General features: G+C 36.5%; 1 long non-coding RNA gene across 1 annotated transcript; it reads right to left on the bottom strand.

Moving 5' to 3' along the window:
* Positions 1–34,669: 34,669 nt before the first annotated feature.
* On the bottom strand, positions 34,670–56,692 carry LOC143654781 (uncharacterized). The gene is made up of 3 exons (XR_013161945.1): positions 56,631–56,692; positions 34,957–35,023; positions 34,670–34,711 (listed from the first exon to the last, which is right to left on the bottom strand). It is a non-coding gene; the product is annotated as an uncharacterized LOC143654781 (long non-coding RNA).
* Between the last annotated feature and the right edge of the window lie 15,397 nt (positions 56,693–72,089).

The following is a 72,089-nucleotide window of genomic DNA, read 5'->3' as shown; positions in this document are numbered from 1 at the left end:
TCCAGCTGTTACCATACTTCACGCCCAGACATTACACCAGAGGAGCTCTTCCAGCTCCATCACGTGACTGTATGTGTACCCATTCCTCCTTTTGAAGTCATCTGCGGCATTACCCCTATGAAAGGGGGTGGTGCTTTTCAGGGGATGTTTTACAGTGACAAATGAAATGAACAGCTTTTTAAATAACTTTTATTAAGTGCTTTCAAATTTACAGGTCAGTTATGAAAATAATACAAACCCAATACAGATAACTCCAACATATCCCTACCATCATCCAGATATCCAGAGCTAACAATTTTAACATTGTACTACATGAACCATATCATTCTTTCTTTCTATGTATAATCTATTTCTCTATCTATTTCATCTATCTATATTTCCTTATTAATTTATCAGTACATTTTCTGAGCTTTAAATGTAGCCCATATGTCTCATATTCTTTGATCACTTAATACTGCCATTCATGTTCTAAGAACAGGATATTCACTTATGTATACATTTTAAGTGCAAGATATTTAATTTTCGTATAAAGCTTACAGTCTATATTCCTGTTTTTCATGTCTCAATAATGTTCCCCTTTGAGATTTTCCTCCTCTTTTTCCAGATCCCATGCAGAAACATGTATTGCATTTAATTGTCATGCTTTGTTCAGTTTTTTCTTTAAAAAATTAATGGTGTGGACAGATATAAAACATATATATTCCCATCTTATCCACTCCCAAGCATGTACTTCAATGGGGTTAATCACATTCACAATATTTAATATTCTCAACAAATCCCATTTCTAAAATTTTCCCATCTCCCCAAACAGAAACCCTACATTCATTATGAATTATGTCTATATCTTCCCCCCGCCCAGAAACCTGTACTTAATTTCTGTCTCTCTGAGCTAGTATATTCTCCAATATTTTCTTTGTAGTTACTGTGGGGTTTAAATTTAACATTCTGAATCTATAAAACTCTCTTTTGCTTGATACCACATTAACTCAATAGACTACAAAATTATGTTCCTATACCCCTCCCTTGACCTTTATTTGGTTCTTGTTACAAATTTTATGTTTATACATTATGAATACAAAACCACTCTTTTATTATTGCATTTTATGCGCTTTCCTTTTAGATCCTGAAGGAAGCCTAAAGTGGAGAAAAACAGAAACACACTAACAGTGCTGGCATTTATATTTACCCATGTTTTACCCTCACTGGAGATCTTTCATTCTTCATGCAACTTTGATCTATTGTCTATTGTTCTTTCCATTCACCTTCAGAACTCTCTTTAGCATGTCTTACAGGGCTAGTTTAGTGAATGAAGTCCCTCAGCTCTTACTTATATGGGAATGTGTAATCTCTCCCTTACCTTTGGAAGACAGTTTTGTTGGATATATAATTCTTACTTGGCATTATTTTTGCTTTCCACATATTAAATATATAATCCCACTGCTTCTTCCTTCCTTGGTTTCCAAAGAAAAATCAGCATTTAATCATTTGAGGCTCCCTTGTATGTGACTTGTTGCTTCTCCTTTCTGGCTTTCAGAATTCTTTGTCTTTGGTGTTTGACACTTTGATTATAATATTCCACAGCACGGGTCTATTTGTGTTCATTAACTTTAGAGTTCATTGAGAGTTTTGGATGTGTATATTCACATATTTGTTAAATTTGGAAGTTTTTAGCCATTATTTATTTGAATATTGTCCCTGCTCTTTTCTCTCTTTCATTTTTTCTTCTTCCAGGTCTAAGTTGTTATTGAACCCTTCTATGGAATTTGTCATTTCTGCTTCTATGGTCTTCAGCTCTGTTTCATTCCTTTTCATATTTTCCACCTCTCTATTGGTATTTGCTTTGCATTTAATCTCTCATGTTTCTGATTTCCTTTAGTTCTTTGTCCACATTTTTCTGTAGCTCCTTGAGCACATTTAGGATCACTGTTTAAAAATCTTTGTCTGGTATGTCCCAGGTCTGGTCTTCCTCATTGACAGTTTCTAATGTTAAAATTTTCCCCTTTACCTGAGCCAACATTTCCTGTTTGTTGGTGTGTTTGTAATCTTTTGTTGAAAATTGGGCTTTTTGATACTTTGATGTGTTTAAACTGGAATTTAGGCTCCTGTAATGTCTGTCCCTTAAGCCTGTATCCAACTAGTATTATGATCGCGCTTTCCCTGATTGCCAGGACCTAACAAAAGAGAAAAAAGGAGAAGCAGAAGGAGAAGCAGAAGAAGAGAAGGAGAAGGAAGAGGAGGAGAAGGAGGAGAAGGGAAGAGGGGCAAGAAGAAAGTAAATATCTTTCCCAATCTTTGCAAGTACTGTCCTTAATGAGTTATCCGTACAATGGGTCTAGAGAATAGCTCCAGGCCAAAGCAGAGGCCTCCTTGACCCTTTATGCACTTGTATTTTATCTTGGGCATGTGTGCATGGTCCTAGGAATTCCCCCAGTTACATGGTTCTGAATTTCACCTCTTCCCTAACAGTTTCCTCACAATTCTGGGCACTACCCTACATGTCCTGGAGTCAGTATCCCCGTGCCCCATGCAGCACTGCTTGAATGTTCTCCCACCGCACTCCACAGCAGAGCTCTATGAACTGCCTCATAAAGGCAGGGCAGGTTTGGGGATGGGTGTCCCTTAGGCCACCACACATGCTGGGCCAGGCATGTATGTTCCCAGTATGTGTACAGGATTCCTCTGCTCTTTCTGGAACCAGGACCAAGGATCTACACGAGGACCATGGCTTGGAGCCACACTGAACTGGTGAGAGGCTGGAGGATACAGAGGGTCAAGAGAGTAGCATTTTTCTTCAGTGCTCGTGTTATTGCAATATTTATCTGCTTTCCTGTGCTGTAAGCGAGATGTGTCTGCCAGTTCTTCCTGATTGGTCAAAGCTTCTGTGAGGGGATGGTGCCCAAAAGCACCTCATTCTGCCATTTTGATTGGGGCTGAACCTCCTTTTAACAAAAATAAATAAATTAATTAAAAATAAACCTTTATATGCATTTTTATTAGTCTAGCTTTAAAATATAGTCTAGTGGAATAAAATGCTATTCTTATGTTTACTTTAACAACCATTTCTTTGGGCGTACTGCTTTTATAAGTAGAAAAACTTTTTTTGTAATTGTCCTCTTCTCATTAATGTAATGTACTCTCTTATAATCCAGGTAGGCAGTGATGAAAGTCAAGGTACAAGAAAGAAGTTTGAACGGAAACATGTATTCTTGTATTACTTCCTGCTATTCATTGCTATAATTTACCCAAATCTCATCATAATAAAATAGTGTCCAGGTTCCAATGGAGTTAAACAATGACACTATTTCACTTAACAGATATATTAGTTGGGGTTCTGCAGGGAAGCAGAACTGGCAGGATGTGTATGCGTGTGTATATGGGGGGATAAGGTTCTCATAATAATATTGTTATGAAATTTACTATAGGAATTGGTTCTTGGAACTGTGGGGATGGGCAAGTCTGAATTCCATATGGCAGGCCACAAGCTGGTAACTCCAGTGGAAGTTTTCAGTGAATTCCCCAGGAGAACCTGGCTGGCTAAAGTAGAGATGGAGTTCTTTCCATGACTGCTGAAATTATCAGTTCTCCTTTAAGGACCTCAAATGATTGGATGCAACGTCTCTCATTGTTGAAGGCAATCTCTTTACTTGGTTGTAAATGTAGTCAGCTACAGATGCAATCAGTTTACTGATGACTTAAATCCATTAAATATGTTCACAATGATAGTCAGGGCAATGCTTGTTTGACCAAACAAGTGGACACTATAACCTAGCCAAGATGACACATAAACTTAACCATCATCATCTACCCTTATCAACATGGCATCCATACACATATTCTTAAACCATAATTAATTATCTAAATAAAAAGAATACAGTCATATTTTTGATTTACAATATTCAACCATCCTGAGTAAAATCAGAAATGCACTAACTTTTTCCCCAAAAAAGGATGTAAGTCCTTGGGTAATATTCATTCTTAAACTTGAGACTTCCTAAAACTAAAACCTTATGACCTAAAGTTAATATAATTTATGTTACATGTTGTTCTAGCTTTCTAGCTGCTGGAATGCAATATACTAGAAACAGAATGGCTTTTAAGAGGGGGAATTTATTACGTTGCAAGTTTACAGTTCTAAGCCTGTAAAAATGTCCAAATTAAAGCTAGTCTATAGAAATGTCCAAACTAAGGCATCCAGGAAAAAGATACCTTGGTTTACGAAGGCCAATGATGCTTAGGGTTTCTCTCTCAACTGGAAAGGCATATGGAGAACATGGTGAGTCTGGTAGCTTTCTCTCCAGGTTTCTTGGTTAGTGAAACTCCCCAAGGGCGTTTTCTTTCTTCATCTCCAAAGATCTCTGGCTGCATGGGCTCTCATGGTTCTGATGACTCTCATGCTCTCTTTAAAATGTTTCCTCTTTCACAGGATTCCAGTAAACTATTCAAGATGCACCTGGAATGGGTGGAGTCACATCTTCCTCTAATTAAGGTTAATACCCACAATTGCATAAGTCATATCACTGTGGAGATAATCTAATCAAGTTTCCAACCTACAGTTGGATAGGGATTAAGAGAAACTGCCACCTTCACCAAATGGATCAGGATTAAAACATGGCTTTCCTAAGGCACATAATCCTTTCAAACTAGCACACATGATAAGAGGATAATATAGAGGGGAAAAAAAAGCAAAAAGAAAGATATCTGTTTTATGTATGTATATCTATATATGTATTTATATACAAAAAGATATCTGTTTTATATATATATATATATATATATATATATATATATAAACATATTCATACAAAACAAAGAAATACCAAACCGTTACAGTCCTTATTTCTGTAACAGATCCTATAGTCATAGCTTATACTTAAATCTACTTTTTCTACTACTTATTCCATATTCCCTCTATTGTCAGCAAGCACATAAATTGGACATAGTTCTTTGGGGTGACCCAAACTTTATTCCTGAAATTTCTGAGCCATTTTTAGTTCTGTTTGTTGCAGTTTTGCATGAGTTTTAATCACAGGGCATGGTAGTACTAATAAACAGCCTATAGGATTTCTTTTGTTCCAGGCAAACTCTCCTTTATCTCCATTGTGTAGTAGCACTCCTGTTTTTCCTTGATGATCAGGATCAATCTTCCCGGCCAGTGCCCTAAATCCTGTCTTTGCCGACTCAGGCATCAAGAGCCCAAAGTGACTGTGTAGTGACCTCTGACCTTCAGTTAAATGGTGTCGCTGTTGTGTCTCCTGGTAGAACCCCTCCTTTTGGAAGTAAGAGCTATAGACCCGCACAACCTCAGGCTGTAGGGACAGGAAGCAAATACTATTGTAGCCGATCATTAGGGGAAACAGCGAGTCATTTCACTCCCATTCCCACCCCTTGATTCCCGGACCTGTGAATCCTGGCTATGGGAGAAACAGCACCATAGAGCGGCTGCTGATTCAGAGAATATGTTTTAATTCTAATTGTTTTCTCTCTTACCTTGAAGAAGTACAGGCAGCAGTGAATTTCAAGTAGATACATTTGAACAAATAATCACTGAGCTCAAGTTACATTTAATAAATTTTAACAAATCTTGATATGAACTACTTCTGTTTCAAAATGGTAGTAATTTTTTCATCATTGGCTAAAGCCCTACCAAATAACCCACAGCTAGAAGCTTCTTATCACCACATTCACCATTCCTACCCAGTCCCCTAGCTACAGAATAGACCCTAATTTAGTGCCTGGTTACACTTCTTCTAACAATTTAAATCATCCCTTTCATGTTCTGTTTCCAGCAATACTTGAGAATACCTTACACTGGGGATGAAAAGCCCCAGGTTGTTTGTAATGCTCCCTTAATGTTTCGGTTTTGGTTTTGTCTATAATTTTTTCAGTACATAAGAAATGCAACATAAGCAATAGGTCACAGACTTAGGAACTGGAATACAATAAACAACTCAGACTTGGTAGTAGACAAATGATAAGCTCTTCTCCACTGGCAGACTTTTCAAAGTATTCCAGTTTATGCCAGTGGGTGTCTACAGGTGTAAGCTGGTAAGTGTCAGCAGTTGGCAAGTTGTGGAGCACCAGGAAAATCAGAATATTTGCTGTGGAAGGATATATTAGCCTGAATGATGCTTGCCAGCAGGATTTGTTGGAAAGTTATCTTCCTGCATTCTGGATCTGACATACCAACCAAATTTAGCTCTTCCTAAAAAGAAAACATTTAAAATAAGGCAAAGTTCTACTTGAAAGTAAGGATAGGGAGGGAGTATGACAAACCTCTCTGAAGGATTACACTCACTCTAATCATTTCTAATCTAATCATTTCAACCTGGTTTAAGAGTCATCTTGTGTCCATGTTAAGACACACTATCAAACATTTTAAAGAAACAATGTTTTCATGCTCAGTCAAAAATGGTCATGAATTGAATATTCAAGCCAGATGTTAAATAAATAGCTTCTCTAGCCTATATTGGGATAATAGGAAGTAGACTTCATAAAGCAATTCACTGTTGGTAAGGGTGTAACTTACACACCTTAATTAATTTGCCATAATTGCAAAACAAAGAAAGTATTTTTTATAGTTAGGAATAGACACAACTCTTAACATTCCCCAAAAATTGTAAATTCTGATGATGAATAATAATACCACTGAGCCATGCATATAATATCATTTGTCCTACTAAACTGGAAAATGATGAGGCAGAATTTGAATGTACTCTTTGGTTCAAAAGATTATTCCTTTACATTGATATTTATCATTTACTTTAGATTTATAGTACAGTCCTGATATCAAGGGCATTTATTACCTCAATAAATGTACTTCATTAAATGTATACATATATGTGTAATTGTTATGTTATGATATTGGAATGATTTCTATGGAAAAATATGCACCTGGTGTTAATTTGCAGTAAACCATTTTAATGAAATTTTATTGAGATATATTTATATGCCACATGTATTAGGCTTCTCTAGAGAAACAGAACCAATGAGAGATATTTGAAAATACATATTTGTAAAGGTGTCTCATGCAACCATGCAAATGGAACAATCCAAAATCCATAGGGCAGGCTGTGAAGCTAGCAGCTCTGATGAAGTGTTTGCACAGACTCTACAGGAGAGGCTCACTGACTGAAGAAGCTGTGAAAAAGTCTCTCTTCTTCCTTAAAAGCCTTCAGCTGATTGGTGACAACCTTAGTTGATCACAGATGTAATAAGCCACAGATGCAATCAACTGACTGATGATTTAATGTACTAGCCTTCCAGTTTATCAACCAGGCATGAACTAGACTTGCAGCAATGGTCAGGCTTGCTTGAACAGACAACTGGACAAAATCGTTTGGCCAAGTTGACACCAGAGCCTAAACATCACACCACATAATCATCAATGTGTACAATGAATGATTCACAGTATCATCATGTAGTTGTGCTTTCATCACTACAGTCAATTTTTGAACAATATTCATTACTTCAAAAAAAGATAAAAGTAAAAATTAAAAAAAAAAACACCCAGAACACCCCATACCCCTTATCCACCACTATTATTTATTTATTTTGTCTTTATTTTCTTACCCATCTAGCTATACACTGGATAAAGGGAGCGTCAGCCAAAAGTTTTCACATACAGTCACACCATAAAAGCTATTATTAATATCATCATTGTCAGGAATCAGACTACTGGATTACAGTCCAACACTTTCAGGTACTTCCTTCCAGCTATTCTAATACACTAAAAACTAAAAATGGATATCTATATAATGCATAGGAATAACTTCCAGAATGATCTCTCTACTTTATTTTAAACTCACAGCCACTGAAACTTTATTTGGTTTCATTTATCTTCTCCCTTGTCGTCAAGAAGGTTTTCTCAATCACATGATGCCAGGGCCAGGCTTATGCCCAGGAGTCATGCCCCACGTTGCCAGCGAGATTTACACCCCAGGGAGTTATGTCCCACCTAGTGAGGAGGGCAGTGAGTTTATTTGCAGAGTAGGCTCAGTGAAAGAGGCCACATCTGAGCAACAAAAGAGGGTCACGGGGGGTGACTCTTAGGCATAATTATAAGTAGATTTAGCTTCTCTTTGCAGAAATAACTTTCAAAAGGGCAAGTCCCAAGGTTGAGGGCTTGGCCCATCAACTTTGTAGTCCCCAGTGTTTGCAAGAATATCTGGAATTCCCCAGGTGGGGAAGTTGAATATTTCTATATTTTTCCCTATAATCCCTGAGGGGAACTTTGCAAATACTTTTTTATTTTTTGCTCAGACCACTCTAGGATGTATCAGGGCATTACACTAACCTGTACAAACCAATGAGATCTAACTCCGTATTCAAGTTTCTATGCTATTATGGTGTTCAAATAAACTGATCATACAAGTTAAATTAGACACTGTGCTACAGAAAATATAAATTTTACAACAAATAAAATCTCTTCCTTTGGTCTCACACAAAAGTTAAAGTTTAAAACACTCAATATGGTACTTTATCTTTTAGTCTAATTTACCTTAGTCCTATGCAGATTGGCTTTATTCATATCTCTAATTGAAATATAATCTCTTTTTCAGCTTTTTAAAACAGCTGCTGTATGGAGTAATGCTGACTTTCAGAGCTGCAGACCTCTAGCTCTGAGTCTCAGGTGTAGGTAGATAACTGAACTTCCAGAGAATGACCAGGTTATACATCAAGAGCTCAGTATCTCAGAATTTAGAAATAACATTTATAACTCAGGAAAATGTGATTGCTATAAGAGCTTACAATCTAAGAACTTTGACAATAAGCCTTCCCCTGATAACCTATGCTCTCGAATTCAATTCTTAGGGTTTGCACATTTCAGTTAGCCCATATTAGTGAGGCATTATATGTCTTGTTGTTTCTAGCTTATTTCCTCAGTATAGTGTTCTCAAGTTTCATTCACCTACTTGCATGCCTCACGACTTTATTCCTTCTTGCACTTACTCAGTATTTCATAGTGAGTAGATACCACAGTTCACCCTTCCTTTCAACAGTTGTTGTACCCTTAATCCAATTCTATCCATTGCAAATTATGAATACTGACACCATAAACACCACTGTGCAAATGTTCATTCCTGTCTCTGCTTTAAGTTCTTTCAAGTATATACCTGATAATGGGGTTGCAGGATCATATGGCAACCCTACACTTAGCCTCTGAGGGACCCCCACACTGCCCTCCAGAGGGGCTGCACCATTCTACTTTCCTAGCAACAGTGAATAGGTATATCATTCTCTCCATATTTTCCCCAGCACTTGTACCTTTCTGTTTATTTTTTAAACTGATTTATTCATGCACCATCCAATCCATCCTAAATAAACAATAAATAGTTCCTAGTATAATCACATAGTTATGCATTCACCATCACAATCTATATGAGGACATTTCTTTCTTCTGCAAAGAAAGACGAGGGAAAAAAAGAAAAAGAAGAAATACCACCACCAACAAAAATCCCATACCTCTCCATTTGTTACATTTAATGGAAGAATATTACAATGTTACTGTTAACTATAGACTCGAGTTTGCATTCATTGTATTCTTTCCATATACCATCCCATTTTCAACACCTTGCAATGCTGACATTCATTTGTTCTCCCTCATGTACAAACTTGATTATATCTGTACATTTAATAACCATCATTGTCCACTCTAGGTTTTGCTATGTTATATTGTCCTAGTCTTTATCTCCTGTCTTTCCTTCTGGTGTCATATATGCCCCTAGCCTTCTTCTTTTAATCATCCTCACACTCAGCTTTGTTCAGTGTCTATAAAATATTGTGCTACGGTCAGATAGCATTGTGCTATCCATTTCCATATCTTCAAGCAATCAATCCTGTTGAACACTTTGTACTCTTTCAGCATCAAATGCCCAATCTCTACCCTCTTTCTATCTCCTGAAAACCTGTGTTCTCCACTTTAACTCTCAAAGTTCACTTATTAATATTTGTTCATATGGGGGCCAAGATGGTGGCTTAGTAATGTGCACGCATTTTTAGTTCGTCCTCCAGAGCAACTACTAAATAATCAGAAACAGTACAGAACAGCTCCCGGAGCCACGACAGTGACCAGACACACAGCGTACCCCAGTCTGGACCAGCTGGACCAGCGGCGAGTCTCCGGAACAGTGAGTTCCCCAAGCCCCGCGCACTTCCCCAAGCCGTGGCGGCCAGCGCCCGGCGCCCCTCCCCCACAGGTGGCTCCCCAGAGGGAAACGAAAGAAACTCTAATAGTAGCAGAGACTGAGTCCAACCAAACACCAATAGTGGCATTAATAAACAAATTCTGACTACTAAAAATAGGCGCCAAGCTCAGGCGAAACTGGTCAAGGCAGAGGTCGCCTATTGGGCTAACCGAAAAAGAGGAAAGGGGATGAAACGGAGCCTTCTGAGGCTGTTTCTATGGAGGCTTGGCTGCCTCTGGATTTAGCGGCGAGATTACACATGCTGCAACTGTCCCAAATGCAGAAACAGGCTGCTTTCAGGGCTGTCTCCCACCTGAACCTTCCCCATGGGAGGGGTGAAACACAACTCAGGTGGAATCCCTCTCTCAAGGAATTCAGACCCCAGGCCTTCACAATTTGAAGCCATTAAAACCAGCCTACAACCTCTCCTCTGTCTCCACCACGCCCCCAGCAGGGAGAGCCTTCCAAAGTTAAAGGAGCCACAACATCTTTTGCTGGTGGGACCCGCAGACAGACAAGCGCCACATACTGGGCAGGATAAGAAAAACAGAGCCCAGAGAATTCACAGCAAAATCTTTCAACCTGCTGGGTCTCACACTCAGGGAAAACTGACACAGGTGATTCCTTCCCCCTGAAAGGAGGCGAGCTTAGTCCGGGAAAACCCGGCTAGAGTCTGTAATACCTATGTACACCCTCCTAAGGGTGGGGAGGGAAAAGGCACATTACAAGCAGGACAAGAAACAAGAAAACAAGGACTGAAAAATTACCCTCTGTTAAACAAAACTTAAGCTAGAGGCCCAGAAAAAGCTGAACTGAAGGTCAATGAACAGATAGACAACAAACTCATCTAGCAAGAAAACCCTAGGTAAGATAAGTGAAAGCAACCTCCAGAATAAACTAATTAAGGTAATTAAATATCCAGACACCAGCAAAAAATTAGATTTTGACTAGTGCATTTCCTAATATAACTATTGTAGATAGTTTGATTGAATTTCATAAGTACTTGGAATCTCAGGTAGGACATGAGATTTTGTAGGTTTGTCCAGAGTGATCCCCCGATGAATCCCAGAATGATTTGATCAGTGACTAGAAAAGTATTTGCAAGCCCCCTTCGGGGAATGGTGAGAGTGGGGAGAAATTCAACTTCCCCAAGTTAAATTCTTGATATTCTCACAAGCAGTGTGGACAACCAAAGCTATAGGCTGAGCCCCCAGGCTTGGGGTTTGTTCACATGAAACTTAACCCCACAAAGGATAGGTCAAGTCTACTTAAAATTTAGGCCTAAGAGTCACCCCCAAGAGAGTCTCTTTTGTTGCTCAGATGTGGCCGCTCTCTCCAGCCAGTATGATGAGCAGTCTCATCACCCTCCCCGTCTCTGCGTGGGACATGACTCCCAGGGGTGTGGACCTTCCTGGCAACATGGGACAAAGATCCTGGAATGAGCTGAGACTCAGCATCAAAGGACTGAGAAAAACCCTAGAATGAGCTGAGAATTAACATCAAGAGACTGAGAGAACCTTCTTGACCAAAAGGGGGAAGAGTAAAATGAGACAAAGTGTCAATGGCTGAGAGATTCCAAACAGAGTCGAGAGGTTATCCTGGAGGTTATTCTTATGCATTAAGTAGATATCACCTTGTTGTTCAAGATGTAGTGGAGAGGCTGGAGGGAATTGCCTGAAAATGTAGTACTGTGTTCCAGTAGCCATGTTTCTTGATGATGATTGAACAATGAGATAGCTTTCACAATGAGACTCTGTGAATGTGAAAACCTTATGTCTGATGCTCCTTTTAGCTACTATATCAACAGAAGAGTAGAACATATTGAATAAAAATAAATAATAGGGGGAACAAATGTTAAAATAAATTCAGTTTGAAATAGTGGTAAATGAAAGTGAGGGGTAAGGGGTATGGTACGTATAGTTTTTTTTTCCTCTATTATCATTTTGTTTCTTTTTCTGTTGTCTTTTTATTTCTTTTTCTAAATCGATGCAAATGTACCAAGAAATGATGAATATGCAACTATGTGATGATACTAAGAATTACTGATTATATATGTAGAATGGAATGATTTCTAAATGTTTTGTTAATTTTAATTAATAAAAAAATATTTGCTCATATTAGTGAGATCATACAGTATTTTTCCTTTTGTTTTCGGCTGATTTCACTCAACATAATGTCTTCAAGTTTCTTTAACGTTGTAACATACTTCATGATGTTATTCTCTCTTGCAGCTGTGTAATATTACATCATATGTCTATATAATAGTTTGTTTATCCATTTTTCCCTGGATAACATCTCTTGACAATCATGAATGTTGCTGCTTTAAACGTCAGTGTGCAAATGTCCATTTGTGTCCCTGCCTTCAGCTCTTCTGAATACATACCTCATAAAGGGATTGTTGGATCATACGACAGTTCTCTAATTAGCGTCCTGAGGAACTGTCAAACTGCCTTCTAGAATGGTTGAACAATCTACATTCTCATCAATAGTGAATGTGTGTTTCTTTCTCCACATCCTCTCCAATACTTGTGGTTCTATTTTGTTTTGTTTTTTGACAGTGGTCCTTCTAGTAGATGTGAGATGATATCTTATTGTGGATCTGATTCACATTTTCCTAATAGTCGGTGAAGTAAAGCAAGCCATTTTCAATTATACCATTCTGATATTATTAAAAAAAAAGATAACCATTATTATAAAAATTCTTATAAATTAGTAAACAACTTCCGACTTGAGATAAGAAATAGAGTGGTGGACTAAATTTTGTACCCCAGTTTGGAATGAATTCTTGGTCTTGGTTTGCATTCTGATAGGCTAGTACCCATTGCAAATAAGATCCCTTCAAGGTATTACTTCAGTTAAGTTATATCCCAACTGAATCAGCTTGGGCTTTAATCCAGATTACTAGAGCCCCTCATAAGCAGAATGAAAGTAGGCTGGAAAGTAGCCAAGGGGAGAAGCCAGAAGATGGAAGTCAACATAATCCAGAAGAGAAAGGAGAAGACAACACCATGTTCATTGCCATGTGATGGAAAAGCCAAGGTCTACCAGCAACAAGAAGATACTAACCCAGGGCAAGGAAAGCCTTCCAACCTCTGAGACCAGGAGCCAATAAATTCCTGTTGGTAAGCCAACCCTTAGTAAGGTGTTCAGTTAGCAGCTAGGAAATTAAAACAGTTCAGGATTTTAAAAGCTAAATAAGTAATTCAAGACCACATCAAGAGTAAATAATAGAGCTGGGATTTGAACTTCCAAAAGTTTTGTGCTTTCCTCTAGACCATGCGCCTGAGATGGGAAGTACTCCCATGTTCTTTCCTTCCATACACTCCTGGTCCTCAGTAAACACCTTGATAAATAAAATGAATGTAAAGTTCCTAGCCAGTATTCATTTCCAAATTTGCATTTTCCTACTTTTGGCACTTTATTTAATGCCTTATTAATCATTATAGGACTGTGGTATTTATTAATAGATAATCTATCCAGTTTCATTATTATACTGGGTAATCCAAACTAAGTTACCTAAACAAAGGATAGTGAATTTAAAAACAGAAATTATTAGTAAAGATGGTATAACTTTCTTAATCACAAAGAGAAAAGAGTTCTTGGTTTGAAAATGTATGCTATTTCCTACTAAAATACAGTAAGAGTTTTTTTTGCATGCAGATTAACATTTTCAATCTTAGAAATATTTTAACAAAGGTTCTTAATCTGAGGTTCCTCCATTTAGAAACTATGACCTTGTTCCGCCAAGTAATTTTAACTACCTTTCCTTTTCCCTTCACCAAACTAAAATGAGGGTGTGCTTGAAAGTATGACTATTCCAGAATAAAGCAAGATATTGAACAAGAGCATAAACAAAATTCTGAATGCTTTTACTTCATTTTTTATAGCATTTGAAAGAGTTAAACCGCCATTCTTCTATTAATTTAGCACAGGTAGATGACACGGCAGAAGCAGCCTGCACCTATACTCCACAACCAGCAGCTCCTGCTAAAATTAATGTTCGTAGAACCTGGCTGGCAGTGGATGATGGCGCCATTAATCAAACATGAACATGTTTACTGGAGTTTCCAGGTTTGACACAATTGTAATTTGTTCATCACCATTTTCCTGAGAAATTTAAGTAGAAGACAGAAATTGGATAAAGTTCCCAATGAAACAATGCTAATCTTGTCTAATGCTGGCTCATTTTATCGAAACCCTCTTTGCTTTCAAAAACAGTTTATTTTGTTATCAAGCATATCATTTCTCCCATCCGCTTATCATGATGCTGGTAGCCATGAAATGAAAGAATGAAGAAATATCTAGGAATATATAAGAAGCAAATAAGACCCTTCCTTTCCCTGTGATTCTAAAATACATTCCTCACTTGGAGTAAACTTTTTAAAAGCTTTTTGCATTTTTCTGCTTCAGGCCAAGATTGAGACACAGAGACGGTATTTATCCTCTTGCCTGAACAACTTTTAAGAAACTGGACAACAGTTTTTGAAACAACAGTTTTCAATATCAGGCATGTATGAGAGGCGGTAAAAAGAAAAAAGGAGAGGTGAGTGCTATGACTGCCCCATCCTCTTTACTAGACACAGTTTTCTGAGTGGAAATCAGACTTTCTGCTCAGGAGGTGGAGCCGGGAGAGGAGGGAGGCCACTGTGGCCAGGACGCAGGCAGAAGCCCCTGCAGGAAGCGAGCCACACTGAGAGAGGACCCGAGACCTGCCGCGTGTCCCCACTGAGTGCTCAGCTGAGAACTAATCACAACCACCTAAGTATGGGGGAAAAACACCCCAACTGACTAGAGGATGCTGTCTCTGAAGCTCCCAGAAGGCAAGACAAGAAATATAACAAGAGTTTATATTTCCACCAGACTGAATAGAAACCACAAAACTTGCTGGGCATTTGCTAGAATATTTGCAAGGGCTTTCTCTCAGAAGTGCAGTTAAATTCACCCTGGGTTAAATCTGCCCTAGTCCTATCTAACAAAACTTAAAAGTAATTACAAAACTTTCTGAGTAACTTAGTCATATCCCAGAACAAAGCTTAAGAATACTTTTAGGAATGGATAAATATTTCAGAAAGCTAAAATAAAATGGACTTTCTGCAACTGGGTAAATGATACCTAAAAAGTTACAGCTAATATCATACGTAATAACAAATGACTGAATTCTCTTCATCCCCTAAAGAAAATCAGGAATAAGGCACTGACAGCCATTTTCACCACTTCCATTTAAAATTGTACATTAGTTCCTCTGAAGAACTAACGAAATAAATCCCCCTTTATTAAGAAAAAAAAAATTGTACATTAGGCACCTGCCACAGATTAGAAAGGAAGAAGTAAATCTGTCTTTATTCATGGATTTCAAAATCACCTATGTAGAAAATTAGAATCTACAAAATAACTGCTAGAATTAATAAGCGGGTTTAGCAAAGTTGCCACAAATAAAATCAACATACAAAACAAACTATTTTTCCATATTCTAGCAATGAGCAATCAGAAATTGAATCTTAAAAAGGCACTAATTTATAACAGCATCAAAAACATAAAACACCTAGGGTTTAATCTGGAAAAATATGTGTAGAACCTGTAAGAAAAACTATAAAACAATACAGACTAAAATTAAAAACCACCATAAATAAATATATCATGTTCAATGCTTAGAAGATTTTATCAAAAAATTTCACCAAAGAATATGCATGGATGGAAAATAAGTGCATGAAAAGATGCTAAACCTCATTAGTCAGTAGGAAAACACAAATTAATAGCCTCATAAGATACTACTACACAGCCATTAAAATGGCTAAAAGAAAAAGACTGGTCATACTGGTTTTTGGCAATGAGGTGGAACCAGTGGAGCTCTCTACCCTGCTAGCGGGGATTTAAAATCTACAGCCAACTTGCAAAGCAGCATGGCAGTTTCGTAAAAACTTAAACACTTACCTTCCATATGACTCAGCCATTCAATTCTTATGTATTTACCCAAGAGAATGGAAAGCATTTCTCTATAAAAAGACTTGAATGCTCATATAATTAAACTAATATAATTAAATATAATGTGATATTTATATAAACAAGAATGTTCATTTAAGCCCATTTTTAATAGCTAAAAACTTTAAAGAACCTAGAAGGATCATTAATAGTCTAATGGATAGACCAATTGTGGTACTGTTTTTATCTATACCATGGACAAATACTCTGCAATGAAAAGGAATGACACTAGAACAACATGAATTAATCTCTAATGATTATTCTGAATGAAAAAAAAAGCCAGACAAAAATGAATACACGCTGTATGATTCCATTTATATAAATTTCTAGCCAAAGTAACTAATCTCTAGTGACAGAAAGCTTGCCTGAGGAAGAAGGACAGGAAGAGAGAGGAGATGATATTAAAATGGGTAGTAGGTAACTTTTAGAAGAATGGATATGTTTGCTTGTTGCTTTAGTGTGGTGATGATTTCACAGATGTATAAATCTGTCAAAATTTATTAAATCATATATCTTCAATATATGCATTTTATTTAACCAATTATTCCTTAGCAATCCTGTATTTTTTTTATTTTGAAAAAAGGCATGTTTTGTCAAGATCAGAAGTTTTATAAAGAACTTATCAAAGTTCTGACCTATATTTTGATTTGGAGAAGAGTTTCAAGGTATTAGAAAATCAAATTATGGAGGAGCCAATGAATATAGGAAATCCAAGATTCATGTTTTCCCTTGATGTCCAGTATCTTTTCTATTACGTCCATTGAAACTCAAACCTTACAGTGGTGCCAAGTACCTGTTAAATTTCCTATTACGTTCTAAGATGTTCACACTCAGTAAATACTCTGAGTAGTGCCCGCTTTAGAAATCTTTTTATTCTACCCTGTTGCAGTACCTAGAAAATTGTGCATTTAAAGTTGTTGAATAAACTAATGAAAAAAAAAAAGATTCCAACATGTTACTACCGTGACACATCAAATCTACGAGACGTCTACAAAAATTAATATTTTGGAAAACAACAATAATAAAAATACAAAGATTACTGCACACTTACTTTGGGTCATTAACAGATGTGAGCACCTCATGCTTAACCCCTCCAACAGCTATATATGATACTTCCATTTTATTGTCTTGGCCAAGGAATTTTGCTAGTGATGAATCATACCTGACATCAAGTTCATATCCACAGCTAGGATATCCTAAGTAGTAATTAATTTCAGAAAAAAAATATCGTTTTAGTGTAGAAAGATGCTTTTATTGAAAGTAATTTGGCTTGAAAATTATACTTTCACAGCTCTCATTATAAGCACAATTCATCACAATCCATCCCATCTTTTAAATCTTTCCGATTATATGACACAAAACTAAACCTGAGGAATATGAAGTGTTTTAAAAAATAATAAAAATTTTGAAGAAGGACAAAGAATATTTCTTCTATGATTCTTTTTTGATTCTTTAAATCTTAAGTATGTAGGTCACTTCCAGATATATTTGCAAAATAATAACAGCAGTGATAATAAAAATGGTCTTGTGGGAACCATCATGAAGGTTAATAAGAAAGTATTTAGAAGAGTGATGGTCGATACACTAAAGTAACTTAGCTCCTTGTTGAGAACTAGGTCTCTTTTCCTTGCTGATTTCAGTGACCCTAAGGGGAGAAAAACGAGCTATCATTTGCCTTGTTAGAAGTCATAAATTTGCCTGTAATCCCATTGGTTTACTTCTTAGTCTAAAATGAAGCAATACACAAATAAATTAGGTAATAATTAATTTCTAAGAAAACATTAAAATTGCTGTCTTGAAAATACCAAATTACTCACTCAAATTCTGTTTCTGCCATATTTTATTTTGTTGCAACTAATTAAACATATTGTGCTAATGGTTTTTCAAAAGTAATTGATGTTGTTTTGCTGACTTGCTAAGCTAAAATGTCTGCCTCTAATTTAAGGCAACATGCTTTCTCTGCAAATATTCTAAAATAATATAGAAAGGATAATAAACATAGTGGAAATCCACTAAACAAGTTTTAACATAACCGAATAATTACAGGCAACAATTTATTTTCTAGGCTCAGAAAAATAAGTTACAAAACAGTAATAGCAATAAAAATGGTGACCTAGATAAATCTTAACAAAAACTTCAACTAATTATTTAATGTAATGACACTGAATAAAATATATTTTCATTATTCAATACATAATTTTTAAGCTGTATGAAGAGTCCTAGACATAATCATTCACCTTGCAGGAGCATATATCAAAGACATCAACTGAATAGTGGCAGTCACAAAGGAAAAACTTTAAGTTGCAAGATAAATACTTACACACACTAGCAATATGGACTTCATTTCTTAAATGCAAATGGTATGAAATGTTTAATTATATCCAAAAATAGCCACGCTCAAATATGTGTTCCGTTAAAAAAAAAAATCTGGTTTTCTCAGTGTGGGACTATTATTTCATTATTTCCACTTAAAATCAATAGACACAAAGTATCTATCTCCAGTCTTTTCAGGCTATGTATTTTAAAATTCTGTTATCCCCTCTTTCTGTGTTATTCTTTTTCTCCTTCTTCTCAACCAGTGAGAAATAATCTGGTCACTGCTAATGAGCCAGAATTTAATAGCTTCACATCTTTCTCCTCACTGGAATAGTGAGGAGAGCCTGCAATTGCTTTTTCTTTTCTGTCAAGTTTCCGCAATATAATCCATCAAGCCCCTTCTTGAGTTGTCTCTACTTATTTCTCTTCTTCAATCGCAGTGAAACTCTTCTTTGAGGTCACGTTTAAATAAGAAAAACATGCGCATTGCTTCATATTGATTTGAAAATGTTACACCTTCTTACAGATAAACCTAGCATCAGCTTGGGCATTCTAAAGGAACTGCCTGGCAGTCCTGGATTTCCCATTAACAAAGTGTGACTGGTAGCAATTATTTGCTCATTTTGTACCTGTTTCTACATCACTGAGCTGCTAAAAGAAGAATGAAGGCTCGCTCTCCATTATCTGATTTGTTGTGATTTATTTAGTTTTTTTTCCAGTTCTCTCGCCAATTTCCAACAAAAGATAAGGAGGGAACATTAAAGGGATTGATAAGCAAATGTCAGATCAAATTCCTTTTGGCAAAGGCCATGGTCACCAGTAGGTGAAACGAATGCATGAGTTGAAAATTAATCTGTATTTCATTTATCTCTATTTCCCCAGAGATTCCTCATAATTAGGAGTTGACCATACCTGCTATCTATTTACTTTGGTGACCTTGGAAAACTAAATTAGGACTTCCATGGACTTCTTTGAAAAAGTTGCATCTCTTTCACATTTCTTCCTTTCTTTAGCATTAGGAATGCTACAGCAAGTTAGGTTGTCGGGTATAACTAGATTTCAGTTCACATAGATCAGAAAAAAAATCTAAATGGATACTCATGCAGTATCTTCACTCCTCCAAAATCGCTTTCCTAGTATTAGATTTTATCTAATAACTACTGCAAGCATTTCAAATTCAGGTATATATAAATTTGGGATAAAACTTATTTAAAGGCTTTAAGTGAATAAAAACTAGAGTGGATTTTCAAACTGCAATTTCATTTTCAAACTGCAATTTCAAACTGCAATTTCAAACTGCAATTTTATTTTATTGCATTCATATGTGGAAAATTTTCTGGAAATCTTTTTTATTTGATTAATTATAACCACATGATAATTTTTGTATTAAGTTACTCACATTATATTTTTCTATAGGAAAAAATCTAATGGATTCCTGTGAGACTATTAATTCCTTCAAGGGGTTGTCTTAATCTGAAATATGAAGTCACCAAAGACCAGTAAACTGAAATTTAGAAATTCTCTGAGACAGTTTTTAATCAGTTATATGATGATGCTTAAATTATATTACTTTAAGTCAATTGCATGTTAAAATTTTCCCCCTACCACAAACAGCAAATATCCATATACGTATTTGAAAACTAAGGCAACATTCTACAATTGGATCATTGTTCAGCTATTCTAGGCCACTCAAGCTTCACATTTTTGGATTCCTGAGTATTTACTTTAGTCACTCAATTCTTTTCAAAGGCAGGTTTTGACTCTTCCTGCATTTCCCTTAATCAAGAGGAAGATGGTTTTATTAATATTGTTTAACTTAAACAAAACAATAAATACCAAAAGTCCTATGGGCCATAATATTATTTAATATGAGCTATATGTGCACATCACTCTTGTGAATGAACTTTACCCGCCTTGTGACTCTCCATATTTACGTACTTAAATTGATTAGTAAGCATAGCACTCAAAAAAACGTGATAACCAAAGAAAGGTCATACCAAGTTTAACTATGTACATGTGCTAGTATACGCTAGATTTATATTTTGTATTTCTATGTAATTTATCATTTCTAAACTGCTACATACCAGAATTTATATACATATGAAAGCAAATCTTCAAATTTTTCACATCTGGGTAAAATGTGCTTGAAACATCATAATGCATTTTTTTTTTTGAAGTACAAATAAGAAAATACATTCTCTCTCTCTCTCTCTCTCTCTATATATATATATATATATACACATATATATATATATATACACTCAAAGCTCACTGATCAAAATTATACATTTATCATTTAAATTAATTTCTTTTTATTTTCAAACGTGAAAGGCCAGGCTCTGGAAGACATGAGACTTTTAAGTAATGTCAGAGGCGAAATGCCCCCAGAAGGCAGCATCTTCATTTTGTCTGTTCCTATAGAAACTCCACACCAAGTGTCATTTTCACTGGTAAAGAGAAGAGCAGACAGCGGGGGGCTCCTGACATCACCCATATTCTACAAGGCCCCAAGAAAATTTCAGAGAACCTACAGATAAAATATTAGAATTAGAAGTGAAGTTAGCAAGGCCATTTGACATAAAGTAAATAAATAAAACAAATGTATTTCTACATATCAACAACAAGAATTAAATAGTAGCAATCTTTTTAAAGAATGACATTTACAATAGAATCCATATATCTCTATCAAATAACTAGAAATAAAAATATATAACAACTATTTTTAAGACCTTTACCCTGAAAACTAACTAAGTAAAAAATTCTTAGAGAGAATCAGGAACACAATAAAAGGGATCACCTAAATAAATATAACTTTCTGTTCATAGAATTAAAAACAAATACCGTAAAGATGCTAATCTCCCCAAAACTGGTCATAAATTCAGTGTAATCATAATCAAATTCCCAGTAGGTACTTTTGTGGAGAAGAAGAGATTATTCTGAAATGTATGCACAAATGTAAAGGGCCATGAAGAGACCAGGAAATCTTTGGGGAAAAAGTCTGTAGAATTTATTCCAGGATACGATCAAAACTCAGTTATATTATTTATTATGGATAAATAATAAATAATTTATTATAAAGCTTGTAGTTATAATATACACAAGAGTGGACAGTAGCACAATTTTAGTAAAATTGATCAACATGACAATAGATTCCAAAAACACAGATGCATCTGCACACTCACTGAATGTATGACAAAGATGCTACTCTAAATCAGTGGAGAACCGCAGGCTGTTTCAATAAATGGTGCTCAAATAACTGGGTATAGAATTAAAAATGCAGAGTATGGACCCCTGGATCTCACCATTCACAAGAATGAATTCCAGTTAGATGTCAGTGTAAATGTCAAAGGGAAAAAACAAAAGACTTTTTTGAAGAAGACATAAAAGAATATTTTTAAATTTTGGAATAGACAAAGATCCTTAAACAGGACACAAAACATGCTCATGATAAGAAACAACTAGTAGTTACCTGGACTACATTAAAAGCAGAGACTTCTGTTCATTGAAAGGCAATCTTAAGAAAGCAAAAAGACAAATCAAAGACCAAGAGAATACATATGCAATTTACATAATCTGATAAAGAATTTACAATAGGACATTACAGCTCTTTTATAGATCAATTAAAAAAAAAAGACAGGAAACCCAAATTTAAAGTACGGATTTAGAAAAAAGCATACAGGCTCTTTGCAAAAGATTTCACTCAAATGACCAACAAGCATATGAAAAAGTTTTGCACTTCATTGGTTGTCAGGACAATGATGTACCCTTATACCTCAACCAGAAATGCTCACATTTAAAGGACCAAAAATAGAAAGTTTTAGTGAGGATTTAGCACAACTTGAATTCTCACACAAAAACTTGCAATTCCTTTGGAAACTATTTGTCAGTATCATCTACAACAGATTAATTTTCCCTATGACCCAGAAATTCTTGCACATACAGACAAAATACTTTCACAAGTGTGTTTATATCAGCTTTAGTGAAAATAGTAAAAAAATGGAAACAACCAAAATGCCTATCAACATTCACTTAATTGTATAAAGGAAAAGAAATTGTACATATTTCTGAAATAGAATACTAAACAGCAATGAGAATTAACAAACTTCTTCTACATTAAGTTAACAAATTTCACAACTGATGCTAGTGAAAGATGTTAGACATAAAATAGTACATATAAGTTCAAAAATACAAAATGGATTTTCCACTTTTGGTAAATGCGAAGTAGTTTGTTTCAGACTAACTGTCCTAATAATAACTGTACATTCTGTATAAATTATTTTTTTTAATTCAGCTATAGTCAGTTCTGCTTTAACGTCTTACTTCTTGACTGTGTTTTATAGGATGGATGTCAAGAGAAGATGCAGCTGGCAGTCCAAGGGAACCAAGCAGATATTTCGACTGCTGCCCACATCCGAGGGCCCATTTTAGAGTTTGAGTCCAGCCGAGCTGTTTGCCTACTTAAACAAATATCAATCATCATCAGAATTATAATGAAATCCAAAATCTAAAATATACCATCCCTAATGTCTAAGATACAATTAAAAAATGTAAGTCTGGGAAAAGAAACATAACCCATAATTAGGAGTAAAAAGAATCAAAAGAGGCCTACCCTGATGTGACTCAGACGTAGGAATTAAAAGACGTGCCATTTAAAGCAGTTATTTTAATTATCTCCAACGTTTAAGTAAAATCTGGTCGTAATGCATAAAGACATTGGAAATTTCAGTGGAGAAAGGAAAACTATTTAAAAGTATATACCATGTGGGAATTTATAAGTGAGAAAGAGAATAAAGAAAATTAACTATAAAAAAAAAAACTTGAATAAACTCCAGTAGAAATGATCAGACCTGCAAAAGGGAGACTAGGTGACTGAATATACTGAAAGGAGTCTGAATGAGCAGACGGATGATAACAAGCAGTCTGAGTACATGTTGTTGGAGTCCCAGGAAAAGAAGAAGAGAGACAATAGGGCAAGGAAAAAAAAAGTATTTTAAAAAGTAGTCATGGCAGGAAATTTCAAAAATATGTAAAAACCAACACCAAAAGCACATACTGGCAGATCCTAAAATGTCAGTGAAGCTCAGCCAGGATGAACAGGGAGAAAACCAAAGTTAAGCATATCACATACTGCTGAAAGTTAAAGATGAAGAGAAAATCATGAAAACAGCTAGAGAACGCAGCTCCGCGGGAACGATGGCTTGCATGAATGCTGACTTCTCATCAGGAACAACACACAGCAACAGGAAATCAAGCAAGTGCTGAAAGAGAAAAAACATGTCTACTCAGAATTATCATCCTACCAAAAAGTTCTTCAAAATGAAAAGCAAAATAAAGTGTGGCACTGCAGAAAGGTATATAAAGCGCCTGAAAGATCATATACAGGACTCAGCATAAAATGATATACAGTAGGACTTTATTTTATGCAAACCCAACACCTGCAAATTCAGGAACACATGATTGGCAATCAAAAATACACAAATAAATGACAGAGAGAGAGAATTACATTTTTAAAAATTATTTCTATGCTCACTTTTGTTTACTTAGTTATTAGTGTATATTTGCCTTACTTAAAAACAATGTGTGATAAGTATGTACATATAAAAAATACCTATTAATTAACTCACTATTATGAGTGATTTTCAGTTACGTGAAGGGTCCTAAAATATGTTAGTGGCATAAAACGAGTTCCTACTCTTTTTATTCTTTTAATTTTGTTAAAATAACATGAATTTAAATAAAAAATTAAAATTGTTTATTGTAGGTTGTATTGTTGTTTTAGTTCAACAAAGCTGCCAAAATGCGATACACCAGAAGTGGGCTGGATTTTAACAATGGGCTTTATTAGTTTACAAGCTTACAGTTCTGAGGCTGCAAAAATGACCAAATCCAGGCAATAAACAGGTGACCCGGGGGTCCTGGACTCCTCGTCCCGGGGCCGGGCACCGGGCGGCATCTGTTGGTTCTTCTCTCCCAGGCTCTTGGCTTCGAGCCTCTGACTGCTCCATCTCTGGTTTTCCATCTGAGCCTCGATGCCTTTTTTCTCCATCTTCTGTGTGTTTCTCTGAATTTCATCCTCTTGTAAAGGACTCCAGTGGGAGCATGAGGACCCAGCTGGGGCACATGTCAGCTGAAATAACCTAATCAAAATGTCCCACCAGGAGCGGGTTTATGCCCAGAGGAGCGGATTAGCTTTAAGAACATGGTCTTTGGAGGTACATGTAGCTCCAATCCATCACAATAGTTTATATAAATGTAATATATATGGCAAAAGGTGGGGAAGGGCAAATGAAGCTATTATTTAGGAAATTATTACACATTTTACATGAAGCAATGCAATGTTAATTCTAAGTACACTGTGATAAGTTAAGCATGTTTATTGTATTAACTTCAGAAACCACAAAAAGTAATGCAGACTTATAGCTAAAAATCTAATGGAGGTAGAAAGAGAAATCTAATGGAGGAATTAAAACACACACATATAAACACATTTGATTAAATCAAAAGGTCAGGAAAAAATAGAAGGAAAACAACACTAAAATATCAGACAACTAGAAAACAATTTATAAAATGGTAAGTCTAAACTAACCATGTTAATAATTCATTAAATGTAAGTTTACTAAAATCTCACAACACACTCAAAAATTATTTGAAGATAGATTACAGACCTAAACTTAAAGCCAAAAATATAAATTGCAAGAAAGAAAATTGAAGAATATTCCTGTGACCTAGGCAAAACATTTCTTAGGGCATAGAAAGCATTAGCTGCAAAAGGAAAAAAATTATTAGACAATGAGACTTAATCAAAATTAAAAACCTCTGTATATCAAAAAATCTATTTAAGAAAATAAATAAGCAAGCCCCAGATAAGAATGAAAAATGTCATATATTGGCAAGGATGTGGTGCAAGCAGAAATCATTAAATTCATGTGAAACTATAAAATTGAAAATGAAAAATGAAACTTGGAAAAATATTTGCTTTCTTTCATCAAGTAAACACTCACCTACTCCAAGCCAAAGAGTAATAAAAATATATCCACAAACATATTGCAGAAATGTATTACAGCTTTAATATCCAGAAAATGCACCCAACCAACACCCATCAACAGGAACACAGTTAAAGAAATTACTGTATATTCATACAATGGAATAGTATTAAACAATGTAAAGAATAAACATTCAACAACAATAGATGATCTTGCAGATATCAGGCTCAGCAAAAGAAGCCAGAAACTAAAGTATGCAAATAATGTGATTCTGTAAACCTGCAGAACATTCCAAACTAATCTGTGCAAATAATTTCTTCCTGGAAGGAAACAGATGCACTGTGTAGGGCACAAAGGAAACCTCCTGGGGGATGGTACTGTTTTCACTTTGATGGCGTTGTAAGTTATACAGATGTATAAATTTGTCAAAACTCATCAAATTACATACTGATGATCCTGGCATTTTACTGTAGGGAAATCTTATCTCAGAAACATCTGTAAACAAATAGTAAACCCTAGCTAATAAGTTTACCCATCACAGTGGTGTGAGTTAACTATTTAGAAAAGACCCTCTGTGGAGGACAGGGGCAAGATGACAGCTTAGTGAGGTGTGGAATTTAGTTCATCCCCCAGAGCAGCTAGTAAATTGCCAGGAACAGAATAGAACACTGCTGGGGTCACATCAGTAACCGGACACACAGCGTACCCCAGTCTCAACAAGCCGGACCAGCTGAGACCCGGCACAGAAGTCTAAGGGTCCCAAGCAGCAGAGCCGGTGCCCCTCCCCATGGGCAGGGCAGCCTGGTGCTGGAGGGGAAAGGAAAGAGACTTAACCAGCAGCAGGGGCTCAACTTAACCAAGTACCACTTGCAGAATTAATGAACAAATTATGACTACTGAAATAGGCCCCCAGCACAGATAAACCTGGAATAAGCATCAAAGGTACCAGGAGGTTTTGCACCAGCAGAGAGGAGGTGAGGTTGACAAGAAAAAAAAAAAAAAAAAAAGAGACTTCTTGAGTCAGACAGCACAAAATACTGCAAAAGGGCCAGACCCAGGGTTCTGGGAAGATGGCAGAATAGGAGAGGTTGAATTCACCCCTGCTCCAAAGAACAGCTGGAGAAGGGACGGGAGGGTGACTGAGACAGCGTTCTAGGATGTTAGTTACCGGGAGGGTCTTTTATACCACACAGGGAGGCCCTGCTTACAGAAGCTGAAGAGCTGAGATGCAAAGAACCAAGACACAGACAGCCCAGCGCCCTTTCCAAATGGGAGCCCGGAGCCCTCAGAAGTGCACGGACAGGGAGACAAGGACTAGGAAAGCTCTACCCCTGTGTCCCCCATGCCCTCCAAGGTCAGCCTGAGCTGCACCCCATCACCACGGCCCCTGCACCACACCTCCACAACCACACAACACACCCCACACTCTAAGGCACCAGTGTAGCATCCCCAGCCTGGGCCTACACCTGTGCTGCCACACATCAGCATGCTGTCATGCCCCACCCCTAGCCCAGCAGCCTGCTTCGCATCCATCCTGCAAATGCAAAGTTTTAGACAACTGAAGGAAATTAACTTGCGAAGTAATCCTATCAAGATATTTACATGCCACAAAGACAACGGAAAACCACTAAGCATATCACAATGCAGACAGATCCAGCCCTGCCTGATGACCAAATTAAAATCCCCGAGGAGACACAGACTTTGGAATAACTAAACAAAGATGTTCATATAACTCTACTAAATAAAATAAATAGGATGGCTAAGGACATAAAGGAGATCAAAAAAAGACAATAGAAGAGGCTAAAGAGGAATTTGAAAGAATAAATAGAAAAATAGCAGATATCACAGAGATTAAAGATGCTATAGATCAATTTAAAAATATACCAGAGACACACAGAATTGAAGAGGCAGAAGAAAGAATAAGTGAACTAGAGGACAGGGCAACTGATATCAAACACTCAAAACAGGAAATGGCAAAAAAGATGGAAAAAATTGAATCAGATCTCAGGAAAATGATGGAAAAGATAAAGCACACAAATATAAGAATCACTGGTGTCCCAGAAGGAGAAGAGAAGACTAAAGGACTAGGAAGAGTAGTTGAGGATATATTGGGGAAAATCTTCCCATCACTTATAAAGGACATGAATACACAAATCAAAGAAGCTCAACAAATTCCAAATAGGATAAATCCAAATAGACCTTCCCCAAGACACAAACTAATCAGTCTGTCAAATGTTGAAGAAAGGCAGAAAATCTTGAAAGCAGCAAGAGGAAAAAGCAATCTACTACATAAAAGGGAAACCATATAAGACTGAGTCCAGACTACTCAACTGGCACCATGGAGATAAGAAGGCAGTATGATATATTTAAGATCCTAAAAGAAAAAGACTTCCAGCCAAGAATTCTGTACCCAGCCAAATTGTTCTTCAAAATGGAGGGAGAGATTAAAATGTTCACAAACAAATTCTGAAAGAATTTGTCAACAAGAGACCAGCCTTATAGAAATACTAAAGGGAATTCTGCCAGTTGAATAAAAAGACAAGAGAGGGAGATCTGGAAGAGGGCAGAGAATTGAAAAGTACCAGTAAGGAACACATAAAGGATAAAAGGAGAAAGGGGAAAAAATATAGAGATCTGACAAACAAAACCCAAACGATAAAATGATGGATTCAAGAAATGTCTTTTCAATAATAACTTTGAATGTTAAGGGACTAAATTTACCAATTAAAAGATGCAGATTGGCAGAATGGATTAAGAAATACAATCCAGCTATATGCTGCTTACGAGAGACTCATTTTAGATGTAAGGATATAAGTAGATTGAAAATGGAAGGATTGAAAAAGATGTTCCACACAAGTTGTAACCAAAAGAAAGCAGGAGTAGTTAAAAAATATCAGACAAAATAGACTTTAAATGTAAAGATATCATAAGAGATAAAGAAGGACACTATATATTAATAAAAGGATCAATTCACCAAGAAGATATAACAATGACAAATGTTTATGCTCCCAATCAAGGAGTTCCAAAGTACATGAGACAGACATAGGCAGAATTGAAGGGAATGATAGATGTTTCAATCTCCTAATAATAGCAGGAGACTCCAATGTACCACTCTCCTCTATAGATAGAACAACCAGACAGACGATCAACAAGGAAATACAGAAGTTAAACAACTGAATATGAATTAGACCTAACATATATATATAAGTCCTTGCACCCCAAACACCAGGATATACATTCTTCTCTAGTGCTCATGGAACATTCTCCAGGAAAAATCATATGCTGGGATACAAAACAGGTCTTTATACATTTATTTACTTTTTATTTTTTTTATACATTTAAAAACATCAGAATTATTCAAAGCACTTACTCTGATCACAGTGGGATGAAGCTGGATATCAACAGCCACCAAAGAATGAGAACTTTCACAAATACATGGAGATCAAATAACACACTCTTAAACAACTAGTTGGTAAAAGAAGAAATTGCTAGAGAAATCAGTACCTATCTGGAGATAAATGAAAAAAAGAATACAACATATCAGAACTTATGGGATGCAGCAATAAAGGCTGTGCTAAGAGGGAAATTTATTGCCCTACAGGCCTATATTTAAAAAAAAAGAAACAAGAAAGAGCAAAAAGTGAGGATGTAAATGCTTACCTGGAGGAACATGAGGAAAAGCAGGAAACTAACCCCAAAGCAAATACAAGAAGAGAAATAACAAAGATTAAAGCAGAGTTAAATGAATGGGAGAAAAAAGAACAATAGAGAGAATCAATAAAACCAAAAGTTGGTTCTTTGAGAAAATCAATAAAATAGATGGGCCACTAGCAAGACTGACAATGAAAAAATGGGGAGGATGCAAATAAAGTGAATGTGAAATAAGAGGGGGGTCATTACCACAGATCCAGAAGAAATAAAAGAAATCCTAAGATGATACAATGAACAGCTATAGGTCAGCAAACTAGACAACTGAGACGAAATGGACAAATTCCCGGCAACACACAGATAAGCTACACTGACTCAGGAAGAAATAGAAGATTGCAACAAACCAATAACAAGTAAAGAGATTCAATTGCCCTATGATCCTACAATAGCACTATTCCTTATATACCCAGAGCTGAAAGCAGAGACACTAACAGACATTTGCACACTGATGTCCATAGCAGCATTATTCACAATCGCCAAGAGATGGAACAATCCACATGCCCTTCAACAGATGAGTGAATTAGCAAAATGTGGTATATACATACGATGGAATATTATGCAGCACTATGACGAAATGACATCCTGAAGCACATGACAAGATGGATGAGTCTTGAGGACATAACGCTGAGTGAAATAAGCCAAACACACAAGGATAGATACTGTATAATTTCACTTTGATGACCATGGTAAAGGTTGCTGAAGGATGCACTGCCTGAGAAGTAGATTGGTGAATGATGATGTATACATATGACCAAATAGTGTGTGGCTACAAAAAGGAACAATTTGTGAGGCATGCAACATTGTGAATGAACCTGTGTGACACTTGGTGAGGGAAAATAAGCCAGAAACAAAATAGCAATTATTGTATGGTCTCATTTGGAAAATGCTTATAAGAAAACAGGGTCCTAGATTCTTAGCTCTTGCGGCAGTCACATTTTGTCTGGAATGGTAATTATTATTTCTGGATTTTTAGAGGCTGCTTTATGTATGACCTGGGATTCAGAGATAAGAATGAAGACAATCAGGTCAAGATTAAATTAATTTGGAACACAGGAGTAAGGAAGACATTGTCTATAAAAGACAAATATTATCATGCCTTACTCATATGGACCAACTATAATATGAAAACTCAGTGAATTGAAGTCAAGAGCATGGGTTATCAGACTAGCGCCTATTGTAAAGGGTCTTAGATTTCACGCTCTTACAGCAGTCACATATATTCAGGAGTTTATTTCTAAATTCTGGGTTGTTTGTATATGATGTGGTCTTTCCCAGAAACTTCAGGTATTTATGTGACACCTGAGATTCAGAGTCAGAGCTCTGAAGGTATGAAAGTCAGCAGTATCCCATACAGCAACAGTTTAGAAAGTTGGAAAAGCGATCAGACATCAAGTACAGATATGAATGAAGCTGACCTGGATAGGACTAAGGTAAATCAGAAGATTAAGTAAAGGATGGTATCATCCATATCGTAAAACTTCAACTTCTATGTGAGACTAAAGGGAAAGATGTTTATTTGGTGCAAAATTTATACTTTGGGTAGAGCATTTCCTAATTTAAGTTGTGTGGTCATTTTAACTGAATACTGTAAGTACAGGGAATTTTGACTAGGGTATGATATTTGTGGGTTTGTAGAGAGGTTAGTGTGATGCCCCGATAAAGCCCAGGTGTCGGACAGTAAATCAAGAAGTATTTTCAGGGTCTCCTTAAGGGCATGGTGAGAAAGGAGGAAAGATTCAACTTCCCTATTTGAAGAATTTCTGATACTCTCGCAAGCAGTAGGAACACCAAATCAATAGACCTGGTCCCTGAACCTGGGGTTCACCCCTATGGAATTTATTCCTGCAAAGGACATGCTAAGCCTACTTAAAATTAGGCCTAAGAGTCACTCCCAGAGAACCTCCTTTGTTGCTCAGATGTGGCCTTTCTCTCTCAGCCAACATAGAGAGAGAGAACTCACTGCTTTCCCCTCTCTACATGGGACATGACTCCCAGGGATGTGGGTCTCCCAGGCAACATGGGATAGAAATCCCAGGATGACCTGGAACCCAGCATCCAGGGATTGAGAAAGTCTTCTTGACAAAAAAAAAAAAAAAAAAAAAGGTGGAAGAGAGAAATGAGACAAAATAAAGTGTCAGCGGCTGAGAGATTTTAAACTGAGTTGACAGGTTATCTTGGAAGTTATTCTTATGCATTAAATAGATATTCCTTTGCATTCTTTGGTGTATTGGAGTGGTTAAAGGGAAGTACCAGAAACTATAGAGCCATTCTCCAGTAGCCATGTTTCTTGAAGATGTTTGTATCATGATATAGCTTTTACAACGTGACCGTGTGATTGTGAAAACCTTGTGTCTGATGTTCCCTTTATCTAGGGTATGAACAGATGAATAAAAACTATGGATAAAAAATAAACAAATAATAGCGGGAATAAAGGTTAAAATATATTGGGTAGATGGAAATACTAGTGGTCAATGAGAGGGAGGGACGAGGGATATGGTATGCATGAGGTTTTTTTTGTCTTTTTTTATTTCTTTTCTAGATTGATGCAAATGTTCTGAAAAATGATCATGGTGGTGAATATGCAACTATGTAATGATATTGTGAGCCACTGGATGTATTAATTTTAAGCTCATAAAATATAGTGGGAAAAAATAAGGAAATGCACTGTACCTGCACTCTGAAAAGAAATAATTCAAGAGCATGTATACTTTCGTATACTTAACTCTGTTTTTATTCATTTTTAAATGTGTAATACAGAGATATCCCTCAGCTATGCTCAATTCAATGGTAGGCATTTCATATATTAATATTCTATTCTGTTCTTAATATAGTAATTTGTTCATTAAATTATTGGTTAATATAAAATATTGGGAGATTTTTTAAACATTAATTTAAAAAATTATTTTGAAACAAAAAGGAAGAATGGAAAGAAAGAAGGTCAAAAGGAAATAACAACTTATTAGTCAGGCTCAGATAATGTGATTGTGCACAGATTTATTGAAATTAAAAACACTCAACAAATAAACGAGCAACTTGATTGAAATGGAATGGCCACTGGCCACATTAGGCAAAATGTATTGTTTTTAAGTATGAATCTGCTAGCTAAAGTGTGAATACCTGAGCCAGGCTTTCATGATCTTTAAATGGTATAGACTACTGTATTAGTTTGCTAGCTGCCAGAACGCAATATACCAGACACAGAATGGTTTTTAAAAAGGGGAAATCATTAAGTTGCAAGTTGATAGTTCTATGGCTTTGAAAATGTCCAAATTAAAGCATCTAGGGAAAGATACCTTAACTAGAAAAAAAGGGCCCTTGAAGTTCGGGATTTCCATCTCAGCTGGGAGGGCACATGGTGATGTCTGCTAGCTTTCTCTCCTCATTTCATAAGGCTTCCCTGGGGGAGTTTTACTTCTGCTCCAAACTTCTCTGACTGTGTGAGTGTTCTTTGTTCTGGCAGCTTTGTGGGTTCTGGTGGCTCTAAAGCATTTTCCAAAACGGTTCCCTCTTCAAGGGCTCCAGTAAGCAACCCCACCTTGAACGGGTGGAGACACATCTCCATGGAGACCATCTAATCAAAAGTTACCACCCACAACTGGGTGAGTCACATCTCCATGGAGACAATAAAAAAGATCCCATCCAGCAATACTGAATGAGGACTAAAGAACTTTGCTTCTCTGGGGTAAGCAACAGATTCAGACTGGCACAATTACATACCAGCTAGTCAACCGTAGTGCCACACTCAGACTCTTCGCTTCAGTCAAATTACCCTCCCTGAACCTTCTGCACACCATATAATTTGCTACTACTGTACCTGTGCTACACTGACCCTGAAAGGAGGATCTCCTTAACATTTCATCTAAGCCCCACCCATCCTTTAGTTCCCACCTCCTCCTTGCCTTATCCTAAACTATTACTTTGTGTAGAAGGTGATGATGTTTATTTCTATAGAATGAAATCGTTGCTCTGGAGATATTCAGTGTGTACCCCAGACACCTCAGATAGCCCAAGTGCTGCTCCCATGCTTGGAGAGGGTGGAGCCAAGAGAAAGTTTGCATTTGCAGACAGTCAGGCTGCTGCATAGGCCCTTGGAAAGGGTAGGACTGCCACTTTGTAAAGCTCCGAGTATCAACAACTCTCAGACTTTGAAATCTATTCACATTTGCCCTGCAGGTTTTCATAATTGGTTGGGCCCAGTGACCCCTGTGTTCTTTTCAATTTCTCCCTATGGAAATGAAAACATGTATCCTATGACTGTCCCTCTTTTGTACGTTGGCAGCCGATAACTTATTCTGAGTTTTACAGGTCCACAGCAATAGGAGAATATTGCCTTAGGACAGATCATGCCTGCAGCTGACTTTGATGAAATTTTGTACTGCTTACGACTTTGTATTTGTATTTTTACTGAAATGGCTTAAGGCTTTGTGATATTGTCATGGAATGAATGCATTTTGCATTTGGAAAGAACATGTCTTTTGGGGGGCCAAAAGGTGGAATGTGCGAGTTTGAAATTGTCATGTACCCCAGAAAAGCCATATTTTTCAATCTTCATTCAGTACTGTCAGTATTGCTGAGTGGAATCTTTTTGCTGTTTTCATGGGAATGTGACCCACCCAATTGCTTACTTTTGTGGGCAGTAACTTTTAATTGGGTGGTTTCCATGGAGATACGTCTCCACCCATTCAAGGTGAAGTTGCTTACTGGAGTCCTTTAAGAGGGACTATTTTGGAAACAGCCAACAGAGCCCCACAGCAGAGACCTTTGGAAATGCCTAAAGAAAAATGCCTAAAGAAAAATGCCTGGGGAAGCCATTGAAGAAGCCTGGAGAGAAAGCTAGCAGATGTTGCTATTTACCCTTCCAGCTGAGAGAGGAATCCCACACATCATCGGCCTTCTTGAATCAAGGTATCTCTCCCTGAATGCCTTAGTTTAGACATTTTTATGGCCTTGACTTAATTTGAACATTTTCATGGACTTTGAACTCTAATTGTGCAACTTAATAAATTCCCTTTTTAAAAGTCGTTCTGTTTGTGGTATATTCCATTGTGGCAACTTAAACTAAAGCACGAGTCTTAATGAGTTTGTCAATTCATCCAATCACTCAAACGTAATTAAAATGTCTATATTAATTTTTAACAGTTATGCCTTCTAGAAACCAGCCCAGCACTCTGCACTGCACTGATCTCTATCATCTTTTCTAAGCAGGAAAAAGGGAAAATCTTCCCATCTGATTCCTCAAAATGAAAACAGGTGTAATGCATCCAATTCTACCCAGCGAAATAAGCAATAAATCCAGTAGGAAACTACAGGGATAATTTAGGGGGAAACAATCATCTCTTCTTCTCAGCAATTATATGGTGGCTCTTAAACTATCACACTTAAAAATCGTCTTACATTAAGACAGGTAATGAAAAGAGTTCTTGGCTTCTGGCCAGCTCTAACCTAATCCCCCTTGAGAAAATGATGAGATATTTTAAGCTTACTTGGTTAAAAAATGCTGCTCAATGCTTCAGATGTCCACAAAAATGTAAGATGATTCTTCTAGAAAATGAAGGGTGAGAATTAATCAAGGTGTAGCTGCCAACCCTTTTTGGAGTTGCACTTTTGTGCACTTGTTAAAAGTTGGAGGATGAAATAAAGTATTATGCACAGCTAGAAAATGCAACTTAACTATGTTTTATCTATTTTTTCCTCTCTTCTCCCCTTGGATTCACTGCAAGCAGCATTCACTCTAATTAGCCTGGACACCCAGGTAAAGTGAATCTGAAAGTCGTCCTAACACTCACCGTGCAATACAGTCAGAAAACGATTTCCATCAACTTGTAATATAATAGTAGTCCTTACTGACAATCACTACAAAGATAAGAGGGAAAAAAAAACTTTCAATAAATGTATACTAATTTAGAATAGATTCACCATAATAGGGATATTTAATAATAGGAGTGATATACTTTGATAACTAGATCCTTTGGAAGACACAATCTGTTGAATTTTGAGCAAACTGCAACATTGGCAAAATGCAGCAGAAATGTCTTCATATGAAAATGTAACCTTGAAAAATAAACTAATCAGCAATCTACCTCTTATCTTATTAAAAACGGCTCCTACAATTATCCCATTATATTTCTTACCACTAAGGAAACACATGGGGATCTTTTGCTTTCCATGGTTAATTATGTTAAAGATTTCTCAAAGTGGAAAATATTTTCCAGAGTGGAATCTCGAAAGTCCTTGTGTACAGTGAGTGTCTGAGTCATTCTTAGGAGTCAGTATGTCGGCTGATTCCTGAGTAAACCCCTGAACATCCTATTCTCAAATAGTGATAGCTGACAAAGAAATGCCAATCCCTACTTTCTACTGAATGTTCATTACATTAATAATTTAATTTCCCCAGTCAAAATTTTCTCTTGTCATAATTATACTATGCAGATTGCTAATTCACTTATTCTGTTCTACCCAATGATATAATGCATGATTAAACAATCTAATAACTCAACTTTCCAAGTGCATTGGAGAAAAGATGGCAAAATGGCTATCAAAGAGAATTACCAAAGAAAATTTCCTTCAACTTATTCTATCCACATCAAGATTAAGGATCACAAAGTGTTATATGTTTTTTTGTTTGTTTTTTTACACTTATTAATTCACTCAACTCATGTGTACTGAGTGTAGTTTAGGTCAAGCATTCTGCTAACTACTATAAATTGATTAAGACCAAAGTCCTTATACACCAGAATGCTAGTCCGATTATGTCCAAAAGGGAATACTCATGTCCATTATTCATGGAAATTCATGCAGTATCAAACTCCTAAATACATAGCCTCAGGTTTTCTTAATAAGAATAGAATTAGAGCAAAGAAAAATGGACTGTCTTAAAGTAATATTTCATCCTGTCTACAGAGGAGCCTAATAAACTATATTGCCTCCCAACAAAAATGTATTTCCCTTGGGAAGTAAATATCTGTGTTGGTCAGATACATTTTCTCTCTCCTTTGGACTGTGTTTCTAAATACGTACAGATTCTTCTACCTACCTTTTTTGTTTCTTTTTATATTTTTTTCTACTTACTTTTATATTATCTGCTAATGCCACATCATTACTTCTGACAATCAGATTAGAAAACAATTGATTTAGCCCCATCTTTTCTTATTCTGTGGCTACACTGTGGTCTCTTCAATTAGATTTAGTATTTCCCAAGTCTCCAATGATAGCACTTAACAAGAAATCCTTCCTTAAGTTACTGTATTTCTGAAGATGGCTAAGTTGCCCCTTTTATGAGGTTTTGTGTTTTGCTTTTTTTTTACCACTTTTGTTCTGAATGTGTTCACATCTCCAAACCCTGAGGCTACCTTGTTGATTATTACATACTTGACTGGAGTTTCTGAAATGCTGTTATGAATCTTGGATTTTATGGGAAGAGTTCATTTAAAAATAAGTAACACCCACACCTGCACATGTAACAGATTTTCTTACTCAATTTGGATGTGAAAAAATGTGGCCCTTATATACTCCAGTGATACAACTGAATTTGCTCATTTGGATCTGTTACTAGAAGTGACGGTTTTGACATGAAGAAGGAATAGAGCTAAAGAACTAGATGTGTTTTGTTACCTGTTGAGGTTTTTACAATTTTTGTTATGGTAGAATGTATCAACATAAAATTTCCCATTTTAACCACTTTCAAGTGTAGTTTTAATAGTTGTATTCACAATATTGAGCTGCCACCACCATCATCCATGGCCAGAACTTTTCCATCACCCAAACAAACTCTACACTAATTAAGCGTTAATTCCCCAACACCACTCCCTACCCCTGGTAACTTGTCATCTTCTTTCTGTCCCTACAAATCTGCATTATCTACTTATGCAAATTCATATAATATTTGTCCTTTTCTAGCTGGCTTTATTTCACTCAACATGTTGTCCTCAAGGTTCATTCATGTTGTAGGATGCACGAGCCCTTCATTTCTTTTTACAGCTGAATAATACTCAATTGTGTATATAAAATACATTCAATTTTATCACTCATCTGTTGAAGCTTTTGTTAGGGTGCTTCCTATTTGAAAAACTGTTAATATTTGTAGGTAAAAGACTGAAGCAGATAATCAGAAATTCAAGTTTAAATTATACAAAAGTGGCCAAACAGTACTGTATATTCAGAAATCACAAACCTATTGATGACAGGGGACTATATGTAAGTTAGCAAGTGCTTAGAAAGAAGATAAATACTATAAAATGTCAGAAACAACCTTATGAAAAGGAAGGGCATAGAACAGTGAGAGAGAAATCAACAAAATTAGCTGAGAATGTATAGGCAGAGAATTAAACTATTTAAAAATCAAATTAATAATTGCTGCATATCTACCTTAACTTTAGGGACATAGCAATAAATGATTATGTATGCTCAGTGTTAGCAGAGATATTATATAATTGACTCAATTCTGTGTTTTCAGAGTGTGACATGTATCTGGCACATGGAACTTTCTGGTGTAAAAAGTTCTTGCAGTTAACAGATAGGGGAAAAGCACAGCATTATACAGAAGAATATTTTAATAGTCTTTTAAAAATGTGGGGATGTACTTCAATCCTACATTAATACTCAACAAGTGGGAGTTTCCTAAAAGTTAGTTGGAGTTGAGAATCTGAAACCCCTACCAATGAACTTTTTTATCTTCTATATTAAATCCATTAATGTATCAGCCCTTTAAGTGGATCTTTTTATTCATGTATAGTTTCTTAAGTTTATATGTTGGCCATTTGAAAAATATTCATTCTTTGTACAATACCAAAACAATTACATCCATTAATATTACCATTGATAATTTGTCAGAAAAGTATTTAAGTTTTCAGACGCTGTGAAGCTTACAGTGGATGATACAAGTTATCCAAACTCCTAATTTTCACTTGAAAGATCACATTTTCTCATAGACAATACATTATATACCAGGAGTAAAAGGCCCACTTTGTTCATTTTGGAAAAATGTCCACCAAATAAATATCGACGTCTGAATAGTCTTATTTTGCTTCTCAGCTGTTCTTTCAAGTAAAAATGGCGTCCCATTTAAAAAGTGCCTAGTTCCCCTCACAGACTAAACCATTACATACATTATTTACTCCAAGGAGAATGTCTGAGTTTGCATGCTGCAAGAGTGCTCTACACAGAGCCACCCATGATATTAAATAATATATATATACTGAAGGGTTGAAATTTAATACGATCATTTTATTCCCTACTTGACAAAGACATTCTTAAGTTAAGCTGGCTTTGTTTTTTTTTTTCTTTTTCGTTTTTACTGCAAGTGCCCGGCAGTGAAGGGTATAATTAGAATCTGGAACCACTGTCTTTGACTTGTCCCACAGCACCATCGGTTTGGGCACCTTTCCTTTTCCATCACCAATGCAAAAACCAGCACAGTGTAAAAGGAAGGGATGTACTGACACTGCCATTTAAATGACTTTGAACTTGCAGAACCTGAAAAGGTTCCTAAAGACTCCTAATCATCTACTGACCACACTCTAAGGGCTGTCAGAGAAGAGACTGGGGAGAGAAGGAGCAGAATGCATGGACTGTTTTTCTTAGTTTAGGATCTTTCGCCTGATAAGAATATATATGATTGAGCTAGGATATTGAGGATGGTAGTAAAACTTCTAAAATACCTGTGCGGATGTTAAAAACAGACATTAATAGGGCTGAAAACAAACCGACACAAATTGGTGTATTAAAGCACCAGTTCGGGTTGGAAATGATAACTTGGTGGCATCATTAGTCAGCATCTGAGGATTTTACACTAAAAAAAAATTAAGGTATATGTAATATCAAAGGTGAATCAGGAGCCAATTATGAGGGAGAAAAATTGAATGTATGCTTTCAAAAATGGCCAGTGCAAGGATTTTATAATGTTACAGACCCAGGCAAAATACTGGTCATTTGTTCACAGCCTGTTTTGCTCTCTGTGTACAACAGCGATATGGTAGCAGACCTATACTTTTTTTTTTTTTTCTACATAGGCAGGCATGGGCAAACCAACCCCGGTCTCTGGCATGGCAGGCAAGAACTCTGCCACTGAGCCACCATTGCCCGCCTTGTACATTTTAAAAATAATGTATTTGAGATGCTTGTGAAATATGTTTAGATGTTTAATAGTTTATAATGGGGGAAATTGCAGTAGATTATTTTTGAAAACTACTAATTTGTGTTCCCCTTACTAAATAGGTATTACCCAGTAACTTTTATTGAACTGGGTAAGATATATTTGTTGGTAGTGCCAGTCACCAGTATAGTGAGAAAACTATAATTTTCATCTTCCAAGAGTTAGGAAAAATTGAGATTATATTTTATGCCATTATTCTACATTTTACTATTGCTGTTTAACCAGTTGAGATCAGAAACCTGCCACATATACCTTAGGCACTGTAGAATGTTACATGAATATTCAATGAATAGAGGCCTCCAGTGTGAAAAGTTTAATTTTCAAGGTCATTAGAAAGGAGGCATAATCCCAGCATCACCAATGGGTCTCTGATTTTTTTCGTTTTCCCTTTTATCTTTTTGTCTATAAACCTTGTCATTTAAACTGTTCATACCAGAGTGAATATTTTTTGACATTTTGATGTGTATAAAATAGTCCCTAAGGTTAATATAAAATATTATCCAATTCCTAATTGTACCAGTTTGAAACTATGATGTGCTCCAGAAAAGCCATGTTTTAATACTGATTCAATCTTGTAGGGCAGCCATGTTTCTTTTAAACTTGAATCAAGATTATGAAGTGGAAACTTTGGATTATTTTCCTGGAGATGTGACACACCCAACTATGGGTGGGAACTTTTGATTAGATGAAGATGTGAATCAGCCCATTTAAGCTGGGTCTTGGTTAGTTTAATGGAGTTTTTTAAAAGAAGAGACATTTTGGAGAAAGCCCAGAGCTAAAAGACAGACATTTGGAGATGCAGAGCCCAGCATTCAGTGCCATGTGCATTCCCATGGGATGCTAAGCAAGCAACAACTCATAATTGTGTCCTGGAATAGCTAAGTGAAGGCCCACAGATGTTTAGAGAGGACAGCACTGGCATCAGCCTCTGGAAGCAATGGAAACAAGAATTAGAATCAGCAAATGCCAGACATGTGCCTTCCCATGTGATACATATCAGTCCTTTTTGAATAAAGATATCTTTCTCTGAATGCCTTACTTTGGACATTCTTATGGCCTTAGAACTGCAAACTTGTGTTTTAGTTTGTTAAGCTACCAGAATGCAACAAACCAGAAATGGGAACAGCGTGTATAAAGGAAAATTAATAAGCTATAAGTCTACAGTTCTGAGCCTATGAAAATATCTTAACTAAGGCATCCAGGGAAAGATTCCTTAATTCAAGAAAGGCCAATGGATCTGGAATACTTCTGTCAGCTGTGAAGGCATGTGGCTGGCATCTACTGGTCCCTTGCTCATAGTCCATTGCTCTCAGCCTCTGTTCCTGTGGGGGTTCCTCACTCTGCTTCTCTGGGGCTGCTTTTGTCTCTTGGCTTCTTTTGGCTCTGTCCACATTCTGGCTTGTTTCACATCTCATGGGAAGACACATAACAATGTCTTCTAGGTGCCAAGCATCTCCAATCATCCATGTCTCTGTTCTCTGAAGCAACTGTTCTCCAAGCGTCTACCTCTGCTCTCTCTCTCAGTTCTGTCTCCATTTCCAGCATGTTTCTCTTTTAAAGGATTCCAGTAAACTAATCAAGATCCATCTTGAATGGGTGGAGTCACATCTCCCTCTAATCAAAGATCACATCCACAATTGGGTGTGCCACATCTCTGCAGAGATAATCTAATCATGCTTCCACTCTACAATGCTGAATCAGGATTAAAAGAAATGGCTGTTCCCACAAGACTGGGTCAGGATTATAACATGACTTTTCCGGGGTACATAATAGATTCAATCTGGCACAACCTATAACTTAATAAATTTCCTTTTTAAAAGCCAGTCCGTTTCTGGTATTATCTTTGAAGATAGAGTAAAGATGTGTGCATTATCTTTCATTTTCAGTAAAAGCAACAAGGTTGTCCAGTTTTTGCATGAAATCCAATTTATGTACATAAATATAGACTACATTGCTAATAAATTAATTATTATTTGCACTTATATAATGTTATGATTTAATAGTTATAAATTTTTGCTACATCTGTCATTTAGAAATCTAATTCCCTCCCCTTGGTTCTGGGCTGGCCTCTGTAACTGGGTTGACCAATAGAAATGCAGTAGAATTGACATAATTTGACTTTTACAGCCAGGCCAAAAGCATCACTGCTGCTTCTGCTTCAGTCACATGGCAGATACATTCACTCTCAGTTCCTTCATTTTCTTTTATGTCATTATTTTTTCCATAGGTTTTTTCATTTAATAAGTATTTCACCACGTGCTTTGCTTTCTATGTATGTCTTCTGATAATTTGGAAGGATTATACATTGTTCTAGCAATTATATCTATATCTATAATTTCAATTAAAACACTCCCTTCTATGTGTAATAATGAAATTAGCATAACTGCATTTCTTTTTCCTTTCTTCCTACACATCTACTTTCCAATTTTAGTTGATTATATAGTTTGTCTTAGTGTTTTTTTTAACACTTTAACTATCTTTATAATCCCATTTTTTCTTCATATTTTAATCAATTCTTTTGACCACTGAGAATAAAAGATGAGCAAATCAACGTACTTCAATATCTCCCACATTCCTTAGCTATTTTTTGTGCAAGTTTTGTTATATATAATCATTTCTACATTATCAGGATTTGTAACATTTATATTTGACTTTGGAAACCTAACCCCCACATTTAATTATATTGCAGTCCTACAAGCAAATGAATATCATGTTCATTGTTAGTCCTTTGAACATAGGTTCTCTATTAACATTTTCCAGGATGAAATTTGTTCTATTGTTTTTTACAGGGATATAAGAAACTAAAGTTCATGAGTCTCCACATCTTTAAAACATATTTGTTTTATGCCTTTGCCCTTGAAAGTCCTTTCAGTTGAATATACAATTTTCCTTCAAGACTTAATTAACATTGTTCAAATTCTTCTAGCCTGAAATATTGTGCTAGAGAACTATGAGGTAAAACAGGTGCTTTTACACTCATATTCAACAATCTTTTTGCTTTGCTAACAAAAATACATTCTTCCTTAATCTTTGAAATTTGGTAACTTTAGTAAGCTCTACCTTGTTAAGAATTACATCTAATTTGCCTGAGATGTATTTTGTCCCTTCAATATATTTCTACAATTTTTCAAAATATTTTAATATATTTTTCATTCCATTATATTTAATTTCTTCTTCAAGGACACTAATTACATGTGTTTGACCTCCTTTATATTGTGTCCACATGTTTTTCCTTCATTTCAATTCTACTTCATTTGCTTACTTTTCTCAATCCTGACCACCTTGTCGTTCTTATGCTTTCTGCAATACCTTTCTGCTTTGTAGTGGTGATTCCGATCTGGCTTCTGTGAATATGCTAGTATCGCTTCTGCCTCCCATTTCTCTTCTGAGCTCTGCTCATATGTTGCTTGACTTTTTGTTGTCCCTCTGCATTTTCTCTGAACCCCTGTATCTTCTTCTTGACCTCTTGGGCTTTTGAAATTTGGGGATTTAATCAAAATATATTTGGTAAAAGTTATTGAACCTTTTGGATAGATTTTACTAATGAGTGGAATTAATATGCCCTTATTTTTTAGTTTCTTATTTGTCTTGTATGATCTTATTCTGACTCTTCAGAAGTTTTTGTTTGTTTGCTTTCTTATTGTATTATGATTAAGGGAAACATGCAAAGACATTCTTTTGGTTGATAGAAATTTCTTTAAGACATAGGATTGTTGGTCTGAATTCCATCCAGTTGATCAAAAGCAATGTCACTGGAAAGCTCTTGATGCTCACCTCTGCCTCATCAGCAGACGCTTCCTGTATGCATGGCTTGGTTTTGTAACTGCTCATTCATCTTGTCTCCACTGCTTCTCATTGAAACCAAACTGGGGCCAAGGAAGTTCCCAACACAAACTGCACACCCCATTCCAAATATAGCAAACAAGTCATCATTGGTTTTGCATTTCAGTGTGTGTCACTCACTTAGGAGAAGTGTGTTCAAACAAGTCATAATTATTAAATATGGTTATGCAAACTTTTATTGCACAATTCTGGAAGGCACCAATTGTATTGATTTCCTGAGCAATCTCAGGTATTCCTCTAGCCCTAGGTTTCCGCTCTAAATCATTCTACATCCTCGTTTAATGTTTGCTAGCTTTAGATGGGGCTGTCAGGTATCTTCCAGTTTTGTCAAAGATGGATTTTACGGAAAAAAAAAAAAAAGAAAAAAAGTTGGATTTTAAAATTTCATTTTTTACTTTCCCTGTTTCATTTTGGTGATTTGTGAATGAAGAAAAGGGTAAAAACAATGAGTGAAATATTGTTTTGAAATATAGAACTTTGAAGATTATTCTAAATTGCTTCCAGTCACTTATTTTCCAAAGTTAAAGTAGTTAGTCCTCTTTCATTTCTTTACCCTTCCCTCAGAAATGGTTCTTTGGAGAGTGACATCATCAGCACAGCAACATCAACAGCTACTGAAAACCTCTCCCCAGCGAGTCATCAAATAAAAAGGCAATTCTCACTTGTTCAGAACTCTGGAAGAAGGTATAGGCTAGAGAAAGATCCCACAAATGGTGAATCAAAGAAAGAGAAAATGTTCAGGTAGGAAACTGCTGTCCTTGACCAGCGGGTCCTCTCCCTTCCCCCTCGTTCGGTCTCACAAAGCTCAGGATGGGCCCAGAGGTGGCAGCTTGGACCTCTGCTACCTGCCACTGGGGACACAGCCTATAAAATCTCTCACAGCAGTAAGACAGATCCCCTCCTATATCCAGACATAGGGACCCAAGTCCACAGGGACCTATAGAAGGAATTAAGGTTAAAAAGGGTTGCTAAAATAAATCAAAGACCTGAATAAATGCAAAGACATTCTGTGTTCATGGAAAACTAAATGTTGTTAAACTGCCAGTTACACCAAACTGATCTGCAGATTCAACGCAATGCCAATTGAAATTACAACAGTCCACTTTGCAGAAATGGAGATGCTAATTATTTACTTTATTTGAAAGGGTGAGGAGCCATGAATAACCAAAAGCACCTTGAAAAAGTAGAATGAAGTGGAGGTACCACACTTCCTGACTTTAAAGCATATTATAAAGCCACTGTGGTCAAAACAGCATGGCATTGGCACAAAGATATACATACTGATTAATGGAATGGAATTGAGAGCTCAGAAATAGACCATCAGATCTATGGACAATTGATTTTTGATAAGGCTTCCAAGTCCACTCAACTGGGACAGAAAGTTCTTTTCAATAAATGGTGTTGTGAAAATTGTATATCCATAAACAAAATAATGAAAGAAAACCCCTACTTCACACCTTATTTGAAAATTAACTAAATATGGATCAAAGACCTAAATATAAGAACAAGTACCATGAAATTTCTAAAAGAAAATGTATGGAAATATCATCAATAGCTAGTGATGGGCATTAGTTTCTTAGCTTTTACAATCAAAGTGCAAGTAATAAAAGAAAAAAATAGATAAATGGGGATACCTCAAAATCAAATACTTCAGTGCTTTAAAGGACTTTGTCAAACACGTGAAAAGGCAACCGACTCAATGAGAGAAAATATTTGGAAATGACATAGCCGATAAGGGTTTGACATCTGTTATACATTAAGAAATCATACAACTCAACAATAAAAAGACAAACAACTAAATTTAAAAATGTACAAAATACATAATTAGACATTTCTCCAAAGAGGGAATACCTATGACTAAGAGGCACATGAGAAGATGCTCAGCTTCACTAGTTACTAGGGAAATGAAAATCAAAACCACGAAGACATATGCCTACGAGAATGGCTGCCCTTAAACAAACAGGCAACCACAAGTGTTGGAGAGGATATGGAGAAATGGAAACACTTACTCACTGCTGGTGAGAAGGTAAAATGGCACAGCTGCTGTACAGGGCAATTTGGCAGTTCCTCAGGAAGCTAAGTACAGAGCTGTTTATAACCCAGCAGTCCCACTACTCAGGAAATACCAGGAAGAACTCCAAGCAACGGCACAAACAGACTTTTGCACACTGATGCTCACAGCGGCATTGTTCACAATTACCAAAAGAGGAAGGCAGCCCAGATGTCCATCAACCAATGAATGGATGAGCAATGTGTGATGGAATATTATCCAGCAGTAAGAAGGAGTCAAGTTCTGAAGCATGCAACGACTTGAATGAACCTTCAGGACATTATAAGTCAGACACAAAAGACAAATATTTTATGATCTCACTAATATTAAATAATCATAATGTGCGAGCCCATAGACTTAAAATAGAGATTATAGTTGACCGGATATAGAATCAGGCTAAAGAATGGGGGGGCAGTTGCTTCATAAGTGCAGAATGTTTGCAGGTTGAAAGCAAACCTTTGGGAATGGACAGAGGTGACGGTAGTGTTATTGTGAGAAAATGAAACAGTGCTGACTAGTGTGAGTGTGGTGGAAAGCAGAAGTGCAGAGCCATGTGTGTCACCAGAAGAGAAATTGGAGGTTAAAAAATGGGAATGTAGAACACAGCAAACCTTGCAGCGAATGATATCCATGATTAACTGTACAAATATACTCAAGTTCTTTCACGAACTAGAGCAGATGTAAAACACTATTATGAAGAGTTAATAATACAGGGGTATATGGAGAAAATGTACCTATCACAAAACTCTTTCATCAACAGTCACAAATGTACTGCATTAACACTGTGGGTCACTATTATAGGGTGATAAGAGTATGGGAGGATTAAGATTTTTATTTTTATTTATTTTCTGGGGTAATGAAAATGTTCTAAATTCTATCATAGGGCTGTATGCACAACACTTGATGATACTGTGAACCAAGTGATTGTATACTTCGGATAGTTTCTATAACGTGTGGATACACCTCAGAAAAAATGCATTTACGTACAACTTTTTAAAAACCCTATAGAACAGGGGTGCAAGGGTAGTTCAGTGCTAGAATTCTCCCCTGCCATGTGGGAGACCCAGGTTCGATTCCCAACTCATGCACTCCCCAAACCAACAAACCAACAACAACAACAAAAAAAAAACAACAAAATTTCAACAAATGTTGCTGCAATAATGGGATACTTACATGGAAAAAGAATGAAATGTGACCCAGCCACACAGCATACAAAAAAAAAAGAAAAAAAGAAATAAAATCTATGAAATAATGAAGAACACATAATAAATGTTCAATAAATTCTACACTGATCAAAAAAATTGTTCTACTCAACTCAAGCCTTCTCTCTCTTAGTAAACAATACAACCCACCAGGTAATTATCTAAACTAAATCCGTGTGTCCTCCTTGCTGTCTACTGTCTCTAAGTCCCACAGGTTCGACCGGCAGGTGTTCGCATTCTACCCTCACTTCTGCTGACACCGCCTTGTCTGTCCACAGCCATTTTTACCTAAATGATGGTAATCACCATTGTTTCTGGTCTCTCATTTTTACCAATTTCCTTTCTACATCTGCGCGTCCTGGTATTCTAGCCTATGGACAAAGGATGCTATAGAGCACTTAAAACATGGCTAGTCTTCATAAAATAAACACAGGATTTTGAAGAATTTGTATGAAAATAATATTTGAAATATATCATTTATATTTTTCTATTATTAAGCATTGAAGTGATAAGAATTTTGATAAATTGTGCTAAAATATATTGTTACAATTAATTTCGCCTGCTTATTTTTACTTTCTTAACACAGCTATGGAAAATTTTAAAGTACATGTGCTTCTCATTTGTGGCTTCCAATATATTTCTACTGGACTGAGCTACTCTAGCTAGTAGCAACAATGGCTTTGTTGAAACACAAAGAGGAATGTGTCATCACCCAGCCTAATGTTCTCAGGTAGCTTCATGTTATAGCTAAAATCTAAGCCATAATTGTGGGAAGACGGCAGAGTAGGGAGCTCCAGGACTCAGTCCTTCCAGCAGAGCAACTGTTAGATAGGCAGGAACTGTGTGACACAAACAACTATTTTGAAACTCTGGAGGCCAGAAGCACATGGCACAGCAACCAGGGAAGAGTAGGAGGAAGAGGCTGGCAAGTTCCAGTGAAGAACAGTGGTCGCACTCTATGGAACTCACTACTGGTGTCCATTTCACACACACGTCACAGGTCCCACTGCTGTCTACCCAGCTGGTGACGAAAGGGACATCTCAATCCTCTTCTCCAAAAACAGGGCTGGGCAATCCTGATCACTGATCAGAGGTTCTGGTTGGACCTCTAGGAGCCTGGCTCAGAGGGTGACCATTACTTCTGCCCAACCAGGAGGAGGCAGGAGCCATTGCTTCATCCTGCCCCGGGGCAGTGGTGCTGGAGACTTAAGGTGCTAGGCTTCCTCTGGGTTGCAGGGGGCAGTTAGTTAATGGGCTGCATTTGCTGGGCAGACCAGGAAACCTCTTGGTGCCTTTCCTGATCTCCTCCCCAGGTTACTTTGGAGCTGGCCTATACCCTGTATGTGGGCCCCTGGCCCTTGTCTGGGCTGTGGAACTATTCTCAGGGGTGAACCTCCTCCCAGAAGGCGCCCTCCAAGCAGCTTGAGACATAGAACCTACAGCTTTTATAACACAAAAAAAAAACATAACAAAAATTAGAAAGATGAATAGAATCTAATCAGCTTGTCTTACCATGGCTGACAAGGTTTTCATCACCTGGTTTGGGGTTATTTATACTCCCTCTCACCCACTCATTACAGTCTTGCCATGTTAATTTTTATTCTGTTTGTTTTACTCTTGCTGTGCTATTTGTTGCCTCAAGACTCGTACATGCTCTTCTTTCTGAGAAAAATGCACATTCCCTCATGCTTAAATGCCAGCTCTCTTCAGTTCCAGCTCAATATCACTTCTTCAGAGGGATGTTATTTGATTACCCAACCTAAAATAAGTAATCTTTTATGATTGCCTATATCCTCCCTTTATTAACTCATAACAATTTGCTAAAATCTTGTATAATATAACAATCAGGGGTATTCTGAGATAGTCCCAAAATATTTTCAAGTCCTGTCAGCCTTTTCAGTCTGCAGTTTTTCACTCATCAAATCAACGTGTGGCAATCAGAGAGAACGCTGATGCTATTAAGAACATAGCAGTCACATTTCATCTTTCCTATCAAACATGATTTAAAAAAATCATTATGGAAAAAAATAGCTTTTGAAGTAGTCGAAGGAAAGGACTCCAAATTTTTTCTTTCACCCCTCACAACTCATCAGGAGCTGTCCTTCGTGGACTTGGCAACAGGTTTTATCATTAGCCAAAGAAGATTCATCTAACCTGGAATGGGAGGAGGTGAAGGCATGGAGAAAGGAAGGCATAAGAAGCGTGTTAAGATTACCTTCTACAGGGGAAAACTGCACAGTAAGGATGAAAGTGTACAATAGGATGAAGAAAAGGTAAACGTAGAGAGTTTTTGCTTACTTTCCCAATGAAGTTTTGGGGCAAGAAAAGACTGTCAAACTAGATGGTCTTATGTCAACTCCAGCACATTATGACCATGTAATGGTAAGGCAGAAAGGAAAAAGAAAAAGTGGGAGATAGTGAGGGATGAAGACTCCCTCACCTTTCAAATCTCTTGAAGAAAGACCAAAAAGTTATCCTATGCCCAGAGATAATGTAGGATGTGGACATTACTTTTAGAGTCATTATGGAGACGTAATACTGATACAAACATCTGCAAGATGGACTACCAATGGGGTCCAGATGTAGCACATCTGGGCATGAGTCTGCAGTATATGTAGCATTTTCCAGAGCCAACAACCATTGTCTGAGTCAGCTTTGAAACTCTCTAGGGAACCAAAATTAAATTCAGCAGCCTCATTTTTTTATAAAATTAATTCAATGGATGTAGGATCAGTTCTCACTGATGACTACTGAGGAGGCAGAGGGCGTCACCTGAACCCAGCACTCCCTCTCCCACTTGTGGGAGCTTGTGAAGCCCCATCCACCATCCCCGTTGCCTTCTTAGGAAGAAACGGAGGAGAGGAAATTAGAAAGAATATACATTTACTCAAAAGAGAACTACTCATCCAAAGAGACTATTTAAACCACGAGTTACAAAGATAAAGTACGTTTTAAAATATCTTCATCAAAACTCAGGAGGATGGGTTCACATGTTTAGATAATGTTGAGAAGATAACATCTAACTGCAAGTGATAAATGTTCTCACACCAGGACTTTTCATCTGGCTCTTCAACCACAATCAGGATCCGATAAATGAACTATGTCTTCCGCATCAACATTAAATATGCAGTGCTTACCCTAAGGTTTAACAAGCAGTAGGCAATCAATGCTATAACGGGAGGGCAAGAGAGCAGGAATCGAAGAGGAAATGTGACAAGAACAGAGATTGGAGTCATGCTTGAAATTGAAGAAAGAGGCCAAAATCCAAGGAATGAAGATGCCGTTAGAAGCTAAAAAAAGCAAGGAAATGGATTCTCACCTAGAGCCTCGAAAAGAAACACAGCTTTGCCAACACCTTGATTTTAGCCCATAAGAAACATTTTAGATTTCTGACCTTTAGAACTGTCAGATAGTACATTTGTGTTGCTTTAAGCCACCATGTCTGTGGTAACTTGTTACAACAGCAATAGGAAACAAATACAGATTTTCAGTAAATTAATGATTATCTAGTATGGTAACTTGCAATCATCTAAATTACCTTAAAAATGAAAAGTTTTGCTAAATGAAAGCTTGTAATCACACCACATGGTTAATAATGTACAAACCCTAGGGTGTATTTGTACATTTTACTAGTTTAAATAATGGTAGTACATTGGATTTACAGAGCTTTTACTCAGATAATAATACCAGAAGGCAAAATTAGAACTAATCATAGCCATTATTTTTGAGTTAGTATTGAGAGCACACCCTTGTTGCTAATACAACCTTTTATATATTCTAATGAATTGTTTCACACCTTCATAACAGTTGCTGACCTTTTATATTTATGCACTAAAGCTTCTTTATATTTTTCAGGAAATACTCCAGAAGTCATAAGAAAGAATTTTCATTGATCTCTAGTGCTCATTTAGGAGAACATATTCTTGCCACAGAGAACCATACATGCATAATTTCAAAATAACAAAATAAATTTAGGAATTTAATATTCACTTAGTGCTTTACAAAAAAAGATTCCTTTCTACAGCAAGCTGTGCAATGAAGTGTTTGCTTGCAAATCACTGGATACTTGTCAGAAAGTTGGGAGAAATAAAATTTTCAGAATTAAAGGTTAAGGAAAAATGAATTCAATCAGTGTTATTGACAAAAATAGTGTAAAGGATTTAGAAATTCAAATGAAGCCAATGGTGAAACATGAGTCCATTTATAAACAATCAATTTTAGCACACTTATTATGGAGCAAAGTCGGTGTAAAAAGGGATATACAAATTAAAAAAATCATTTCTAGTTATCTGGCCATAATTCTCAACATACTGATTCAACTGTAAGTAACTGCAAGAATTCCAAAATTGGAAACTTCATCTTTATCTGCTTCAGACTTTTCATTTATTCCTTCTCCTTGGATTCTAACAGTGCGTTTGCTTTATCTCACTCTCATTTTTGCCCTACTTTCAAGTTACTTGAGTCTAAGAAAAATTGAAGATGACAGAGAAATCATATAAAATGTTCCTGGTAATTTTAACTGACAATCTAATGGAGAGTCTAGTCTTCCCTTAAGGGACTGTGATATGACAAATGTATTAGTGCAGAGCTCAGAGTCAATTTCTTTATTCAAGTTCCTCATAGGACTAATAATTCCATAGCATCTGCAAGTCAGTTAATCCCAAAGGTTAGCCTGTGACAATTTGTTTAGCAGCTACTCTTTTAGGATAGGTGGCATTTTTTATTTTTGAAAATGACATGAAATAGCACAGGAAGCAAAAACGGCAGCAAAGTGAAAGAGGTCACAGGAAAGCAGGGCTTTGGTGGAACTAGGTTCTTTACTGTAGTAATCAGATTATCCTCTAAATCAATCAGGGTTCTCCAGAGAAACAGAACCAAAAGGGCAAATACTATAGAAAGATACGCTGCCTCATCCCATGCACAAGCCGAACTCCATTAGAGCAGGCCACAAGCTGGATAGTCCCATAAAGGTCATGCTGAAGTCCTTAGTCCAAATTCCCCAGCCGGAGTTGGCTGGCTGGAAATTCGAGCCAGAGCCAATGCTGGGGTTGAGTCCCAAGTCCTTCTCTGACCTCTGACATCCCCAATTCTGGTTTTTAAGACCTTCAGCTGATTGGATGTGGAGACTCACCACACTGCTAAAGGCATCCTCCTTTGTCAATCATGGAAGCAAATTCCATCCTGAAATACCCTCACCGGAACAAGCAGGTGATGGCAAGACCAGATAACCAGGCATCACATCCTAGCCAAGTTGACACAGGAAATTAACCATCGCATTCTCCAATTGACTGTTTCTTGAAATGTCCTTCAGCCCGGCTTATTTAGCTGAGTAGGATGCTTGTTACTTCAATATTAGTGCATTATTATGATAATTTTCTGTCATAATAGTCATATTTTATAATCTATAAACTATACTTATGAATGTGGGGATGACAAATATTGAAAAAAATTGTATATGTACAACCTTACTTTTTATAAAACATTCGTATAATAGTTCTTAAGATCAGCAAGTTTTCATTATTCAACTTCATGATTAAGCCCACTAAATATAACCGGGTGTCCAAACTAATACAGTAAATAAGTGAGTTTGAATGCACATGTGTGCGTTCTTTGAAAATGGATCTATTTTTCTAAAATTTTTAAATTCTATTTTAAAGATAGAAGTAACTTATTATTTCACTCAAACATTCAAAATTTGTGGAGAGAATAGACTATGACCTAGTTTACATGAAGTGTTATCCTGCAGTCATTGAAAGTGACTTGCAAAAAACTGTTTTTTTAGGTCTATACTTGCTAACATTTTACTTTCTGTATAATTGGTGAAAAATTTTAGAATTTTTTCTATCTTGAGCATCAGAAAAAAATAAAATAAAACCTTAATAAATTCTAGATTATTAAATATTTATTGCAGAGTATTGAACTTATGAGAGTATTTAGTCAAATACTTTAAAATTGTATGTCTTAAAATAAATGCTGAGAAAAAATTATAAGCTAGTTTTCTTTCAAAAAATATACATATGATAGAAAATGATAACCTAGCAACCTTAGAATAAGTGTAAATGAACCCTTATTTTTAACTTCCTATGTAAAAAAGATTGACCCCTAAAAGTTAGCATTTATGCTAACGATAACATTAAAAAACTCATACCGAAAACAATGAATTAAAAAATGCATAAGGGGGCTGTGTGATGGTGGTTAGCGGCAGAATTCTCGCCTCCCATGCGGGAGACCCGGTTCGAATCCCAGTGCCTAGCCTTGCAAAGAAAAAAAAAGCATAAAGAAAATAATACATAATCCATGGTTTTAATTCATGTTAATGTAACTTTTTATTTTCTCTTTTAATGCTTGTTTTTTCTTAATATGACCTATTAACAGCATTCTTGTTTGAAATCAGTATGTGCTTTATTTAAAAATAGAGTGAGAAGCCCACATAAATCCATGTATAAAATGCAACTAGAAAATAGTATGATGGCTTATTTAGTAAGTATACAAAAAAAAAAAAGCACACACACATATTTAGAAGTTTCATTTTTCATTGCTAACTGGGAAGTAATTTGAAGCTGTCACTTCTTTTGTCCCTTTAAGTTCAGAAAATGTGGAAGAAATGTATGCAACATTCTGTGGCTGTTAGCAATGAGGTGAGAAGGGCGATTTTCAAAATACAGGCCATTTTACTGTATCATCTTTCTTCTTGAAAATCCTTGACCTTTCAAAAATTTGCATCATGCATGTGGGTGTTGTTTTGACGGTTTGTTTTCTTTGAACTATTTCAAGAGCAATTCTCATTTCATCTGAAGATTTTCTCCCATTACTGGCTTTTCAACTAAACAGGGCTGGAATCTGAAGATGCCTTCCTCAATTTGGGCTGCAATCTGGATTTTTAATTCTTTTCAAATTAACCTGTGGCACCTCCGGATGAAATGGGCATATCTGCATTTAGCATTTTTCTCTGTTCTCTTAATGCCACTTAAAAGGGCAAAAATTGTCAGTGCAGCTGTCTTTTTCATCCAGATTACATTTCCAGGCTTATTCAAGAGTTATATAGATGTACGCTGGGCACCATGCTTCTCCTACCAAGGAAAATCAGCACTGATGGGTTTTCTTCCCTTCGGCCATTAAGTTTTATTCATTTTTAGACTCATATTGCCTCAAGATATTTATAATTCACACATTATTTCCCATTTTTCCTGCATGTATTTGTTCATTAAATAAAACAGCAACCCATTAAGGCTGCTGCTCTCGGGTGGAATTGGCACTGCCTGAAATACCAAGTACAATAAGAGTTTTCCTTAATCAGCTCATTTTCTAACAGGGTGACTCAGGCACCCCCACTTTCCACCTGTATGTTCATCCTAATGCAAATCATAAATATGGCCTGGTTACTTGCAACTCCTTTGCTACTGCATGAGAATTCTTTCTTTTCTTCTCTCAGCCCTCTCTGTCCCTGCTGCAGCCGTCACTGACCTTCCAGGGTGCACAGTGCACATCTCTTGCATTTCTCTCTGCTTCTGGGCCACATTTCCAGGCCCATCAGTGTGTCCTCACAGCTGAAATGATCCTGGCGTCTCATAATACATATAGTAAAAGACAAGTAATCAAACACAGTGGTAGAATTTCTGATCCCTATTAATCACCAGGGGCATTTGAAGTTTTTTAAAAACAAATTGCCTTTCTGTAGATAACTAAAATTATGAATTTTTCTAGGTCTCTGGGAAACATGCTATGTAGAAAATTAAAAGTTACAAGTTTAAATATAAAATCATATCTTCAAATGTCTCTTAAATATAAAACACAGTCGTGCATAAAAGACCTCCAGAATTAGTTTAATGAGTATTAAATATCTGTTTTCTGTAATTCGTTTTTATTGCTATAGTGAATACAAAGGAAGTATAAGAAATGGCCTCTGTACTGAAAATGTTTTTATACTAACCAGGGACATATGAGTAGCATATAGGGATGATTAGATTGAAATACAAAGCACTCTATTCTCCAAACACCTTATCTAGTAAAGGCAGACAGATGTTTCTTAGGGAACAGAGAAATTTCTCATAATTAGGGCTCTGGAACAAGGACAAGCAAAGACCTTAGTGATAAGCTTCATGTTTTAGAGGAAGAAAGGAATGCAAAATGATTAAGTGACTCACCCACTGACATAGACCAATTGACAGCTAAATTATTTCTATAAAAGCTATAACCCGTACATAAAAATTTAGATGCTCTAACCCCTACATCGTCCCATTAAATCCCACATCATTGTTAACCAAAAATTTCTATTCTTAAATATCAGAATTTCAATCCAAATATTTCCTGCTGCTGGTTCTTTTATGTAAACATTCAACCGTAGTAATAGCACTCGATAACTATTTCAAAGTAAATCACACAAGAGACTTGTTTTCCCGGGATTTATAAGCAGAGAAGGCTGGTGGCAAGTGGGAAACCTTAGAGAGCTGTTTCTGGAAGGCTGACATTGTAACCTGACTGACGTATGGTGAGGAACACAGCGGTCAGCAGTAGATGTGGCCTCATCACTCCGCTGCTCTCACTCTCCAATCACCTTGGGTTTTACTGCCTCCAAGGCTCTTCCCTCCAAGCCTGAAGCTTCAGAAAGATTATCCACACTAGGTCATCATTTTGGTCTTAGAGAGAAAATATACTTTATGGTCTCTGTGGTACACTTTTAGAAAGTTATGCATTTTAAATAGGAAACGGAATTAAATTTTCTTGGTGTGTTCTAAAACTAAAGTGCACATGAAATAGACTGTACATTAAAGTATTATACATTTCTTGGTCCAGTGACAAATGACAAATTAAAACAAAATCAAGGTTATGATGATTTGAAAATAAACAGCAATAACTTGTTACTACAATAGGTTAGTTATTAAGATGTATTTTCTGCGTAATATCTGAATCAACATGTTTAGAGTTAACCTTTTATAATGCATATAATGATAAGCTTTGATATAGTTGCAAAATAATAGAAGGTGTCTAGATTAAAAGCGTGTTTAAATGATTTAGCCAATGATCACAGAGCCCACACTCCAATAGTTTTTCTCCAAAATAACTAGAACAACTTTACTCTTTGCAAATATAAAGTAACACCATCTTTCTTTCCTCTACTAAGAGACTGAATTCCAGAATACTAGGACGAGTGGACACCCAGGAAATGCTCAAGATCTAAAAATCAGGAATGACTTAGGGTAAGAATTTTGTGACCAAAGTATCAGCTCAATACTTCTATACGGTTATTACTCATTTGTTTTCAGATACTAAGATTAGTGACTTGATATATTTTAAGCGACTAAGGAAGTCAGTAAGACGATGGACCCCAGAAATGTCAACATCTGAATGTGATCACAAGTGTCCTTAAATGTTGAAGAGAAGGTCATAAAAGGAGATGTGACAATGCAAGTAATGTCCTCTAGAAAGGAAAGCAGCTCTGTTGAAATCTTGATTTTAGCCCATGGAGACTTGAGTCTGGCTTCTGACCTCCAGAACTGCACAACGATAAATTGTATTGTTTAAGCCACTGTTTGTGCCAACTTGTTACAGAGGTAAAAGGAAACTAAGACAGTTGTCACAATGGGAGAATCAAAAATTCAGACCACAGAATTTGTATCTACACATTAGTATAAAGCTCCTTAGGAATTTTTAATAAGTGAGAGGCATTTAGGCATTCCATGCGTTTAAAAAATAATACTTCAACAGTGTCTTAAAACCAAGTAATAGAGGATAAAGATGAACACTAAAATAAAGAAAGAGAATTGACAGTATGTAGCCAGTAGGTTGATATTATCCCATACCAAGCTTCCCAAAATGTATTCCTTAAAGCATTAGTGTTCTGAGAGATATTGATAGGTTTGCAGAAGAAAACAAAAGTTCTCCCAAATCAAATATTTCTGAAAACTCAACTTCTTTGCCACAGGACTCTACTATGTCTATGTGCATTGGAAATATACAAATGGTAGTGCAGTATTTACAAAACATTTTGACCAAATAATTTAATTATCACCATCACTTAAATCTGTTGAACATAGCCTGGTAAATGCTTAACAGGTCTGGTATACTGGAAAATCTATTAAGATTTTTATTAAAATGACAAATACCTCTGTTCAACTTATTTCACATATTTAATGAGAAATGGATGCATCCATCTTTTTTAGAAAGGTCTGAAAAGAAGCTCACTAAAATAACTGAAAATGCATGTTGGATACTCACCACAGGTAAAGCTTCCTTCAGTATTCAAAGAAGTATAATGCCCTTTAAGCAGCAAATACCAGTGTACCCCTGGATAAAACAGCAGAACTCTTCAGCTTGGACTCATTCTACAATGAGAACCATGCGAATCCACGTAAAGTTGACATGTTCCTCAGTTTCAGTCAGCTCCCTCTGCGTGGTACCAGCACTCAGGTTTGGCTCTGTTTCCCTGGGCCCACCCATCCAGGGTTCATTGATTCTGAGGTACAGCCACAAAGTAAAGGTGAAAGAGAGACGTAAAACAAAGTGCAACACAAGTTATGAGCAGTGTTGAAGTTACTGGGATGGTTAAATATGAATGGCACATAGATCCTTGCCTATTAAAAAAATTTAAAAAAACACAATCCAGCTATGAATAAGATATATACACATCAGTTGAAAATACATGTAAGTTGTTATATGATTAAAAACCAAAGTACATGATTCAGGTAATATGTGCTAACAGAAACTAGAAGAAAAATAAGCAATGTGGAAATTTCCAAATATTAATGCACTAGCTGAATAGTGTGGATTTAAGTTTTTAGAGAAAGAGTGAAGGCATTCCTAGATGAAGGAATATGAGAAAAGTGCAGACACAGGAGTGGGCAACACATTCGCAGTTCAGATAAGCATACAAGAAAGCACTGCCTAAAAATCAGTCAGGTAAAGTTTCTTATAGGTTTATTAGGGTGAAATTATTTATCATTTTCTTATGATGCCATTATTAAAAGTTTTAATTTTGAAAGAAACCCTGGGCCTGGAATATGAAAAATCATTTCATGGTCTTAATATAACTTGGCAATTGAAACAGCGTTTTCTAAAAATAGAATCTGAAACCATCTCATCCCTGAGTAAGAGGTACTTTGTTGAATAAGGGACAACTTTATTTTTCCTCACTTGGTAATGCTGTGTTAAATCAAAACTAGACACACACCGATATCTAAGTTAGGGGAAAAAAATACCACTTTTTAGTAAAAAAAATTTATTAAAAGATCAAACACCATATAATCAAATCTTCACAGTAGTGCTGTATCCATGCATAACTAACAGAATATTCAGACCAGCTCACTATCTGATTGAATTGAGGTATCAGCCCTTCACAGTGCTTGCTTAAAAACTAAGGGATAAAACTTCCAGGAATAAATGACACCAATTTCTGCCTCTCTGGGTATTTTTTTACAAGGGTATGTTTTCAAATAGCATGATATACATAAAGATTCATGATACAAAGGTATGTTTTCAAGTAGCATGAGATGCTTAAGGATTTATGAAATGTGAGAGATAGTCAAGAGGAAAAAAGCAGTAAAAGCAAATCCACAAATGATCCCCATGTTCACAGAAAGAAAGACTTGATGGGTACGCTATTAAGATATATTAAAGGAAATGGACAAAATGAATAAAAAGATGAGCTCAATAGAGAACTGGGATTTATATAATAAAATGGAAATAATAAAACTAAAAATATAGACTATGAAATTTCAAATCCATTGCGTGGATGAACAACAGACTATGCATAGCAAAAAGATTAGTAAATACTAAACAGTTCAAATTAATAGATCAACTAGAACACATGTAAGAGACCATTTGAATCCAGACAAACGATTCTACACAATGTAATTAGAGTCTCAGAAAGAAAGGAAAGAATGGTGTAGAGAAAACATTTGAAAAGATAATGGCAATTTTCAAAACGTATTTAAAAATAAAACAGTCCCATATTAAAGAAACACAACAATCTCCAGAAAGAGAAAATCAAAAAAATCGTATCAGAAATAAAAGTCCTGAAAACCAAACACAAAGAGAAAAATTTAAATACAGCTAAAGATTAAAGACACTTTACATTCAAAAGGACATTAAGATATATAAGATTTCTCAAAAGAAATTATGAAAAATATGATAGCTTAGACTTCTATACATAGGTAGAATAAGAAACAAATGAGGAATATAAAGAGCAGGTGGGAAAAATAGAAAACAATACACAAAGAGTTTACTTTAACCCAATTATATCAATATTTAAACTAAATGTAGGTAGACCATATACCATGAAAAAAAGAAAATATGAGTACATGAAATAATAAAATCTAACTATGTTTCTTTACAATAGTCATACTGTATTAAAAAGACAAAGTTTGAAAGTAAAAGAAGGGAAGATGTATCATACTCATACTAACTAAAAATAATTAAGGTATATTAATATCTGATTAAATATGTTTTAAGACCATAAATGTTACCAGAAATAAATAGAAACATGTCTAATGATTAAAAGGATAAAAAGATAACTTAGTCAAGAAGACAATAACCCCAAATTTGTATAAATCAAATAACTTAGTTTAAAATTACATGAATCAATTATTGACAAAAGAAATAAATAAGTTCACAAACATAATTGGATATTTTAATACTCTCCTCTTAATAATTGATAGAAAAGCAGACATAAAATTAGTAAAGATATAGAATTTTGAAGAATGACTTTGAAAATTGACTTTTATAGAATTTTATACCCAACAACAGCAAAATATTCATTTCTCTTAATTACATATGGATCATTTAACAAAACATATCATATCCTGGGCCACAGAGTAGTTTCATACATTTCAGAGAGCTGAGATTTGCAGTGATTATTATCTGACCACAATGTAATTGAACTAGAAGTCAGCAACAGAAAGATGGCTAAAAATATCTTTATTTTTGTTTGGAATTTAATATGGAATTTAGACTACATCTTTCTAAATAACAAGAAGAAATCAAAATGGAAATAAAAATGATTTGCACTAAATTACAATGTAACTAAAATATGCCATACTGCAAGAAGCCTACACCAGACCTTAGAGGGAAATACACCTTCATAGTGTAAATTAAAAAAGAAGAAAGTGGAGTGAGCAATGATATAAACTTTCATTTCAAGAAGCAAACTTCTGCTGCTTGATTTTCTAGTTGCTGAAAAAGAACAACAAATCTAGTCTTAAAATATATAAGGAAAGGAATAATAAAAATAAAAGCAGATATAATTTGCATAAGTAATGGTGTATAGTAGTGAAAGATCAATGAAGACAAAGTTGGGTCTTTAAAAAACGTCCAATCAAATTGATAAACCTTAGAAAAATGGGTCGAGAAAGAAAAGAGACAGAACACAAATTACCAAAACCAGGAAAGAAAATGGGGTCATAAGTACAGTTCCTACAGCCCTAAGACATGTAATAAGAGGACATAATTAAAATTATATGCTAAAGCACTTGAGATGTTAGACAAAATGGAAAAAAAAAACTTGAAATCACAATTTACCAAAACTGTCACAAGAAGAAATAGAAAATATGAGTGGTCCCTCATCTGTTGAAAAAATCGAGGTTGTAATTAAAATCTCTTTCACAAAGAAAACTGCATCCCAGAGGGCTTTAATGGTTGTGTTTCCCTCACATTTAAAAAAGAAATAATATGTGTATATTATTTCAGACTATGATTTCTTATCAGGACACAAGTAACACTAACTATAAAGAAAAATGTTAGTAAATATATATATATATAAAATAATAAAATGTTTCTTTTTAGACATCATTAAGAGAGTTACAAGGCAAGCCACAGCATGGAGGAATGTATTTTTAATATATATAGCCAATAAAGTACTTGTTTCAAGGTCATATAAAAAGCACTGGTATTCAAGAGAGAAAAATAGATAATCAAGTGAAAAAAAAGCAAAAGACCTTAGAAATCTGCATAAAGAGGAAATCCAAATGATTAACCTCTGAATGTTCTACTTTGTTAATTGTCAAGACATGCAAAGAAATGAACAAGACTGGCAGTGAGGCTGTTTGGTGAGAACACGGAGCAGCTGGAACTCTTACACACTGCTGGTAGAAGTACACGCTAGTGTAACTTCTTTGGAAAATTGTGAGTATCCAACACAGACAAATGTCTCACAACAGCATTAACTGCAGTCAACAAAAGTCCATGTTGAGTAAATAAAAAAACATAAAAAATGTTTGTCAACATTTAAAATATTCAAAAACTAAGAAATCTAACTGCCCATCTACAGTGGAATGGCTAAATAAATTGCTCTATATCATAGAGTGAAGTACCTCATAGCAATGAAAATAAAGTATTGCAACACAAACATAACATTGAGCGAATGAATTCTCATACAAAGAAATACCTACTTTAAGATTCATTTTGTATGAAAGTGCTAAAAAGAATGCTCAAATCAGGACAGGGGCAGAGGTTTGGACAATGTCTTGGAGAAGGCACAAAGACGTCTTCTGAGGTTCTGGTAATGTGCTATTCCATTATTTGTAGTGTGTTCATACATCAACCATAGACTTAACAGTATGTGTACCTTTCTGTATATATCTTATATATACATGCAATTGAAATTATTTAAGAAACAGCTTCTTTTATCTTAATCTAGCAAAGGAAAATTTAAATAAAATGTATTTACTAGATGAATAATTATAGCCAATAAACACTAATTAATTGATTTGTATTAATATAACTTGAGAATAGGACTCTAACCTAGAATAACTTAGTTAACATTTTACCAAAGACTTTTATGAGTGAAATGGTAGTTGGTTATCTTATGTTAAAATGACACAACTTTGGTATAGTAAATACATAGGACGGCACAATTATATCCCAAACAATCCTAACAAACAGGAAGAATAGGGCTTAATATTGTTTTAATTCATATATATATATAACACAAATTAGTGGAAGTCAGTATTTGATTCAAAAAGTATTCTGAACTAATCTAGCAAAGGGGAATATAAACAGAAAGGAGTATTGTCTCAGGTTCTCTGGAAACAGAAGAGAAGACCAAGTGTGGGGCACAAACTATTTGTAAAGGTCAAATATGTGATAGGAGGAGGAAGAAAGCAGTACTGAGCACGGGGAAAAGTCAAACAGCCGAACTCTGGCCATCCTGGTAAGGCTTTCTGGGGTGATTTTGCTCATCAGGGCCGCCCACTTTGTACAGAACAGCCATGGTCTTTATCCCTCGGTCCTTGGGGAAGGCAGCTCTCCCCAGCTGATGCCAGCCCAGAAGGAGCTCTCAGCTGCAGCCTCTCTTCTCGCCTGATTTCCCTTCACTGAGTAACAGGTTGAAGCGGATCTATGTAGCGTGTTTCCATACCTCACACACATATGGAAAAAATCAGAGTTTTCAGAGGCATAGTGAACACTGTATATAGAACATTCATGAAATCATGTCACGTATGGGACTGGCCATGTTTACCCTCCAGAAGGAAAAATTAGGGCAGGAGATGATAGTTGTTCTCAAATATGTGGATACCTATAAAGTAGAGGAGCTTTTATACTCAATCTATGCGTTACAGAAGAAATAGGTGAATGATGTATACGAGGAGGGAAGCTCCCTGCCTCGAAGATATCCAGGCACACCTTGGTGACCAGTTCTCTGGAGTGCTGCACAGGAGATTCCAGGAATAGAGGACTGGATTGCTGACAACCACGGCTCCTGCCAGGTCTAATACGTCATGATTTTCATACCCACAGGTCATGATAAATTTTAAAGCAAACAAATATAAATAAATTAGATGTCATGCAAATGGAAGATGACCAATGTAAAATAAAACTATTTTTAAAAGTTTTTGACATGAAAACACATTATCAAAGGCAGAAAGAGTGTGATGATATGATCCCCCAATTTATAGTAAGATATATTCATTTCAGAAGACATCAAAGGAAAGAGCACTGTTGCTTGGTTACGAGTTATAAAGAAGTAAGTTCTTTCAGATCTGAAGAATGTGAGGCAGGAAAGTCAAGCAGACTTTGGTACGAAACTTATGCACTGTGTACATAAAAGTTAAAGACTATCAGAGTGAGGAGAATGAGGTATTATGCATAAGATATGATTGAATTAAGAGAAAATGCCAATATATTTGTATGTGTCTTCATTCCCTTGAAGATTTTATAAACTGTGATTGAGATGCTGTTTGAATTATGCTTTGTCACCCTTCATTCTGGCTGCATGTGCACAAATGTAAATATCTGTTCTAATTTAAATTCTTGGGGAAAAAAAGAACTGGACAGATTGTGGACAGACTCAAAAATTTAGTCCCATTGAAACAGTTCATGTGATTCAGTCTTTATCTTTACTTGAGATACCGCCTTTGTTAATTATTTCACTAATTGTGTGGCAAATCTATGTGTTCCAATCTCAGGCTGGACCCAAATGAGTTCATTTTTATTAAACAAGGTAATGCACCCTCATAATTTGTCTGCTCTTCTGAACTGATCTCTAAGTACCTTATTGCTTTGCTGTATTTTGACATCATGATTCAAATGTTATCTGCCTCGGTTGATATGTTTTAAAATGGAAAGCTTAGAAAAACGTCTTCTCCTCACTGCCATGATTATCTCTGTCCCACCTTTCAAAGATGAAAGGAATTAATATATTTTGCTTCTCCACAAATCTGCAAATACAGACCCCCTACACTGAGGATTCTGAAACACACATTGTTATAATTGATGGGGAAGGAGAAGATGGTAGAAATGCTGCTTTTGGCCTTGACATAAGAATAGATGATTAAAATAAAATTGCACTTCTCTGGCAGTATTAAGCATTGGCCAGCTGCCTAAAATCAGTGGTGCCCATTCTGGCAAGCTTAGCTTCTCCCCCAAAACACTGCATCACTGAGCAAAGACTTCCCCTGCCTGTGACTTCAGATGCCCTGGGATTGATATATTTATCCCGCCTCATTGCCTCTGAGTTCCTAAGGTATTAAATAAAAGATTAACCTGCAGGTACAATAAACACTGGGGACTCCTACATTAGATGTCATGTCTTGAAGCACTGTCTTTCAAAGATACACAAGCTAGATCAAAATGAAATTTGTATTATGTCAGTAGGTTTAACTATTTACTAGAGGATTGGAAATGGTATATAATTTCATAGCATAGGCCAAATAAGGTTTTGCAGATTTTATATTTAACTCATTTCTCTAGGCATTACAGTCACAATACATAGCATTGTAGCAAAGGTTCCCACGAATTATTCAGAGAAGAAAAAAACTACACAAATTCTTGCTTTATGTATGTAGCATCCCAAGAACTGAAAATTTCTCTTTCAAATAATTTAGAACAACTTCCTTTTCCCCACCTACATCTTGCAATGGATTGGCAACTTGATTACATTTTTACAGTTTCAATTATATATTGCTACATAGAATGTAAATCATTATAGTGTAATGATTGAGGCTGAAAGCTCTACTTGCCAGATTTTTTCATTAGAGAATCACAGGTTTACAGAAAAGTCATGCATAAAATATAGAGCTCCCACATACCACATCTTGCATTAGTATAGTGCAGTTGTTATAACTGAAGAAAGAACATGGTTATAATTGTATTATTCATTATAGTTTGTGTTTTACATTAGGATGCACTGGTTTTTATTGTGTTATTTTCAACTAGACAACTTTTACTAAATGAGAACATTTTAATATAGGATCCACCACTTAGTAACTGTGTGACCTAGGACAGATTCCTAAACATGGCTTAACATATCTATGCCTCAGCGTCCTCATCGGTAAAAAAAAATAGCAACTCCCTCATAGAGTTGCTGTGAGAACTACAGCATTTAGTACATATTAAGCATTTAGGGCATTTATAGGGCCTGTAACATAGTGAATTCTCAGTCAATGTCAGCAAGTACAATGAACCAGGAAATTGAGCATATCAAATGTTCATGAAATCATGACCTATATGGAACTGCCCATGTTAAGCATAATAAGGGAAATATTGGAGGGGAGATGATATCTGTCTTGGGGTATCTTAAAAGTTGAGTGAAGGGGGCACGGGTGGTCAGTGGTAGGATGCTCACCTTCCATGCAGAGACCCAAGTTCTTTCCCAGACCATGCACCCCCCCCAAAAAGAAAAAGTTAAGTGGACAAGGCTTTAAATGCAATGTGCGTATCAGAGAAGAAAAACAGGACCAACAGACAAAAATGACTTAAACACATGTTTATGTGTGTATGTGTATATGTTAATAACCCTTCTGTCCCCTTCTCAACCAAAGCCATGCCCCCAAGGGTCTTGGGTAATATAAATGTGGGCAGAAGTCATTTGGCTTGTAGGATTTAAGGAGAGTTTATAGACTGTGCTGTGTGTTGTTGTCTAGACTCCATAGTGTATAAAATGGAATCAGGTTATTTACAAACCCAGCTTCTCAGAGACTAAGGCATTCACAAAGACACCATAAACCCCCAAATACAGTAAATTCTCAAGTCAACTTCCTCCAATTCCATCTGCTCTCAATAAAACAAGATGGCTTCTTATATCCTTACATCCTGATGATGAAAGAGGGGGGTGGAGAATAGAGGAAACAAGGAGCAGCTTTCTTCAGAGCCCTGTTACCCTATTCAATGTTACAAATAGACCATAGGAGGCTGACTCAGCCAAAATTTACCAATCATCAATTCTAAGATTGCATATGCTAACTAAGAGGGGGAGAAAAGAAACGTCTGTACTTCTCAGACCTATTGGCTTCTTACTATGATCATTTAATAGAGTTCAAGCCGCTGCAATGGAGTCCTGGCCGCACTGTAGAATCGCTCGAAGGCCTTAGAAAAACTGCTGTTTTCCAGGTTCCATTCCCTAGGGAGTCTGGACTTTATTGGTCTGGTGTAGTGACCTGGAAACAGTATTTTCAAAGCTCTCCAGTTGATTCTAACGCGTAGTCAAGGTTGAGAACCATCTGGCTTACTCAACAGATGTGTTCTAACACAATTAACCCAGACGGAAATAAAGAAAACCCATTACATAAGTTTGTAGCTATTTAAAGTAAGGGTGTCCTGGAGAACTCAGGAGAAAGATAGCAGATTTGGACTCTTTTACTAAGTTCTCAATAACAGTATAATGGATATCAGGTTTCTGTGTAGCTAGCAATACAAAAAATACACAAGTATAGAAACAAACCTCAGAAAGTTACATCACAGTGTAGCCGCTGAAAAACAGAAAGGGCACTTTCCAGGCTCAGAAGTAAGAATATTAGATGGCTAAAACAAGCTCCCACTTGCAATAAAGCTCAAAACCAAGTTTTGGCCTAAAATAGTAAACTGTCTGAGCACTGAGCTGATGTTTATTTACTGAGTTCTTCCTGTGTGCTAGCACTGCTCTAGGCACACTGCGTGAATTATCTTCCCCCCATTGTACAGATGAGAAAACAGAGGAACAGAAGTTAGGAAATTCCGCAAGGACGTATTGCTGCTAATCGTGGCACCTGTTAGGCGGAACCCCTCCTCCCTTGAAATAACTGACACTCAGCAAACATTCCACAAAACGACCCCACTCGTGACTTCCAGGAGGCCCCTTGCGAAACCAAACCTGCCCCAGCTCACTCGGCAGCCCCTTGACTCCCCCTCTGGCAGCTGCATCCCTGCTACAGCTCCCCATACCCAACATCCGCTGCCCTCCAGCGGTTACAGCACTGCACATCTCCAGCAGTATTTCACTTTTAACCCTGGGCACCATGATAATTAAGTCTGCCACAACCATTTGAAATGAGTGGACATAAGTCCCCAAAGAAAAGAGTTTTCAATTCCCAATTTAGCTCCCTACTTCCAAAACCAACCAGTGGAAACCTGCCAGCTTCTGGCTCCCAAGCTAGACAAAGAAAACCCACTGCCTCCCTTTCCCTGCCAACTCCCAGGTAAGCTGAACTACTCTGGGCTGAGCCCGCCTGACCACTGGTGCCCTGTAAACCCCATAACAGGAATCTGTGTGTGTGTGTGTGTGTGTGTGTGTGTGTGTGTGTGTGTGTGTGTGTGTGTGTGTGTGTGTGTGTGTTAGCTCCATCGAACCTTGCAGAACTAGGCTTTCCTCTCTGTTCTAGTTTGCTAGCTGCCAGAATGCAACACATCAGAGACAGATTGGCTTTTAATAAAAGGGGATTTATTTTGTTGGTTCTTCAGAGGAAAGGCAGCTAACTTTCCACTGAGGTTCTTTCTTATGTGGAAGGCACAGGATGGTCTCTGCTGGCCTTCTCTCCAAGCCCCTGGGTTCCAACAACTTTCCCCAGGTGACTTCTTTCTGCATCTCCAAAGGCCTGGGCTGAGCTATGAGTGCTGAGGTAAGGAATGCCGAGCTGCTAGGCTGTGCTACCTTGCATTCTCTCCTTAAAGCACCAGCCAATTAAGTCAAACGTCACTCATTGCAGCAGACACGCCTCCTAGCTGACTGCAGATGTGATCAGCAACAGATGAGGTTCACGTACCGTTGGCTTGTGTCCGCAGCAACAAGACTAGGTATGCTCACCTGGCCAAGTTGACAACTGAATCTAACTAACACACTCTCTGACAGTGCACCTGGAAAGCCTGCACTCAAAACACAACCTCCACACCTTCCTGCTTTTCAATACATGGTAGCATGTATTCATGTGAAAATGCCTACAGGCTCGCCATGAAGGAAGTGTTCTTCTGAAAACAGAAATTGTTTGGGGTCTTACCAAACATAAGATTTTTGATGTATTGGGATGTTTTCTTTTTAATTCTTATTTTAAGGGCTTAAGCAATTTCTAACAAAAATAAATTAGTTAATATTTGATTGCCACCACCGGGAATAAATTCTTGTTAACTTATGTAACTAGATAGGTTTATGGAAGTATATGGATGAAACAACTCACAGAATGGGAGGGAAACCTGAAAAACCACATCTTGAGAAGTGCAGGGACTAAGATATTTTTGGTAATTGATGGAACAGGGACAATGAAAAGTCTTTTCAGGGCTCCATAACTGAAATAAATCAGATCTAACCATTTCCTCTTTTTGTGTCAAGTTATTAAAATTCAAATTTGAGTAACAGTCTGATTGGTTTGGTTTGGTTCCCATGCCTGTTGTTGACCAGGTGAGGCTGGGCACCACGGTAATTAAGTCTGCCACAACCATTTGAAATAAGTGGAAATACTTCCCCAAAGAAAATCAATGTACTATCACAGAAAAAAAAAATTAAAGAATTACAAAAGCAAGCAATAACAACATCTGGCCCAAAAGTTCCTACTGCTACTGAAATAAGGCAATGCAATGGGCTCTGAAAACCCTTATGAATCTTCTTGCTGGTCAAAAACTACCTTGAAAAGGACACATGTGGGAGGCGGGCAAAGTGTAGTTCATTTTCAAGATTGCTACGAGGGTAGTCAGCATGCATCAGTAAGCTTATTCATCCTCCCCAAGCCCTATCTTCTTACCACCCTACATGATATTTTCCAAACAAAAGAAGTCTGTTCTTAGACATGTGACACACATTAAGTACTGGCTAACTGTTAATGATTTTTATTATATTTTATTTGTATTAAAGTCTTAGTCATTCAGTCGCATGAGTGTTGCTGGTTAACCCGAAAGCTTCCATTGTTGAAATCAATTTAACATGAGGTCCAAAAAAGCAATTCATTAATTAACTAAGTTAAAATTTGAGACCTGTCTTTCTGTCCTACACCAACGCCCCTCTGGAGACTAAATCCCACTCTTTGAGCCAAATAGGATAGGAATTTGTCCCCACCTTTGTGATTAGGCTTAAGATTTCTGTCACCAATATCCCAATACTGACTACAGTCCTTTCCTCATCTTTTCTTATTAAAGAGCCTTCTGTTACCCATAAGATGAAGGCCAAATATCTTGACATAGCCTAATTTTCGAGCTGCATGCCTCACCATCACCTCAGAGACTCATATTTTATTTCAACCACACCAAACTATTAATTTTATTCACAAGGCAGGTGTTTTTCCAAGTCTGAGTGGCTCAGTGCAGGTTTTCTCCTCCTTCTTAAATTTCCCATCCCCTAAACTTCCATTTATTGAATTAAATTCAGTTCAAATGTCGATCAATCCTTTCAGAAGGAGCCCCACACTTCTTTACGGTTCCAGTAGCCTATGCACTGAAACTAGCTTTTCTGCATAACCCGAAGACATAGCATATCTAACAGCTACCAGGACAGCCATTCTCAGGACCCCAGCCAGCCTAACCTGGCATAACTTGTTTTTATTCCTATTAAAATATTTTTACAGTATAATAACTACATATTTATTTATATCTTTAACTCATATTACACTGAGTGATCCTTATGGGAAGTGCCTTTGGTAATTATCTGTCACCATCAGTTCAATAAACATCTATTGAGCACCTAATAATCTGAACAATTAAGCCAAGTGTTAGAGATTCAGGGACTTGAGGGAGAAACAGACAAGTAAACAGGCCATTATGACACGGTGTGGTAAGTGCAATGATAGGGAAATTCAGGTTACTATGGGAACACATGAGGAGAGCTAAGGCATGGGTCAACAAGGACTTCCCCCCACAATAAAACAGTAAAAGTTATCCAAGCAAAAGCACCTGTGGGAAAAATAACAAACTCTGCTTTGAACATTTTTAACTTAAGCTGTATGAGGACATCCAATGAAAATTATCTAGTACACAATTGGAGAGAAGGTTCTGGATCTCAGGACACAAAGATTTGGAACCTCTACTTACAAATGGGAAGTTAAATCATGGGAGGAAGTGAATAATACTTTAATATAAATAAAATAGAATAAATATCTTTAACAATCATCCAGTACTTAGTGTGTATCATGTACTGTCTAAGCACAATTCAAGCATTATCTCATTTAATCACAGCCATATTATAAGGAGGGAACTATTTTTATCCACATTCTGAAGAAGAGGAGGTAGAGAATCTAAGATGTCATATTGAATTTGCCTCAAATAATTCCTGATAATGGACCTACCAAAACCCAAAACCTGCATGACTCCGAAATTTAAAACTTATCTACCAGGTCAAGTTGTCTCTCCTTCCAAAAGAATATAAGAGTAGATATTATCACCTTGGGAAAGTGGGCTGAGTAAAGAGAGAGGAACCTGAGAATAATCCTAAGGAAAACTAACATGCAAGGAAGGCAGAAATAAAGGGTTGCCTAAAAGACAAAGTGAAATAGGAGAAAACAAAGAGGTAGGCTGAAACCAGGAGAGTTTGGGTTGTAGAAGCTAATAAAATAGGACACAGAACAATGTCTAGCACAGAAGTAGCCATTCATAAATGTTTAATGACTGAATGAATGACTATAATTGTGAAACAAGACTTCCTGTATTTCTTCTTTCAAGAAAGCTTAGGGGTCATTGATAACCTCTCTCTTTAGGAATATTTAAGACTATTCTACGTAAAATGTTAAATATAATATGAAAATCATTTCAATGATGTTCTAGTTTGCTAGCTGCTGGAATGCAACACACCAGAGACGGATTGGCTTTTAATAAAAGGGGATTTATTTTGTTGGTTCTTCTGAGGAAAGGCAGCTAACTTTCCACTGAGGTTCTTTCTTACCTGGAAGGCACAGGATGGTCTCTGCTGGTCTTCTCTCCAGGCCCCTGGGTTCCAACAACTTTCTCCAGGGTGACTTCCTTCTGCATCTCCAAAGGCCTGGGCTGAGCTGCCAGTGCTGAGATGAGGAATGCCGAGCTGCTAGGCTGTGCTACCTTGCGATCTCTCATTTAAGCACCAGCCAATTAAGTCAAACGTCACTCATTGCAGCAGACACGCCTCCTAGCCGACTGCAGATGTAATTGGCAACAGATGCGGTTCACGTATCGTTGGCTTATGTCCGCAGAAACAAGATTAGGTATGCTCACCTGGCCAAGTTGACAACTGAATCTAACTAACACAAATGACATTTTTCACTTATGTTGTAATAGATTCAACCTGAGACCTGCATTTTAAATTGTGTGGCTTTATTATGATTAATTCTAACTGCAGAAATACAAGATAATTTGATGATTTGATACTTACTCATATTTTCTTCTTCCTAGAAAACTGCCTACAAGTGGAGATAGCTAATTCATGGAAATCTCCCACACAGCCCATAAAGCTGACTGCCTGTGTCTAGATCCTGAGTTTATAACATTAGGGATGGATTTGGATTTGAACACTTCATAAATGCACTACTGTTTTTACTTGACTAACAACAGAGAATGCATTCCTGTACACAAATGCAAATGCTCAAAACAAACAATAAGGAAAGCAAGTTTATAGATTCAGTTACCACTCTCCAGGGAAATAACAAAGAGGGAACTTGTTCATGATGAACTATTGGAGTAATGCTTCCAGATGATGTAAAACAATGTGAGGATCATGTTATTAATTCTTTTATGGGCCTGGATACTTAGGGCTATTTTGTAGACTGTGGGGTATCCTATTCATCACTCTGCTCAGTCAGGGGATGAAGAGGGGGAGAAGAAAGGAAAATAAATGATAGACTATAGAAGTATAAGATTGTTAGAGTTGGTTTGTCAATTCCATAACCAAGGTCAGTCCACCTAATACCCAATTATATTCCACTTAAAAAGAACTTCAATAAATGAAATCTTATCTGAAGTGCCTTCCCATTTAGTAGAATAACCTTAGAAAAGAACAGAAAAGCATAGTAATACTTTCCTAGCCAAAATGAATAATTTTAAAATGTCTCATTTTCAACCACCCATGAAATCACAAATTGTTTCACTGAAATTAGTCCTCTGCAGACGGCACAGTTTGTCTTATTTCTAGCATGCTAATTCACACTGATAAATTTTCGTGTATGAAACTGAATGCAGGAGCACATGAATGTGTGTCCAATAAGCAATCATCTGCGAGGTACCTTGATTCACGGTGATGCATTCACCTCTGTTCTCTCCATTCATAGCCCACACTTTGGTAATCTAGTCTGGTGCCAGGATCTATCGAGCAGTGCTATCAGATGTACTTTCCAATGGTTGAAAGCGTCTCCTTAATCATCTGTTAGAATATCAATTTAGAAATTCAGGCAGGCAAAGGTTTCTAACGGAGTACTACAATAGTGATTTTTTTTTTTAGTTTTTTTCTTTGCATGATACTTGCCCAAAAAACCATGTGGCAGGTTATTCTCATAACTAAATTTTATGAAACAATTGACTAGATTATGATTTTATGGTCTCAGCAAATAATTTAGGGAAGAAAGTTTGTGAGTTTAACATCTTGATTGTAATTTACAGTAGATGCTGCATTTTCAACTCACTACTGCATGTCCCACCCTTTTTGGGATTGATTAATGCCCTGCTTTGCCAAGCATGAAAATTTAAGGACAAAGAAAACTTTTCCCTGGAGTATATGAACAAAGCTACATATAATCATATCCAATACTTTTTTTTTTTTCTGAGAATCCCTCCTCTTACTATCCATTGATGACTCAGTTCACTCCAGTCTGGATTCTGACCCCGCTCTGCCAAAACCAATCTCACAACTAGTATCAATGAACTTCCTACCACTAAATCCTATGGGCACTCGTCCTTCTTCATCCTACTGGAATTATTAGAAATATTTGACACAAGAGACTGTTCCCTCTTCATTGAGACATTCTTTTCTTGCAAGACACAATATTTCCCTGGTTTTCCTCTAACTTCTTGGAGCCATTCTCTGGTCATCTTTGTCAGGAACTCCTCTTC

Source organism: Tamandua tetradactyla, chromosome 14 (genome assembly GCF_023851605.1).
Source record: "Tamandua tetradactyla isolate mTamTet1 chromosome 14, mTamTet1.pri, whole genome shotgun sequence".
Classification (NCBI taxonomy): domain Eukaryota; kingdom Metazoa; phylum Chordata; class Mammalia; order Pilosa; family Myrmecophagidae; genus Tamandua; species Tamandua tetradactyla.
This window is presented reverse-complemented; position numbering and strand designations above follow the sequence as displayed.